This window comes from Haliotis rubra, unplaced genomic scaffold (genome assembly GCF_003918875.1).
Source record: "Haliotis rubra isolate DU_JTF1 unplaced genomic scaffold, ASM391887v1 Scf563, whole genome shotgun sequence".
NCBI classification, from domain to species: domain Eukaryota; kingdom Metazoa; phylum Mollusca; class Gastropoda; order Lepetellida; family Haliotidae; genus Haliotis; species Haliotis rubra.
Window position 1 is genome coordinate 194,415 of NW_025767261.1, and position 72,089 is coordinate 266,503.

The following is a 72,089-nucleotide window of genomic DNA, read 5'->3' on the forward strand; positions in this document are numbered from 1 at the left end:
GTTATATTCTATATTAGGATATAACCTGTGAAGGTCCGGGTAAGATTGAACCTTCAGTAACCCATGATTGTCGTAAGAGGCGACTAACGAGATCGGGTGGTCAGGCTCGCTGGCTTGGTTGACACATGTCATCGGTTCCCAATTGCGCAGGTCGATGGTCATGCTGTTGATCACTGGATTGTCTGGTCCAGACTCGATTATTTACAGACCGCCGCCATATAGCTGGAATATTGCTGAGTGCGGCGTAAAACTCAACTCACTCACTCACACTATTAGGATATGCATGAAAATATTTAATAGATAAAGGGAGATAATATTGTGTTGTACTGGGTTATCTCCCTTACATCAGTCGTGGTCGGGTACAGCGCACGTTGTAGTCCATGGAGGCGTCACAAGGTTGTAATTGAATATTCCTGTGTCGTCCAGGTATTGAACTATCAAACACACAGTCTATACATATAGAGACGTCCCTTATTAGCGAACAGAGATTGTGTGATGCAGAATGTGTTAGCTGTAATGAATGATGATAAGTATTGAGTTTTGTAACATTTCGAATAATAGCGTTCGATTAGCAACATTTTTCTGACTTTATAGCTTTATGTTACATAGGGAATTTAAACTTGTATGTGCTTGTCGAAAATTGGGCTGGGACTTTTAATCGTGCCAGGGCGGTGTCCTCCCATTTGTGAGAACTCCCAGTTGTGAGACACATTAATTAATGGTTCAGTGCACATAGGTGGTGTTTCCACATCCCTACAATGAAAGTGGGATCAGCCCAGCCCAGTACCCACAGGAGCCATAGTTCATTGTTGAGTTGATTAATGAAATAGATTATCAAAGATTATATTTACACAGAAGAAATAGTTCATTAAATATTTTATTTATTCAGAAGAATATGTAATTATGATAACACATTTTTATTGACTATTATGAAGTTTGAAAGTCCTAGTTTATTATTATTTATAAAAATGAATTGGGAGTAGTGAACAAGCATTACTGCTTATGTTAACACCGCTTCCATGCAACATAAAATACAAAATGAAATGGAGGATGAGACGTCATCTATATTGACTATTGCATAAATATATTTTTAAGTACATATAAATATATACAGATTACATCAAATTCAACTATTCTCTAAGTAGTCATAATTAGAGACTTACAGTTGTGTGTGTCTAACAAGCTATTGTAGGAATATAAATCAATCATGAGAAGGTTGTTGAGTTAATTTAAGTATTTTCCTGAGAAAATTTGAAGGTTGTGTCTTGATGATATAATCGTGGACAGATTCAACTATTATATTTTCTGGTTTACACAAGGAGTAAATTCTTTGTTTCCGTTCAAAATGGTATCCAGGTTATAACGGGTAGTGTCGGGTAAAAAGGGTTTGGCATAAGAGGCCGTTCGACTGTAAACTTGTATTTTAGAGTTATTCTTAAACTATATCTTGTAGTTTCGGAGACGGATGTAAATCTGAGTAGGTAAAATAATTTCTCTTTCAAAAGTTACCTTCACAAAGTGATAAATTGTTAAAGACATTTACCTGAGTATATGTTAATCAATTTATCTTATAAAGTTTCATTAAGATTTCCACAAGATTCAGTTACATAGCATATCAGTAATTAGCTAGGGTTAATCCATTCTATCAGACATGGGAGTATGGTGTGTTTTCTTTGTTAATTACCTACTCCACTGTCTCATAACTGGGAGTCTCACAATTGGGAGTTCTCACAGATGGGAGTAGACCGCCAGGGCAGTCGTACACATAAATGGTGTAGCCGTCAAAAAGCTGGTATTAGAGAACAGGTGCTGTCGGCTAGGCAAGAAACACGCCGACAGCAGGCTATGTGGTACCACATCGGTTTCCTTTTTCAGTGCATGCAATATATATATATATATATCTGTGTCACCATCACGTACTGACTTCTGACGTAACTCACTCAGTAATTCGCTTCAGTAGCATCCAAAGCTTGATTCCAGTTGACAGAAAGTTGTATATTTTGGCCATATTTCAAAAACAGACATCAGCGACAGAAAACGATATCTGGTGCAAATTATCTGATTTGACCGGTACCATACGTTTACATGTTTGGCTTCAGCTGAACAAATGACTTCCTCCAGCAAGTGGTGGGACCACTCAGGTCTCGCTCCCCATCTTCTCTGTATCACGGTACAATGTGTGAAGCCCATTTCTGGTGTCCCCCGCCCTGATATTGCTGGAATATTGTTAAAAGCGGGCATAAAACCAAACTCACTCACTCACTCTCTGTATCACATTATTTCATCACTGATTTTATACGTACAGTTCTCTTCACCCCCAAGTACAGTGTAATAAAGTACCGCTTTGCCCCGAACAATTACAACTGAAGCTCGAGGACGCTTGCGAACATCGTTCGTAACTTGAATTTGGAACGCGGAATACGATCATACAGCATACTACAGAGGACACGTGCTTTTACCTTTTTCTCCAGTTACCCCGAACTTAAGGATCATATGACGGAGGTAAGTTTTTTATCTGGGATAAAGTGTACAAAGTTAAATAACGCAATGTTTTGACATTATTCAACATTATCATCTTTTTGCGGGTAGATTTTATTTTGAAAAAAAATCATGTTCCTGAAGTCTTCATATGTAAAGTAATTGTTGAAAGCAAAGTTGTTTAGAATATGAACAGGATAAAACTTGTTGCTCCATGTTTCTGAGAAAGCTAATAGTATGTCTTTGTGTTGAAGCGTGACTAATAGGTGTCGTGCAGAGCGCAATTGCATCCTGGTGCGCCCAAAGGAACACAACTCCGCACAGCGAATGGAGGAAAGGAAGACAGGAGTGAGTGAGTGGGTATGGTTTTACGCCGCTTTTAGCAATATTCCAGCCAAATCACGGCAGGGAACACCGCGGCATGGGCTTCACACATTGTACGCATATGGGGAATCGAACCCGAGTCTTTGGCGTGACGAGCGAACGCTGTAACCACTAGGCTACCCCACCGCCCCAAGGAAGAAAGGGATGCCTGAACAACGTTACTCTTTATCCAGTTTGAGATACGAAAATGCCTACCTGTAACTCGTTCATATTGTATTCTCAAAAAGAAATGCAAAGATATCACGACATAAAAAGTGTTATTTATTTCCCGGTGCATCTAGACAGTGGGGTATCACAACAACAACAAGGGCCCAGCAAGACAACATGTACGTAGAAGATACATCATTCACAATTACAAATTGTTTTTAGAAAAAAGACCGAGATCGTAAGAGAAACTATAGGATGAGAGGACGCAGCGCTCTTTTCATGACGTCCCAATCTATGAGGACGTGACCTTTGACAGAACACCGTTACACCGGGATGTTGACAGCGTTGACGGCAGGAACACCAGACTCACACGACGTGTAGAACGCAACCTGCAACGTAGACGAGGCAGCGACGTAAGGGTGAGGTTAGGAATGGTAGGACGTAAGGATGAGGTTGACGTAAGGGTGAGGTTAGGAGTGGTACCACGTATGGATGAGGTTGACGTAAGGGTGAGGTTAGGAATGGTACGACGTAAGCATGAGGTTCGGATGGTAGGGCGTAAGGGTGAGGTTAGGAATGGTAGTACGTAAGGGTGCGGTTGACGTAAGGGTGAAGTAGGAATGTTGAACGTAAGGGTGAGGTTAGGAATGACAGGACGTAAGGGTGAGGTTAGGAAGGGTAGGACGTAAGGATGAGGTTAGGAATGGTAGGACGTAAGGGTGAGATTAGGAATGACAGGACGTAAGGATGAGGTTAGGAAGGGTAGGACGTAAGGATGAGTTTAGGAATGGTAGGACGTAAGGGTGAGGTAAGGAATGGTAGGACGTAAGGGTGAGGTTAGGAATGGTAGGACGTAAGGATGAGGTTAGAAATGGTAGGACGTAAGGGTGAGGTTAGGAATGACAGGACGTAAGGGTGACGTTAGGAAGGGTAGGACGTAAGGATGAGGTTAGGAATGACAGGACGTAAGGGTGACGTTAGGAATGGTAGGACGTAAGGCTGAGGTTAGGAAGGGTAGGACGTAAGGGTGAGGTTAGGAATGACAGGACGTAAGGGTGACGTTAGGAAGGGTAGGACATAAGGGTGAGGTTAGGAATGACAGGACGTAAGGGTGAGGTTAGGAATGGTAGGACGTAAGGATGAAGTAGGAATGTTGAACGTAAGGATGAGGTTAGGAATGACAGGACGTATGGGTGAGGTTAGGAAGGGTAGGACGTAAGGATGAGGTTAGGAATGGTAGGACGTAAGGGTGAGATTAGGAATGACAGGACGTATGGGTGACGTTAGGAATGGTAGGACGTAAGGATGAGGCTAGGAAAGGTAGGACGTAAGGATGAGGTTAGGAATGGTAGGACGTAACGGTGAGGTTAGGAATGACAGGACATAAGGGTGAGGTTAGGAATGGTAGGACGAAAGGGTGAGGCTAGGAATGACAGGGCATAAGGATGAGGTTAGGAATGGTAGGACGTGAGGATAGAGTTTAGGAAGGGTAGGACGTAAGGGTGAGGTTAGGAATGAGTAGGACGTATGGGATGAGAGGTTAGGAATGGTAGGACGTAAGGGTGAGGAGTTAAGGAATGGTAGGACATAAGGATGAGGGTTAGGAATGGTAGGACGTAAGGGTGACGTTCGGAAAGGTAGGACGTAAGGATGAGGTTAGGAAGGGTAGGACGTAAGGATGAGGTAAGGAATGGTAGGACGTAAGGGTGAGGTTAGGAATAACAGGACGTAAGGGTGAGGTTAGGAATGGTAGGACGAAAGGGTGAGGTTAGGAATGACAGGACGTAAGGGTGAGGTAAGGAATGGTAGGACGTAAGGGTGAGGTTAGGAATAACAGGACGTAAGGGTGAGGTTAGGAATGGTAGGACGAAAGGGTGAGGCTAGGAATGACAGGGCGTGCGGGTGAGGTTAGGAATGGTAGGACGTAAGGATGAGTTTAGGAAGGGTAGGACGTAAGGGTGAGGTAAGGAATGGTAGGACGTAAGGGTGAGGTTAGGAATGGTAGGACGTAAGGATGAGGTTAGGAATGGTAGGACGTAAGGGTGAGGTTAGGAATGACAGGACGTAAGGGTGAGGTAAGGAATGGTAGGCCGTCAGGGTGAGGTTAAGAATGGTAGGACGTAGGGATGAGTTTAGGAATGGTAGGACGTAAGGGTGAGGTTAGGGATGACAGGACGTAAGGGTGACGTTAGGAATGGTAGGACGTAAGGATGAGGTTAGGAATGATAGGACGTAAGGGTGAGGTTAGGAATGGTAAGACGTAAGGCTGAGGTTAGGAAGGGTAGGACGTAGGGATGAGGTTAGGAATGGTAGGACGAAAGGGTGACGTTAGGAATGGTAGGACATAAGGGTGAGGTTAGGAATGACAGGACGTAAGGGTGAGGTTAGGAATGGTAGGACGTAAGGATGAAGTAGGAAAGTTGAACGTAAGGATGAGGTTAGGAATGACAGGACGTATGGGTGAGGTTAGGAAGGGTAGGACGTAAGGATGAGGTTAGGAATGGTAGGACGTAAGGGTGAGATTAGGAATGACAGGACGTAAGGGTGACGTTAGGAATGGTAGGACGTAAGGATGAGGCTAGGAAAGGTAGGACGTAAGGATGAGGTTAGGAATGGTAGGACGTAACGGTGAGGTTAGGAATGACAGGACATAAGGGTGAGGTTAGCAATGGTAGGACGAAAGGGTGAGGCTAGGAATGACAGGGCGTAAGGATGAGGTTAGGAATGGTAGGACGTAAGGATGAGGTTAGGAAGGGTAGGACGTAAGGGTGAGGTTAGGAATGGTAGGACGTAAGGATGAGGTTAAGAATGGTAGGACGTAAGGGTGAGATTAGATATGGTAGGACGTAAGGGTGAGGTTAAGAATGGTAGGACGTAAGGGTGAGGTTAAGAATGGTAGGACGTCAGGGTGAGGTTAAGAATGGTAGGACGTAAGGCTGAGGTTAGCAGTGGTGGGACGTAAGGGTGTTTATTCGAGCAACACCGTACGTATTGCTGTTCTTCATCAATCAACTATGGTTAGATTCATAAGATTATAAGGTTTCATAAAATGTGCGAATATTTTCATTTCATTTTGGGATTATCTCATTGTCTGTGCACGGGTAGATATAGCTGACTTACATTATCAACCAGCCCAGCGAATGAGTTGACAGTGTACGATCCACTGCCCAGCTTCATGGCGCAGTCACTTGTCAGGATGCCTGGAAGGCAAATACACAGTTTAGCCTGAACCCAATGTAGGTAGGAGGAGGTTTAGACACAGCTAAATGTAGTGGTAGAGGGATCGAGGAATAGATAGCACACAGGGCTCAGTATGATAACAAACACGACACTGGGTGATAACAAGCATAACACAGGGTTCGGTGATAACATTCATAACACAGGGTTCGGTGATAGCAAGCATAACACAGGGTTCGGTGATAGCAAGCATAACACAGGGTTCGGTAATAACATGCTATCACCGAACCATGTGTTATGAATAATGTATAACATGTATAACACATGGTTCGTTGATAACATTCATAACACAGGGTTCGGTAATAACATGTATAACACATGGTTCGTTGATAACATTCATAACACAGGGTTCGGTGATAACATTCATAACACAGGGTTCGGTGATAACATTCATAACACATGGTTCGGTGATAACATTCATAACACATGGTTCGTTGATAACATTCATAATAGGGTTCGGTGATAACATTCATAATAGGGTCGGTGATAACGTTTATAACACATGGTTCGTTGATAACATTCATAACACAGGGTTCGGTGATAACATTCATAACACATGGTTCGGTGATAACATTCATAACACATGGTTCGGTGATAACATTCATAACACATGGTTCGTTGATAACATTCATAATAGGGTTCGGTGATAACATTCATAATAGGGTCGGTGATAACGTTTATAACACATGGTTCGTTGATAACATTCATAACACATGGTTCGGTGATAACATTCATAACACATGGTTCGGTGATAACATTCATCACACATGGTTCGATGATAACATTCATAACACGGGATTCGTTGATAACATTCATAACACATGGTTCGTTGTTAACATTCATAACACAGGGTTCAGTGATAACATTCATAACACATGGTTCGATGATAACATTCATAACACGGGATTCGTTGATAACATTCATAACACATGGTTCGTTGTTAACATTCATAACACATGGTTCGGTGATAACATTCATCACACATGGTTCGATGATAACATTCATAACACGGGATTCGTTGATAACATTCATAACACATGGTTCGTTGTTAACATTCATAACACAGGGTTCAGTGATAACATTCATAACACATGGTTCGGTGATAACATTCATAACACATGGTTCGGTTGTATCATTTATAACACAGGGTTCGGTGATAATATTCAAAACACAGGGTTCGTTGATAACATTCATAACACATGGTTCGGTGATAACATTCATAACACAGGGTTCGGTGATAATATTCATAACACGGGGTTCGTTGATAACATTCATAACAGGGTTCGGTGCTGAAATTTATAACACAGGGTTTGGTAATCACATTTGTAGCACAGGATTCGGTAATAACAGATATAACGCATTGTTCCGTTATTGCAGGCATAACACAGGGGTCGGTAATAACAGGAATAACACAGAGGTCGGTAATAACAGGCATAACACAGGGGTCGGTAATAACAGGCATAGCACAGGGGTCGGTAATAACAGGCATTGCAGAGATTTCGGTGATAACAGGCATAACACAGGGGTCGGTAATAACAGGCATAGCACATAGTTCGGTGATAACATTCATAACACGAGGTTCGTTGATAACATTAATAACACATGGTTCGTTGTTAACATTCATAACACGGGGTTCGTTGATAACATTCATAACACAGGGTTCGGTGGTATCATTCATAACACGGGGTTCGCTGATAACATTCATAACACATGGTTCGGTTGTAACATTCATAACAGAGAGTTCGGTGATAACATTCTAAGCTGGTATAGACGTTACTTACGACCAGATGCAGTTGAACTTGTCCCGGAAAACTCCTGTCCATTGAAGATGCGGTTGCCGCTGGCGTCCAAGCTGTACAGGATGACGCGTCCCTCCAGCAGCCCGGGGGATTGTGTGTACCTCATTGTGATCTCTTTCCAGTCGTCCGAGTTAGTCTGGAGGTCAACATTCAGGATACAACTGAGATCACCCATCATGTTCACCCACCATGATCACCCATCATGATCACCCATCATGATCACCCTTGTTCTAGTCCACAAATATGTGTAAACTTAAAACTATGTTTACGGTGTTCAATTTTCACTTCCAGGCTTGTCACTGATTTCGACCCCAAGCAGTACAAAACACCTTCCGTCCAGAAACTGTGCAAGAAGGTTTACAGTGAATTGACACAAACCAAGATCCTCAGTGGATCTGCTACAGACATGTAGTGGCTTGCTGCTGTTACTTGATGTAGCATAACTATAGTACTGGAGCATGCTAGTATCAGGTAAGTGTTCTTCTACCAGGGTTATGATTAGTGTCATAGTTACATGATCTGTCTGGTCCATAGGTAGAGTCATGGTTACATGATCTGTCTGGTCTATACGTAGAGTCATGGTTACATGATCTGTCTGGTCTATGGGTAGTGTCATGGTTACATGATCTGTCTGGTCCATAGGTAGAGTCATGGGTACATGATCTGTCAGATCTAAGGGTAGAGTCATGGTTACATGATCTGACTAATCTATGGGTAGAGTCATGGTTACATGATCTGTCTGGTCTATAGGTAGAGTCATGGTTACATGATCTGTCTGGTCTATAGGTAGAGTCATGGTTACATGATCTGTCTGGTCTATAGGTAGAGTCATGGTTACATGATCTGTCTGGTCTATACGTAGAGTCATGGTTACATGATCTGTCTGGTCTATAGGTAGAATCATTGTACATGATCTGTCAGGTCTAAGGGTAGAGTCATGGTTACATGATCTGTCTGGTCAATGGGTAGAGTCATGGTTACATGGTCTGTCTGGTCTATAGGTAGAGTCATGGTTACATGATCTGTCTGGTCTATAGGTAGAGTCATGGTTACATGATCTGTCTGGTCTATAGGTAGAGTCATGGTTACATGATCTGTCTGGTCTATAGGTAGAGTCATGGTAACATGATCTGTCTGGTCTATAGGTAGAGTCATGGTTACATGATCTGTCTGGTCTATAGGTAGAGTCATGGTTACATGATCTGTCTGGTCTATAGGTAGAGTCATGGTTACATGATCTGTCTGGTCTATGGGTAGAGGCATGGTTACATGATCTGTCTGGTCTATGGGTAGAGGCATGGTTACATGATCTGTCTGGTCTATGGGTGGAGTCAGGGTTACATGATCTGTCAGGTCTATAGGTAGAGTCATGGTTACATGATCTGTCTGGTCTATGGGTAGAGTCATGGTTACATGATCTGTCTGGTCTATAGGTAGAGTCATGGTACATGATCTGTCTGGTCTATAGGTAGTGTCATGGTTACATGATCTGTCTGGTCTATGGGTAGAGTCATGGTTACATGATCTGTCTGGCCTATTGGTAGCGTCACATGGTTACATGATCTATCTGATCTATAGGTAGAGTCATGGTTACATGATCTGTCTGGTCTATAGGTAGAGTCATGGTTACATGATCTGTCTGGTCTATAGGTAGAGTCATGGTACATGATCTGTCTGGTCTATAGGTAGTGTCATGGTTACATGATCTGTCTGGTCTATGGGTAGAGTCATGGTTACATTGTCTATCTGGTGTATGGGTAGAATCATGGTTACATGATCTGTCTGGTCTATAGGTAGAATCATGGTTACATGATCTGTCTGGTCTATGGGTAGTGTCATGGTTACATGATCTGTCTGGTCTATGGGTAGTGTCATGGTTACATGATCTATCTGGCCTATTGGTAGCGTCACATGGTTACATGATCTGTCTGGTCTATGGGTAGTGTCATGGTTACATGATATATCTGGCCTATTGGTAGCGTCACATGGTTACATGGCTGTTTAATGGGAATTTGTAATAGTTGTTTGTTCTGCCTGGTTAATGGAAATTTGTTATGGTTAGTGTTTTGTAAAGAAATAAGAAGGGAATCACAGCCACTCACCGGGGCGTAATTGACGTTGACAGTTGCCTCTCCAGTTACTGTTCGAACTCTAAATGTGACCTGCCCGGTAGCTGGCATCATGGTTATGTACACCGACGGCTCAATGCCAGCTTCACTCTTGTTTCCAGGACATGGCACGTTGCTAAGGACGACCATTTCCTGAGTATTCCCGGAAAGGCCAATGAGGTCATCCTTTACGTTGACCCGGAAGAACACCGTGTTTTCCACCAATGCCTGGTCGTTATTTGCATAATATGGAACAGATAAAAAGTTATCTCGCCCGGCCAGTCGAATGGTTCTGCCGTTGTTTTCAACGTATTCCACGTTTTTCACGTCTATCCAGTTTTGCTTGGGACTAGTTTCACTGAATCCCCAGCGGCTGTTCTGCGACGGCGTGACGGTGATGACCACATCAGGTACACAGGCTGTAATGACATCAGGTAGGACGATAAGGAGAAGGTGGAGGAAGAGGGTAGGGAGTTTGAGGAAGGAGGAGGGCAGGAGAGGAGGAGGAGAAAGACAAGGAGGGAAAGAGAAAGAGGGAGGAAAAGGAGAAGAGGAGATGGGGAGGGGGAGGAGAGGAGGAAGAGGGTCAGAAGAAAGAGGGGAGGAAGAAGGAGGCGGGGAGGGGGAGGAGGAAAAGAGAAGGAGAAGCAGAGGAACAGAGGGGGAGGAGGGAGAGGAATGTGGGGGGAGAAGGAGTGGAGGAGGAGTTAAGAGGAGGCCTTGAAGTAGGAAGGAGAAGAAGAAGGAAGGGATGGGAAGGAGAAAGGGGAGAAAAGGGGAGTATGGGGAAGTGGAGATATGTTTCTAATATGTGATATAACACGGTACCTACGTGTGGAAGGAGTTCCACAGGTGGAGTCAAGCACACATCTACATTCAGTGTCGCTGAAGGAAGTTCCACCGGGACAGTCCATCTGGATCAGGCTGGTGCCGGACAGCATAAAAAACGTGCAGTTGTTAGCAGTATTCGGTTGAAGCTCACCGCAGCCTGAAACGAAATAACTAAGTTTTCTCAACCAACAGACATTAGGTTCATGGTAAAAAAGAAATTTTCGACTGAGGTAAATGAGTCTGAATATGTTATGTGATCACAAATTCGATAGTGGATAGCGAAAATAGCATACTTTCGGGTGATTGGTGGTAGCACGATTTGCAATGTCCAGACTTGTGTCCACTGACTCAAAGTCTCCGTTAAACTCCTCTATTGCCACCTGTCGCACAAACCGAGAAAAATTCCGGCCAAAGGCGTGTCACTAGGCTGTCACTAGGCTGAAAACTGTGACAGTAAGATCCCAACACAACTGTCATACCCAAATGAATGTTTGATTTTCAGTGTTTGCCCTAAACCCTCAAAAGCTGCAGGCCCTAAGGACCCAGAACCATAAAAAGTTGTGGGTCCTGCTCAGAATGTGTAGGTCCTATATTTTAGCTACAATATAAGTAATTCCCGGCAAACAAAACTGTGACAACTAACAAACTGAGCTAAATAGTTTAACATAGCTCTAGTGACTGACTAGTCTTTACAACAAAATAAAAAAATGCTAGAATTTACTGAATAATCATTTCTGAAAAATAATACTCTTAATTTGTAGTTATTGGGGATGAATAAGCTGTTGGCCATAAGAACCTGCAGAAAACAAAGCTGTGGGTCCGAATGGTTTTCAGTCGGCCTCGGGCCTTAGGACTTACGTTAAGTTCGAACTCTGTTGATAATAGCCACCGTCATTGATGTTCACTTTCTATTGCCGAGTGGAGAGATTAGTGCAGCTCAGTTTCAGCAACATTAAAGTCTAAACACAACTAGGGGGGTATATACTCCCCATCAAAAGTTTAGACTCACTAGTGTAAATGTGGCCACTTGCTTCAGTCAACTTATCTAAACTAGATTTTGCAAAATATTCGATACAGTTTAAGGGTACTGTTTACACATGAACTGATGTATTGTAAAACAAATTCGTTATGTTGACAAGATTATTGTCATGAGTTCAATAAATGATGAAACTCAGTGAAAATTGGCGAATTCTTAACAAAACTTTACACCAAAACGCAGCTGTTCACATGCACGATATTTGCACAATCGTCATACTTTTCAGCAAGTTGATGCATGATCCTCGTGTAATTCATCTGCATAAGGTTTGCAGTTGGTTCCCCCAAGTTAGTGGAGAAATTCATCTTCGATGTAACCACATGTATATACATAACATATAGTGAGTGTTTTAAGTGAGTCTAAACGTTTGATGGGTAGTATATATACACATGCAAACGAATAAGGGAAGACGTGAAAGTACAAGTGTTTCTTTATTTTTGCCCGGAATGTCACCCACAGTGCAATACATACCCTGTGAAGTAGCCTGGAACAGAATAGAGGAACATTTGTACTTGCATGTGTTCCCTTATTTGTTTCCATGAGTATATTTCATTTGGTTAGTGCAAGACAGAACTCACGGTGGTAGACGGAGTTCGCACACGTCCCCTTGCAGTTGGTGTCGCCGGTGCACTGTTGACTGCTTGGATCGTAGTAGTCGCTGTTGCAGCAGGTGGAGACGAATGTGGTGGATGGTCCATCACATGAATAGTAACTCCGACATGAAACCTTGTCCTCGTACCGTCGTCGTTGGCAGGTATTGTCTGGCGTACACACGCCGAGGTTGCTGTCGTAACGTTGAAATGTCGGGCAGCAGTTGACGTTCAAGATGGCTTCACCGTCGATGACACCGCAGGTGTAGTAGATTTCACAAAAGTCTCCCAAGGGGAAGTTCTGTTGAGCACCGGCGCAGTTGGCTACGGAAGAAAGATGTCCCTTTTCACGGAGCTTGCCATGGCATGAATGAGTGAGTTGTGTATCACTACGCCTTTAACAGTATATCATTCATATGAGAAGCTTTTATGTCTCGTTCGGGTTAAAAAATACAGTTGGTGAGAATTGGCTATTTGGTATCAGATTACGGACTTGCTTAAAGATGAACTTGAACCCCTGGGCCAAATTCACGAGAGTTGAGTTTACCAATAAAAACAGAAATTCTGAGACACAATTCATTAAGGCGCATTTGTGCGTTCAGGAATGCCTACATCTTTCCGAAATGTCCGACATTTCTGATTTTGCTGTCACGGTTAACTTCAGATAGTATCTAATGTTTTTAAAACTGGGTCAGTCGATGTAACTGAACTGATGATTTTAACTTACTACATCCACTGTTCGGGTCCCTCAGGATAGACCTGCTGGGTTTGCAGGTGCGTTCTCTACGATGGAAGAGGCTTCCTATCGGACACACTTTTTCATATGCCTTCATTTGTTCATCCGGTCTCCTCTCACACAGGTAAAACTTGTCACACCGTCCGGGGTGCTCTGTGATGCGGGTACCTCCGTCAACGGCGCACCCGTTGCACACTGGGAACAAACACTGACAATCTAACCCTGGAACTATTTACGTGGGATCTAATTATGCTCTGGTATATTGTTTTTAAAGGTAGATGATCTGTATTGTGTTATATAATCAGGAAGTGTATCTACCTGTGTAGTGTTATATAATCAGGAAGTGTAAGTGTGTTATATAATCAGGAACTGTGTATCTACCTGTGTCGCGTTATATAATCACGAATTGTATCTACCTGTGTAGTGTTATATAATCAGGAAGTGTATCTACCTGTGCAAGGTTACATAATCAGAAAGTGTATCTACCTTGTAATCTTATATAATCAGGAAGTGCATCTACCTGTGTAGTGTTATACAATCATGAAATCTATCTACCTGTCTAGTGTTATATAATCAGGAAGTGCATCTACCTGTGTAGTGTTATACAATCATGAAATCTATCTACATGTGTAGTGTTATATAATCAGGAAGTGCATCTACCTGTCTAGTGTTATACAATCATGAAATCTATCTACCTGTGTAGTGTTATATAATCAGGAAGTGTATCTACCTGTGTAGTTTTATATAAACAGGAAGTGTATCTACCTGTATAGTGTTATATAATCAGGAAGTGTGTATCTACCTGTGTAGTATTATATAATCAGGAAGTGTGTATCTACCTGTGTAGTGTTATATAATCAGGAAGTGCATCTACCTGCGTAGTGTTATATAATCAGGAAGTGTGTATCTACCTGCGTAGTGTTATATAATCAGGAAGTGTATCTACCTGTGTTGTGTTATATAATCAGGAAGTGTGTATCTACCTGTGTTGTGTTATATAATCAGGAAGTGTATCTACCTGTGTAGTGTTATATAATCAGGAAGTGTATCTACCTGTGTAGTGTTATATAATCAGGAAGTGTGTATCTACCTGTGTAGTGTTATATAATCAGGAAGTGTTTCTACCTGTGTAGTGTTATATAATCAGGAAGTGTGTATCTACCTGTGTAGTGTTATATAATCAGGAAGAGTGTCTACCTGTGTAGTGTTATATAAACAGGAAGTGCATCTACCTGTGTAGTGTTATATAATCAGGAAGTGTGTATCTACCTGTGTAGTATTATATAATCAGGAAGTGTATCTACCTGTGTTGTGTTATATAATCAGGAAGTGTATCTACCTGTGTAGTGTTATATAATCAGGAAGTGCATCTACATGTATAGTGTTATATAATCAGGAAGTGTATATCTACCTGTGTAGTATTATATAATCAGGAAGTGTGTATCTACCTGTGTAGTGTTATATAATCAGGAAGTGTATCTACCTGTGTTGTGTTATATAATCAGAAAGTGTATCTACCTGTGTTGTGTTATATAATCAGGAAGTGTGTATCTACCTGCGTAGTGTTATATAATCAGGAAGTGTATCTACCTGTGTAGTGTTATATAATCAGGAAGTGTGTATCTACCTGTGTAGTGTTATATAATCAGGAAGTGTTTCTACCTGTGTAGTGTTATATAATCAGGAAGTGTGTATCTACCTGTGTAGTGTTATATAATCAGGAAGAGTGTCTACCTGTGTAGTGTTATATAAACAGGAAGTGCATCTACCTGTGTAGTGTTATATAATCAGGAAGTGTATCTACCTGTGTAGTGTTATATAATCAGGAAGTGTATCTACCTGTGTAGTGTTATATAATACAGGAAGTGTATCTACCTGTGTAGTGTTATATAATCAGGAAGTGTATCTACCTGTGTAGTGTTATATAATCAGGAAGTGTATCTACCTGTGTAGTGTTATATAATCAGGAAGTGTATCTACCTGTGTAGTGTTATATAATGCAGGAAGTGCATCTACCTTCCGAGTGCATCTACCATCAGAGTGAAGTCATCACATCTCTGTTTGTGCAGCGTTAATATGATCTTACCTGTGTAGGCACACAGTGACCTTGCTATGTTGCCCAGCCCTGTGGACAACTGGTTGACGCCAGCTACCTGTGTGATCTGAGACTGGTCACGGGTGATGTCGTACAGTTCTTGTGCGAAGTTGTTGTCGTTAACGTTGATTCCGACAGCAAACAAGGTGTATGTCGCGTCCCTAGCCGCTGCTGCGACTGCAGCTGTCTGTGTGGGTAGTTGGGAGATGCCGTCAGTGACGACAATGATGCTGCCCGACGTTGCTGGTAAAGGGGACGTTTGGAGCATGTTGATGGCTTCCTGGATGGCGAGGTCGGTCCGGGTTCCCGAGGTGCCCGCACTCTGGATAGCCACGAAGGACAGAAGTGCGTTGCGGTCGCGACTCAATGGCTGTTGCTGCACGACAAAACTGTCGTAGTACACCAAGCCGACGTTGATGTTGAGGTTGTTGTTGAAGATTTCCGTGATGAAGTTGTTGACAGAAGCCTGAATGGCACCGAATGAGCCAGCAACGCTTTGGGATCGGTCAACAACCAGGACGACATTCGACTGGTCACTGCAAGCTGTAACAGAGAATGTCACTATATCCGCCAACTGTGACAACATATTGCTGTATTGAATCATATAGTTTTGGTATTTGTTTCGTAATCGGGACAATCCAGTGACTGACTGAGGTACAGGTCAGCAATACTGGCACCTGTCTTACTAAGTGAGACAAATGAAGGTAGGCAAACAAACACATAGTTAGAAACACAATCAGCTACACATGCGTACAGATGGTTAGAAGGACAGACAAACAGACAGTCATGCAGACAGACAGTCAGACAGACAGACAGACAGACAGTCAGTCAGACAGACAGACACCTACTGAACAAAGGGACGGCGTTAGTCCATAGCTGTCCTTCGTCAAGGCAAGCAGCACAATGGCGGCAATAAGCTGCTTCATCTTCTGCGGTCCTTCCTTTTGTTTTACCTTAAATGTTGAAATGAACAAAATTAATGCATATGCACCATCAGAGAATACCAGTAACCTCGTAACACCGAGTAGCCCCTCATCAGCTGTCGGTGGCATCTTGTTAGCTCTCAGTTGCCCCTCATTGCCCCCCCAGTTGCCCGTCAGTAGCTCCTCAGTAATTTACGGCAATCCCCCAGTAACGCCCCAACATCACAGGGTTTTCAGTTGCCCATTCATATTCTAGCCGCAAAATGAAACTAGGCTTTTTAAAAATTCCTTTGAAACTTGAAAATACATGCATAACGTCAATGAAAACTTCAACAAACGTTATATTTGGGATCACACTTTCTCGGCAAAGTACAGATTCTAGTACTTTGTTAGGGTTGAGTCCCATCCGGGATTCGAACCCACACCCTCCGAGTCAGGCACCTAATCGCCAGCACACAAAGTCAGCCGCCTAACCCGCTTTCTAAAAATGGCATTGAGTATTCAATGAAATAGTTTCATGGAAACATTTATAGGATGACGTGATCATAAGAAGTCGGCGGAACGGCATGTGTAATGTCCATGACGCTGACGTTACGAGTCCGAAAACGGGGCAGGGGTCAAGCAGTCATGTCACAAACACAGTACCGGTATGCCCACCGTGAACACCGAGAACAGAAGTGCATCGCCAACGCGAAGAGTCTATCAAATAGGCATGGGAGGTTTGTGGAACGGCTTGCCATGTTCTCTGCAACTCTGCTTCCAAATCACGAACGTTGTATGGGGGATTTGGTACACGTACACATCGCTCAGTTGCAACCCACACATGCTCTAGAGGGGTGGCATCAGGTGAAATTGCAGGCCAAGGTAGTTCATGAACATTGTTCTGTTGAACACAAGCCATGGCAACCGTGGCCTGGTGAGAATGGGCATTATCCTGTTGGAATGTCAATATTTGGTCTTGACGTTGTTAATGGAATTTCCAGTGGTCCGAAAATCTGATTTATGTAGCGCACCCGTCAAATTGCCCTGAACATCAACTAAACGGATTCTCTGACGTACACGTATCCCTCCCGTAATCGTCACCGCACGCCTCCATGACACCGGCTTTAGCACAACGCTATCCGGGGTGTCCGGAGACACGTCGACGTCCGTCACAACAGGAAACGTCAAACGTCTTCAACCACAACCAGGGTTGACGGACATGACCATTGATGGTTGCGTCAGGATAGGTCGTCTGGCCGGTCCATGTGGACGTTGTCCCGATCCCGACTGTGTTTGGGCTGATACGCCGAAATCCTGGAATGGTCGAAGCAGTAAAACCTGTACAGGAGATGGGTTACCCGTATCTATCTGTCCCGAAAGGGCGTTGTGACAAGCGTGGACGTCCTATACACTTGGGCCATTGGCAACGTCATTAATTTGTGGTATCGTCTCAACAGTGATGAAATTGTGTTTCAGTGGCAAAGGAAATGTGCAGACGTTGAGACATTGCCCCGCAGACGGACCGACCAATAGCTTTCTGACTTTGAGAAATTCCTCCACAGACCGCCCCAATAGTTGCTGCTCTCTGACGTTGAGACAGTCCCCCACAGACCGCCCCTATAGCTCTCTGACGTTGTGCAGAATCGTGGCGTGGTGTTCGGTTTATTTGCCTTTTAAGTTGGTGATTGATCAAACTTCAAACAATAATGCTTCCCAAATCGAAACAGTTTTTACCATTCATGTTCTCCATGTGCCCGAGATACACATACACACACGTGTCGCACGTGTACATGCTGAAACCACAAATGTCACGAAACGTAGCACATGCATATATATACTCTCCCAAAAAAGAAACGCATATAGGAATTTCAACTGTATTTTTATGTTTATTTTGAAACATCTTGTAGGCTTTATGAGTCAATGAAATATAACGAAATTGCACACTGGGAATGCAGACTTATCCGTCTTTGGCACCAACTAGAGGACAGTCAGTTTGAGTGTCACATGGAGACGTGTGGTGGCGCTGAAGTCAATATCTCGTGTGACCACCGTGGGCATCCAGAACTGCACGGCATCGCCTCGGCATCGAACGAATAAGTCTCAGAATCTCGTATTGCCCAATCGCAGCCCACTCTGCCTGTAGTGCCTGTGCGAGTTGCTGGGGTGTCTGGGGCTGAGGGTTACGGCGTCGCACCCGTCTGTCCAGGGCATCCCACAGATGTTCGATCGGGTTTAAGTCCGGAGGTGTGGGCGTAGGATTTCGTCACAATACCGTTGAGCTGTCAGGTTGCCCTGGTTCATCACCAAATCACTTCTCCTACGGCAGGTGATCGTTCCCCACATCATAACACTGCCCCGGCCCAATCTGTCCACCCGGGGAACGCAAGCGTCGGCGAAACGTTCACGTCGACGTCTGTACACCCGCATTCTTCCATCGCATAGTTCCAATAGAAATCGTGATTCTTCACTGAACCAGACTCTACGCCAATTCGGTAGGTTCCAGGCCTGAACGTTGGTGCACCATTGAACTCCATGTCGACGATGTTGTTGTCGAAGCACATGGCCAAAATAAGGTCTTCTGGCACGTAAACCAGCCTCTCTCAACCTGTTCCTGACGGTCTGTGCAGAAAGCCTCCTCAATCCGGGTATTTGTCGAGCGGTACTGGTCGCCGTAGCTGTTCGATGACGCAGTTGATGTACCCGGATGTAGAGATCCTGCGCCGCAGTGGTCGCTCGAGGTCGCCCACTACGAGGGGCATCTGCTACCGCATTCTTCCGGCGATATCTCTCCAGACCCGTGAAATGGTGCTTTGGTGAACATTCATGCGTCGGGCAACTGCACGTTGAGACTGGCCAGCTTCAAGCAAACCAATGGCGATATGACGGTTGGCTTCACTTAGATGTGGCATTTTGCGTTCGTCAGCAACATTCCAAATACAGTGAATAATCGACAGACAGCGATCAACATTTTATACCCATCATTGAGACTATCTGATCCCCAACTTTCACGTGCATTACATGTGAATTGTGTATACTGTGACACTACACGCCGAAATTGAAAATCATGCTGTTAAATACGGGTATTTTACGGATGGTGCGTTTTGTTGTGTAGGACTCATAAACAGAGCAAAACCTTTTGTAAAATGAATCACGTTTTAATTCATTGCTACATGAAATTGCTATTTTCATGATGCGTTTCTTTTTTTGGGAGAGTATATGTTAATTTCAATTCACTACTACGTTTCCATCTGCACTTGTGTACATATCTAGTCCCAAAACATATTTTGATTTCCTATGTGCGCAGTTTCTTTTGGTGGCTAGTATATAATTTCCACAGCTATTTTACACCAACTGGAATCTGTTCCTGAAGACATTCAAGACTGGGATTTTTTTACACTGACGTTTCATGTGTTTTACGCGTGTATTACCCAGTATCAACGGATTTAATACATTTGATAAGTTCTTTTCATGTCGAGACAGTACGAACATACCTATAAAACAAATATGTACAACAGCGGCTTATGCCTATGCCTCTCATCATTTTGAAGTTTTTTTCCTTAGAACATGGAAACATTAAAAAGAAAAATTTAAAGGTTATGTCACATGTTTACTCAATAAAAGCAATTTTCTCGGGCTGACTGACACGCAGGTTATATCAACGTGCCCGTTGTATTGAGAAAGTCGTGTTTTCTTACACAAAATACACTATAAGTTGGCTCGGGCATGTGGGATATTCCCTGGATAAACTTTCCCAGGTTTAGGATAAATACTCGACTGAATTTTCTTTTCAAATATCACCTTGATATGCCCGCTTTACTTTATAAATTAGCTCCGTCTCTTTGGGAGATGGGTTTCTACAAAATATTTGGTGAGTCATTTAATAACATTTAATTCATATCATGATTGTGACACAAATGCATGGCATATTTCTGAAATTAGCACAACAAAGCATGTTAAATATTTGAAGAAAACCAACCCACCTTATCAGTATGTCTCTCGGTTTCTCGAGATACCTTGTAAACTAAACGTTCCGTCAGTAAGGCGACCCCCGCCGAAATGGACTCCCAACTCCCCACAAGCAGTTAAATAACCCAATGGATTGTTACCCAACAGCGCGCCCTTTGTTCGTCTTATTCTGTTCAAATGTTCTTTAAGTAATTATTACTTTATTCTTTACTAAACTCGTAGTGACGTCGGGGAGGTGGGCTGGAGTGGCCCACAGTGGATTATACAACGACACATAGTAACCATTGAGGTAAGTGTAAATATTGAATTTCCACAATTTTATTGGCAGGCCCTTGGTAAATAGTGTGTAGAAAGACCTGGGATACTGAATATGTAAAACGTTTAAAGATAAACTACCGTTAAGTAAAGTCTTTTTGTTACAGAGACCCTGGGTCCCCGCACAAATTGAAAGACGGTACTCTGATTTGTTTAGCGACGTTTCCGCCAATCCCGTGCAAAGAAACATTGTCTCATATGTCTTGGGATCCAGGCTATGAATTATCGTAATGAGCAGGGATTGGCACAAGGGCACGCGTCCTGTACCGTTTGAAGTATTAATGGACTCGTGAAGATCCGGGTTAGAACTGATCTTCCGTAACCCATGCTTGTCGTAAGAGGCGACTAACGGGATCGGGTGGCCAGGCTCGCTGACTTGGTTGACACGTGTATTCCAATTGCGTAGATCGATGCTAATGCTGTTGATCACTGGATTGTAAAGACTCGATTATTTATTTACAGACCGCCGCCATATTGCTGTAATATTACTACGTGCCGCGTAAAACTCACTCATTCAGATCATTCATTATACAAAAATCTACTTAAAAGCATGTACATTTCAGTGCCTCTTAAATGTTCAAATTTATTCATCAATAAACAAAGACGAATATGAGGTCACTGACGCCGCTCAGACTTTGAATTTCTGACATGGAACTGGATCACAAAAAAACATTTCCATAATCATAAGGAATATCGATAAAAGCACAGTCCAATGTCCGAGCATGTCCTCATCTGTTTTTATAGATCAATATCAACAAGCTGTACCGCGAGACGGTGAGCGTATCCTGCTCTCGTCATCACACATGCAGTAGCATGTCAAGTGTCCACATGGAAACTACGAGATCATATGGTCAAAATAGAGAATTGACCAATTTTTGTCACTGATGTGTAAAATGGAAATGATCTCCAGTTGTCTACACTTTTCAAAAGCTTTGCTTCTTAGGCCTTCGTGTCAGTGTTTGGGGTAGCCTAGCGGTTAAAGAGTTCGCTCGTCGAAAGAAGATCAGGGTTCGGTTCCCCACATGGGTACAATGTGTGAAGACCATTTCTGGTGTCCCCTGGATATTGCTTGGAATATTGCTCAAAGCGGTGTAAAACCATACTCACTCACCCACTCATTCACTAATACTCATAGCAAATCCATGATCGACTGCGCCTCAAGAATGGAGTTATACAGGAAAGCCGCAAGAGTATTGTTGTACCGAAGGGAAAGATGACCGTTGGAAAGTTGAAGTCGTCAAGGGTTCGTTCTCTGTCGCGCACGTTTCATATTCCCAAGTTTGACAGAAGGAGCAAGACGAGTTATCATGTGTGGTCCCTTTAGCTTTTAATAATCAGATGGGACCTGCTTCGTTATAAGGGCCAAGGGTGTGTGGGTGTCCTTGCACTGGCTCCCAGTAGAAGCAAGGATTCAGTTTAAGACTCTGTACCCGGTGTAAAGGTCACACCATAGTCGAGCTCCACCATACCTGCCTTGTCTGCTTCAACACTACAAACCAGCTACGTCACTTTGCTCACAAGCCCAGTGTCAGCTTGCAGTTCCAAATTTCAAGTTCGCAACTGTTGGTGGAAAATCTTGTCCTGTCCTGTAGAATGAACTGCCTCTATAAAATAACTTAAGTCATGCCCCATCAATTGATTCATTAAGAACTCAGCTCAAGACCCATCTTTTCAGACTATCTTATGATCTTTCATTTGGATGCACTTTGAGCATGCACTTGGTGTATGGAATTTAGCGTTATAGAAGTTCACATCATCATCATCATCAAGGGTATGTGTTAATGGAACCTAACACCTTGCTTATCACTCTTGGACGGCTCAGTCTGATTCATGTGCGTGTACCACTAGCTGTAATCATGTTTCTGTCTTCTTGTCTTCGTACCGGGCAGGAAGAAAACCACACATTGGTATCAGTGGACCAACGGCCTATCTGTTTAGAGGTGACTTTGTATATAGATGTGTTTTAGAGTGATTTATTATTATGATTAGTACTTGAATTGTCCCGAACCTCCCAATTTCCAAATATATATGATATAACCCCAAGCATATATAATGCATTTCGGTATCTGCTAAATGATGAGTGCACAGTTGTACATTGAATATCAACTATATCTACAGTCCACACTGAGCCACGTCCTGTGCAACTTAGCAACTTAATGATTTAAAGCATTTTCCACAACACGGAGTTCACACATGTTTATCATTGCTGATACTGTTTATGTTTTCCTCACCAGAGAAGAATAAAGTCCTAGACTGCCTGGCAAACAGTTGGAAATTGCTTTTGACCATACAATTGCAAACATTGTCAAAATTTTAAGAGTCTGGAAACACTGAAACACTGAAACACTGCAAGCTTAAATTCCAAAACATAACCATTACATCCACATCAGCCATTGAATACCATGGCTTGTATGTTCCATTATAACAATCGTTAAAGACGGATGTATACTTTTTGTGTGTGTTAGTTTATGTCACAGCGGCATGATGAAATATTTTTAAAAAATAAAACTGTTGAAATCATTCAGAAAAAGTTTCATTAATACGTTCACGTTGCAAATATGTCATGTTAATGTATCTGCTAGGTCGCTGAAAGCAGGGGTCACGTGACCTGAGGGGTGATGGTGGATGTGTGGGTACAGCTGCCTCTGTCGTTCAGCCTCCCTTCGCAAACAGAGTGCAGGGTATTGTGCAGCCGAGCTGCAGTCCATCCCGAACAACATTTATCAAAATGAGCTTAAAGTAGAAAAAGCATGTTACATTCAGTACTCAAGAACAAACACATAACATGTACTTTCAGTCGGTATTTCAGATGTGCTGTATCACTTGACATGTTGTAGAGCAATACCGGGTATTAACTACTGTGTTTATTTCAATATTTGTTCGTGGTTAATGGCTGCGGGTTATATGCCGCAACAAAGGAATGACTGCCATCTTCAGAGTGCAACACGTTTAGGTGCTGAAAAAGATCAAGCCATTAATATATTAAATACTTTTAAGGGGGTATGAATGGCCGTATGAGTCATAACTGAATCGTTTGATGGCGAACATTAGTGGAGTAGATATGTCTACGATTTATACAACACTTTCTGAGTTGTATGGTTGAATGTCCATACAATTGTACATGTGACCTTTGGAAACGGTGTCTCACCTTAGAAGACAGCGATACACCTTAGAAGGTTTTGGTATTATTGTCCTTTGCCTTCGGTCGAGTTGTTCGACTGTTTAAGTACTTAGTAAACAATTAAAAAGCACTTAAGCCCCATATCCCATACCATAACAGTACTTGTGACATGATATAACAACTATGGAAGTATGTAGAAATAACATGTTTTTACTTCTATTGAGTAGTATATCTAAATGCCCGTATGTATTTAAGGTATTAAAGAAAACGTAAAACCCGTGATTATACGCCCCATGGTTGTGAGAGAACATGATTTACACGTGTGACAAGAGCTATCACTTTTCAGATGTATCCTAAGTATACAGGACCGCCTCCGTGGTGTAGTGGTTAGAGCGTCCGCCCGGAGAGCGGAAGGTCGCGGGTTCGATCCCCGACCGCGTCATACCAAAAGACGTTAAAATATGGTACTTGTTGGTCCCTGTCTGGCGCTCGGCATTAATGGGTACAACAAGGACTGGTCGGCTCGGAGTCAGTATAATGTGTCTGAGTGGGGTATTTCTGCTTCACTGCGGCATGGTATCTCAGTGGGCTAGCACTATAAAACCAGCTTCAGTCTGGGCTAGTACATGCAGCCGCACATACACACGCATGCACGTCGTCATATGAGCGAAATATTCTCAAGCACGACGTTAAACCCAATTTCACCTCACCTCACCTCACCTCACCTCACCTAAGTATACAGTCTTATATGTTCAAGGCGGTTTTGGCACAACTAAACCTTAACAAAAGTAATCCTGACAACGAAAACGATGTGGGTTTTACAGACTCAAAAATATGGTTTACATAAAATCGACAAATTACTTATCACACTGGTAAAGTCTTGCTAAAAGCAGGCTGAGACGACTCTACCGTTCTGTTGTTATCATAAGCATGTGTTTGTTAACCACTGTCAAATAGTGACGATGACAGTTGTTCGCGAAAAGGGGCGGTGGGGTAGCCTAGTGGTTAAAGCGTTCGCTCGTCATGCTGAAGACCCGGGTTTGATTCCCCACAAGGGCAAAGGTGTGAAGCCCATTTATGGTGTTCCCTGCCATGATATTGCTGGAACATTGAGAAAAGCGGCGTAAAACGGAACTCACGCACTCATGTTCGCGAAAATGTGAGCGAACACTGCTCCACGCGTCACAAACACATGCAAAGTGCTTTACCTAGTGTATGGCAACTGAATAAAGATTTACCAATTGCAAGGTGGCGGTCGATTGAAGACCTAAAGATGTATAAGTCAAAAGGTTAGCCACGGAATAGCATCAAATGTTGCAATGTACGTATATACCACTGACAGAATATATGGGATTCTGTGCTGCTGAATTCTCCTCCATTCTTCCTGCACCACGTTGGTCAGTTGTGCAAGACCACAGAACGCCATGACAGAACACGTCAGGCTATCAGAACTCCGTCATTCAAGGGACGTTATCAGTGAACCACCTCGGGGAACTTCGCCTTCGACATCCTACTGCTTCAATACAGCGCCGAAACCGATAGGCAGAACCTATTAAAGTATATTAAATAATAGGTATTTGTGTATTACCTACATCAAAATATATGCATTAATCTCATCAATCAAATAAAAGCATGGGCGGATCAAGGCGGGTGGGGGGGCACCCCCTCTTTTGTCCTGAAAGTTTATCAAATAACCATTGAAACTCTCGTGAAAACGGGTGAAAATGAACTGTGCAGACCAAAACCCCACCTCCCCACCCCCTTTCTCAAAAAGCTGTATCAGCTCCTGAAACGAACCTACTTCCTCAGACACTGCTGTACCCACCATAATGGGTACCTGTGCCAGGGAGGGTAATGGAGGTGTGTACTTGAAGGTGAATCAGTTAAACAATAACCGGGTGTGTCCTCCAATGTATTTAGCTTCTATTCTGTTGTTCAGTATCACACACCATTACGTCATCAACTGTTGTCACGATATGTAAATCCCATGTTACACAGATCGCCCACATCCACAATACCGGGTACTGAACGTCACCAGATACAACACTGCTGGTGATCTATTCCACGGCGACAAATATGTGTGTAGATGGTCAACACTGGTGATCTATTGGACCACACCGTACTGACCATGGACCACACCGTACTGACCTTAATGGTCACTGCAAACACTCCAGCGACTGGCAAGCCCAGCTCGCTGACCCAAGACCAACAAGCTGACAGACGGGATAATTTAGGTGTGAGGAGATAAATAAAAACTAAGATGACCTATACACCCACATAAATGGCCTCCCTGTCATGAAGTAAACACGTGGTGGTGTCTTCATTATAAATCTCCAGCATTTTGTTGAAGTTTCTCAAGTGTCTATGCTGACCTGTGACCCAGCAGCGAGGTACCACTGGGCGGAAGGATATCGTTTCCCTGGCTACTCCAAACTGTATTTGAAATTCGTAAAAATATTTGAGATTTCCATATTGCACACTCCTAATCTCAAGACGATGATCAGTGTGTATTTGTTACAAATATTAAGTGTTAAACTCCTCAATACCTGTTCTCATGTTTATATTCAAATATTTGACAAAGACTGGTCTCCGTCAAATATACTGAAGGTGAAAAAAAGATAATATATAGTGTCAAAAATTCAGGAATAAATAAAACACTTATTCGTTTGTCTTAAGAACAGTTTTTATTTGTAGTGTTCATATGTTAATCGAATTTATTATTCATTTGCAGCGAGATTCGTGAATATCCGGGCGTTCAGCAACCCATGCTTGTCGTAAGAAGCGACTAACGGGATCAAGTGGTCAGGTTCGCAGACTTGGTTGACTCATCGTATCCCAATTGCTTAATCGATGCTCATGATGTTGATCAGTGGATTGTCTGGTCCTGACTCGATTAGTTCCAGACCGCTGCCATATAGCTGGAATATTGTTGAGTGCGGCGTTAAACAACAAACATGACTTGCAGCGACGTGAGTATGTGTTTGCTGGTATGTGATCCGGGTCCCTTTAATACGCAAGTACCATCAATTAACTTAATACATGTGACTATGCTTCATACAACCGGTGGGGCGGTGGGGTAGCCTAGTGGTTAAAGCGTTGGCTCGTCACGCCGATGACCCGGGTTCGATTCCCCACATGGGCACAATGTGTTAAGCCCATTTCTGGTGTCCCCCGCCGTGATATTGCTGCAATATTGCTAAAAGCGGCGTAAAACTAAACTCAGTCAGTCATACAACCGGTGAAGATGCAGGTCAGCATCCACTTTCAGCAACTATACGACTGGCGTCATCAGGTAGTCAGGTGATTTGCTTCCTACATGTCAGGTGTCCCACGTCGACGTTCACGATGTCCATCAGTGGATTGTATGGTTACCTGAGATGTTGCTGAGCTTGGCTTTAAACAATACACAACAAAATGATTTTACATACACATAAAGGCTCTGATTCGTTTAATGGTGCTTTATCAGAACATGCATAGGTCATTGATAGTGACATTTCAAATTGGACAGGTTTAAGGGGAAATGTCAACCAGTCTTCCGGCAAACATTTCTTTAATTTTGTTGGGAACGTGGAGTTCCATCACTGAATTATCCAGCAGACGTATCTAGGTATGTTTCGGCAGCACATGCCACTCACACACTTTACATGTATAGTAACTAGGGAAACGATTACACACCCTGAAACCTTTGTTCTGAGTTAGGACTGGCAACATATGGTTGGACATTATCACAGTGTAGACAAAAGATCAAATTGCTGAAAAGTACCGCATCTAAATGGGCAGCACAGGAATACAGAGGCCTGCACTCAGTTTAAGTTTAACGTAAGCTTCGGTAAGTGCAGGATCTGATGTCGTATAATAACCAGCTAATAGCTAAACCCTCTGATTTACACACCTGAACTAAACATACAAGAGTCCAGTCAGGCCGCCTCGTCTGTTTCACATGTAGATCTGTGCATAAACATTAAGCGTGATGTAAACCTCGATAAGGCAGCATGACAAGAGGGGTGACTTCAGCATTAGTTACTTTCCCTATACGAGGCATACACGTGCCGCTCCAGTCTTAGGAGTCCATATTTTTAAACATCTGAAGTAAAATCTAAAACGCCCATTGGAAACGCGTCGTCCGCCACTGTCAATACGTTGACTGATCAGGATTAAGACATTCAAGGCACATGTTAGGCTTTAACAAGGCTTCAACAAGAGGTGGTGAATTAGGTAGAAATTAAAAGTGGGGCCTAACAGGCAAACCAATGAAGAGATGTCTACTATTATATATACATGAGCATAACATTTTCATGTAGAAATAGGTTTTCAGCTGCATGTCAAACTTTGGGTAAACAGAGAGAGAAAAAGTTCAGAGTCAATAAATGGAATGGTTCATAGATTTGAAAATTTGGATGTAAACACGTGTTAGAATAATGTTGATAGAAAAATCCATTTCAGGTGAATAAAGGTATGGGACATCCAAATAAGAAATATATTCAAATCGTTCACTCTTAATTCTGTGAATGTATATTGCCTGTAGGTTCTCTCACTGACAGAATAGCAGCATTGGAGAATGTGAATCCTATGTTCATATGAATAGGAATAGATATGGCTGGATTGCTCTTTCCCGATGAAACAACACGATGACAAGGTTATGTAAACTTGGTGTCTGAGGTTAGGATATTACTGTTTTCACAAGGTTTTGTTTATATAAAGGATTTGCAAAGGAGGATTGGGAACGAATGTAACATCTGGCAGCTTTTAAACAGCATTTGATACATGGAGTTAAACACGACGATATGATCTCAACATTTCAACATATGTATCTTCATATTGAACATTCAAATTCTTTTTAAATACTGAAAAATACTTAAAATGATATTATAGTATTTAACTAGGTAGGCAGAGCTAGATAGGCGAAACGTCCCGACCCATCAACACCCGAGTGAAAGAACATCAGACCTCTGTTACCAATTCCGACAGCAAATCAGCCATTTCCGACCACATCAAAGCAAGCCCCAATCATCAAATAGAGTGGTCTGACATCACCATTCTCTCTAACAAACAAACAGACTTCACTAAACGCAAGCTCACCGAAACCATCCACATCAAACGCCAAAAGCCCACCATCAACAGAGACCAAGGATACTTCATTCCATCCGCTTATGATGCACTCATCCACCAAGCCCAATCTACTGTATAAACTCTGCTGTATAAACATCTCATTATTATTTGTACATCATTGGCTTCCACGCCTGTCCTTTGTCTACTCTCTGGCTTCATCAGCTTTCTGCCTAGCCAATTATGTTAATTATGTTGTTTTCTTTGTTACATTGTTACATCCAGTATATATACACTTCCCCCCTTCTTCACGTTCCATTATGCTTGACAACGGTACAAGAATCTGTATCGAAACGTCGCACTCACGAATAAAAAGAAGTTGTTATCCATAAAGTTTGTTCTATATCTAACTAGGTAGTATTATACTATGCTGACAATTTGTTATGCTATATTCTGGTTATATGTACATCTGTTCAAAGTACGACAGCGCTCGGATTTACCTAAACATACTCAAAACTATACTGAAGGCCCTTCGTCCTAAAACAATAAAGTTTGTTCTGTTCTGTTAAGTTTTCAACCGAGGGCATTTTCTGATTGGTGCCATCGACTCTGCTTACAATCATGTAGTATACAGTCACTCGCTCTTTATACGTGCATTGTGTCAGCGACATAACATTTAGCACTGTTTGACTTTACTTGTTTATGTATTACATTATTTTGTATAAATGTTGTTGTTTTAAGCCAGAATTTACGAAAGCCTAATGCCTCCACTATTATAGCATAAATATTTCGAATACTTCGAATATTTTCTCTCGTAGTTTCGGGTATTGTGCTCTTGAACCTGCCCTACAAATTCCATAAGACCTCTCGAAAAACATACACTACCTCATGTTATAAAGGACATGGTTTCTGTGTTCTGACATTAGTCTCATTAGATTTGGTCAGTTTGTGACAAAGATATTGGTACGTCCAGTTAGGACGTATATCGATGCATGTTCGACTCATCAGTCACAAAACATGATATCCGATGTAATTTCCTATTTTGTCTTGTACCATACGGTCCTGATATTTGTTTCTGGTGGACAGTTGGCTAGCCTTTGCACGTGTGTTTCACCGGTTCCAACCGTGGGGAAGGATACGCTCACCTCTTACCCAACATTTGGTACCATTTGTCTAGTGATTCATAACACTTCCTCATGCGGTCAGAACTGTACAATCGCTTTTAGTTGATACTTCGCATGGATGTGAGAAGGGTTTCGTCGCTTTAATTCCAAACATATGACTCACCCATTAAACTTTCCTTTTTTTGTTTACCGGCATCTGCATATTAAATATTCACACACACACACACACACACACACACACACACACACACACACACACACAATTTATTTATTTTTAAATAGCCCTTATGCCAAGAAATGGATACTGGGCATCATCCTTGGTCCTGATGTGTCCAGTTTGGTGATGACCTCCAACCACACACCAGTCTACAGCTTACAGAGACCTCGACTGTAGCATTGATCAACACAGACTCGTATGGGGTTCTATGACATGTTCCTACAAAGAGCTCGATGTTCCAGGACGGTTTAAAGTGCAGATACCACAGGCTTGAGCCGCCGGAACGTGTAAATTGCTCTGTATAAAGGGAAAGATGAAAGTTGATGTCATAGTGTCCTCGAGGAGAATGTTTTGTCTGAATCTCAGAATACAGATGAAACCGATGAAGCGTCTCACTGGCCGCCCACATAATGGCATGTCAAATCATGCCTACCCACATTATGCTACTCAAATCTATACATATTATGTCATGTCAAATTACGCCTGGAGTAGCTGTTCAGCAAATATAAGCAGGATGTTCCCTGTGTATTGAGTCTATTTACTGCCTCCAGGTTGGATGCCGTCATGGCGGGCTGGAACTATAGTGCGTACAATGAAGGGTGTGTATAAACCTTGTTATCACCCGGTCCTACACATGCAACCTCCAACAGCAGGGCATACATTCAAATATATGTACACAGAACACGAGCTGGTATTCATATATTGGGAATTAATTGTGGTTGAACGCGGTGTTTATCTCCAAAGGTGTTTGGTCGATTTTGTGTTTCACTTAGTTACACAGAGAATATATGTACAGGAACAATACAGACCATCAGCCTGTCGGGTTAGCTGTGCATCATCAACTGGGATGCATCATCTGGGATGCATTTTTCCACGTGTAAAACTCTCCGACTTAAATCTATTGAAATGCGCAGTCATTTAGTGATAGAGTTGGTTGATGGGTAGTAATTACAGAATTTTTACACGAGTTTATGTATTTCAGGGATGTTTGATAGATTTATGCATATCAGGATAGATTATTACCTGAACTTGAAATATATTCATGCACATCGTGAACACCCTAGAACATAAGAACCAGATAAATTGCCTCATCAGGTCCATAGTTTTATCTATGCATAACGATAAACAAGGAGAACAGAGTATCACCAGGACTCACCTTCCCATCTATACTCACTACAAAAATAACTTGGTTTCCGGAACACTGAAACGCCATGGAAACCACCAATTCCAGTTGGTTTCCAGGTAGTTTCCTATAGTTTCATTGTGGTTTCCATGAACACTGAAACTGAATTTTGCACCATTTCCGGTTGGTTTCCGGTTGCAAATTTTACGTTACTTAGTTCAAAACAGTGCACAGGAAACCAACATGAAACTACATTTTCTGGTTTATGTTGGTTTCCATTTAATGAAATCTTCAATTGGAAATTCCAGGAATGGAAACCAACAAGAAACCTATAACCTTAGTTTCCATTTACAGAAATGCAAAAATCACAGAATCCAAAATGGAATCTAGTTGGAAACTCAGTTACTCAGTTTTAATGAATGGAAACCAACTGGATTCCCCAATTACCCACTAAACGGGTGGTTTCCAGGTTTCAGGAAACCAAGTCATTTCTGTAGTGACTGAGCATTATTCTAGCAGCCACCGCCTCAGATTTCCATATTTCAGGTACAATTCATTGTAATTTTTCTACAGAGATTTCTGAGAGATTCATGCGACAGCAGTTTTTTTATCAGCATTATAAGTAAAGTACTTAGTTAAGTTTTCACTACGGTTTATGGTGGACAGAACAAGGAAGGTTTTATATTAAGCCTGTTCTGTGACCAGTCCTATTCAAGCCTATTTTGATTCGAAACACTCAAGTCGTTCCCGAATTTTTCAGGTCAACTTCAACATAACGGTGTTAGACTGTAATGGCTTCCACGGTTTTCTCTCCCTTTTGAAATCATGTTCTGTAACGGGAGCTCTTACTTATCATGTTCTGTGACGGGAACTCTTATTAAGCATGTTCTGTGACGGAGGCTCTTACTAATTATTTTCTGTAACGGGAGCTCTTACTAATTATGTTCTTTGACGGGAACTCTTACTAATCATGTTCTGTGACGGGAGTTCTTATTAAGCCTTTTCTATGACCAGTCCTATTCAAGCCTATTTTGATTCGAAAGACTCAAGTCGTTCCCGAATTTTTCAGGTCAACTTCGACATAACGGTGTTAGACTGTAATGGCTTCCACGGTTTTCTCTCCATTTTCAAATCATGTTCTGTAACGGGAGCTCTTACTTATCATGTTCTGTGACGGGAACTCTTATTAAGCATGTTCTGTAACCGGAGCTCTTACTTATCATTTTCTATAACGGGAGCTCTTACTTATCATGTTCTGTGACGGGAACTCTTACTTATCATGTTCTGTGATGGGAACTCTTACTAATCATGTTCTGTGTCGGGAACTCTTACTTATCATGTTCTGTGACGGGAACTCTTACTAATCATGTTCTGTGACGGGAACTCTTATTAATCATGTTCTGTGACGGGAACTCTTACTAATCATGTTCTGTGACGAAAACTCTTACTAATTATGTTCTGTGACGGCAGCTCTTACTTATCATGTTCTGTGACGGAAATTCTTACTAATTATGTTCTGTAACGGAAGCTCTTACTAATCATGTTCTGTGACGGGAACTCTTACTAATCATGTTCTGTGACGGGAACTCTTACTAATCATGTTCTGTGACGAAAACTCTGACTAATTATGTTCTGTGACGGGAACTCTTACTTATCATGTTCTGTGACGGGAACTCTTACTTATCATGTTCTGTGACGGGAACTCTTACTAATCATGTTCTGTGACGGGAACTCTTACTAATCATGTTCTGTGACGGGAACTCTTACTAATCATGTTCTGTGACAGAAACTCTTATTAAGCATGTTCTCTAACGGGAGCTCTTACTTATCATGTTCTGTGACGGGAACTCTTATTAAGCATGTTCCGTGACGGGACCTCTTGCTTATCATGTTCTGTAACGGGAGCTCTTACTTATCATGTTCTGTGACGGGAACTCTTACTTATCATGTTCTGTGACGGAAACTCTTACTTATCATGTTCTGTGACGGAAACTCTTACTAATCATGTTCTGTGACGGGAACTCTTACCAATTATCTTCTGTAACGGAAGCTCTTACTAATCATGTTCTGTGACGGGAGCTCTTACTTATCATGTTCTGTGACGGCAACTCTTACTTATCATGTTCTGTGACGGAAACTCTTATTAAGCATGTTCTGTAACGGGAGCTCTTACTTATCATGTTCTGTAACGGAAGCTCTTACTTATCATGTTCTGTAACGGGAACTCTTACTTATCATGTTCTGTGACGGGAAATCTTACTAATCATGTTCTGTGACGGGAACTCTTATTAAGCATGTTCTGTAACGGGAGCTCTTACTTATCATGTTCTTTGGCGGGAACTCTTACTAATCATGTTCTGTGACGGGAAATCTTACTAATCATGTTCTGTGACGGGAACTCTTATTAAGCATGTTCTGTAACGGGAGCTCTTACTTATCATGTTCTGTGACGGAAGCTCTTACTAATTATTTTCTGTAACGGGAGCTCTTACTAATTATGTTCTTTGAAGGGAACTCTTACTAATCATGTTCTGTGACGGGAGCTCTTATTAAGCCTTTTCTATGACCAGTCCTATTCAAGCCTATTTTGATTCGAAACACTCAAGTCGTTCCCGAATTTTTCAGGTCAACTTCAACATAACGGTGTTAGACTGTAATGGCTTCCACGGTTTTCTCTCCCTTTTGAAATCATGTTCTGTAACGGGAGCTCTTACTTATCATGTTCTGTGACGGGAACTCTTACTTATCATGTTCTGTGACGGGAGCTCTTACTTATCATGTTCTGTGACGGGAACTCTTACTAATCATGTTCTGTGACGGGAGCTCTTACTAATCATGTTCTGTGACGGGAACTCTTACTTATCATGTTCTGTGACGGGAACTCTTACTAATCATGTTCTGTGACGGGAACTCTTGTTAAACATATTCTGTGACGGGAACTCTTACTAATCATGTTCTGTGACGAAAACTCTTACTAATTATGTTCTGTGACGGGAGCTCTTACTAATCATGTTCTATGACGGAAACTCTTTCTAATCATGTTCTGTGACGGAAACTCTTAGTAATTATGTTCCATGACGGGAACTCTTACTGATCATGTTCTGTGACGGGAACTCTTACTAATCATGTTCTATGACGGGAACTCTTATTAAGCATGTTCTGTGACGGGAGCTCTTACTTATCATGTTCTGTGACGGGAGCTCTTACTAATCATGTTCTATGACGGAAACTCTTTCTAATCATGTTCTGTGACGGAAACTCTTAGTAATTATGTTCCATGACGGGAACTCTTACTGATCATGTTCTGTGACGGGAACTCTTACTAATCATGTTCCGTGACGGGAACTCTTATTAAGCATGTTCTGTGACGGGAGCTCTTACTTATCATGTTCTGTGACGGGAGCACTTACTAATCATGTTCTATGACGGAAACTCTTTCTAATCATGTTCTGTGACGGAAACTCTTAGTAATTATGTTCCATGACGGGAACTCTTACTTATCATGTTCTGTGACGGGAGCTCTTACTAATCATGTTCTGTGACGGGAACTCTTATTAAGCATGTTCTGTGACGGGAGCTCTTACTAATCATGTTCTGTGACGAAAACTCTTACTAATTATGTTCTGTGACGGGAGCTCTTACTAATCATGTTCTATGACGGAAACTCTTTCTAATCATGTTCTGTGACGGAAACTCTTAGTAATTATGTTCCATGACGGGAACTCTTACTGATCATGTTCTGTGACGGGAACTCTTACTAATCATGTTCCGTGACGGGAACTCTTATTAAGCATGTTCTGTGACGGGAGCTCTTACTTATCATGTTCTGTGACGGGAGCACTTACTAATCATGTTCTATGACGGAAACTCTTTCTAATCATGTTCTGTGACGGAAACTCTTAGTAATTATGTTCCATGACGGGAACTCTTACTTATCATGTTCTGTGACGGGAGCTCTTACTAATCATGTTCTGTGACGGGAACTCTTATTAAGCATGTTCTGTGACGGGAGCTCTTACTTATCATGTTCTGTGACGGAAATTCTTACTAATTATGTTCTGTAACGGAAGCTCTTACTAATCATGTTCTGTGACGGGAGCTCTTACTTATCATGTTCTGTGACGGGAACTCTTACTAGTCATGTTCTGTGACGGGAACTCTTATTAAGCATGTTCTGTAACGGGAGCTCTTACTTATCATGTTCTGTGACGGGAACTCTTACTTATCATGTTCTGTGACGGGAAATCTTACTAATCATGTTCTGTGACGGGAACTCTTACTTATCATGTTCTGTGACGGGAACTCTTACTTATCATGTTCTGTGACGGGAACTCTTACTTATCATGTTCTGTGACGGGAAATCTTACTAATCATGTTCTGTGACGGGAACTCTTATTAAGCATGTTCTGTAACGGGAGCTCTTACTTATCATGTTCTGTGACGGAAGCTCTTACTAATTATTTCCTGTAACGGGAGCTCTTACTGATTATGTTCTTTGAAGGGAACTCTTACTAATCATGTTCTGTGACGGGAGTTCTTATTAAGCCTTTTCTATGACCAGTCCTATTCAAGCCTATTTTGATTCGAAACACTCAAGTCGTTCCCGAATTTTTCAGGTCAACTTCAACATAACGGTGTTAGACTGTAATGGCTTCCACGGTTTTCTCTCCCTTTTGAAATCATGTTCTGTAACGGGAGCTCTTACTTATCATGTTCTGTGACGGGAACTCTTGTTAAACATGTTCTGTGACGGGAACTCTTACTAATCATGTTCTGTGACGAAAACTCTTACTAATCATGTTCTGTAACGGGAACTCTTACTAATCATGTTCTGTGATGGGAGCTCTTACTAATCATGTTCTGTGATGGGAGCTCTTACTAATCATGTTCTGTAACGGGAGCTCTTACTTATCATGTTCTGTGACGGAAGCTCTTACTAATTATTTTCTGTAACGGGAGCTCTTACTAATTATGTTCTTTGAAGGGAACTCTTACTAAGCATGTTCTGTGACGGGAGTTCTTATTAAGCCTTTTCTATGACCAGTCCTATTCAAGCCTATTTTGATTCGAAACACTCAAGTCGTTCCCGAATTTTTCAGGTCAACTTCAACATAACGGTGTTAGACTGTAATGGCTTCCACGGTTTTCTCTCCCTTTTGAAATCATGTTCTGTAACGGGAGCTCTTACTTATCATGTTCTGTGACGGGAACTCTTACTTATCATGTTCTGTGACGGGAGCTCTTATTTATCATGTTCTGTAACGGGAGCTCTTACTTATCATGTTCTGTGACGGGAACTCTTACTAATCATGTTCTGTGACGGGAGCTCTTATTAAGCATGTTCTGTAACGGGAGCTCTTACTTATCATGTTCTGTGACGGGAACTCTTACTAATCATGTTCTGTGACGGCAACTCTTGTTAAGCATGTTCTGTGACGGGAACTCTTACTTATCATGTTCTGTGACGAAAACTCTTACTAATTATGTTCTGTGATGGGAGCTCTTACTAATCATGTTCTATGACGGAAACTCTTACTAATCATGTTCTGTAACGGGAGCTCTTACTAATCATGTTCTGTGACGGGAGCTCTTACTAATCATGTTCTGTGACGGGAACTCTTACTAATCATGTTCTGTAACGGGAGCTCTTACTAATCATGTTCTGTGACGGGAGCTCTTACTAATCATGTTCTATGACGGGAACTCTTACTAATCATGTTCTGTGACGGGAGCTCTTACTAATCATGTTCTGTGACGGGAACTCTTGCTAATCATGTTCTGTGACGGGAACTCTTACTAATCATGTTCTATGACGGAAACTCTTTCTAATCATGTTCTGTAACGGAAACTCTTAGTAATTATGTTCCATGGCGGGAACTCTTACTAATCATGTTCTGTAACGGGAGCTCTTACTAATCATGTTCTGTGACGGGAGCTCTTACTAATCATGTTCTGTGACGGGAACTCTTACTAATTATGTTCTGTGACGGGAACTCTTACTAATCATGTTCTGTAACGGGAGCTCTTACTAATCATGTTCTTTGGTGACGGGAACTCTTACTAATTATGTTCTGTGACGGGAACTCTTACTAATCATGTTCTGTGACGGGAACTCTTACTAATCATGTTCTGTGACGGGAACTCTTACTAATCATGTGACAGGAGCTCTTACTAATCATGTTCTGTGACGGGAACTCTTACTAATTATGTTCTGTGACGGGAACTCTTACTAATCATGTTCTGTGACGGAACTCTTACTAATCATGTTCTGTGACGGAACTCCTACTAATCATGTTCTGTGACGGAAGCTCTTACTAATTCTGTTTAACTTCGATTTGTGGGACGTGAAATGATCGAAACCTTTAAATATGTTTTTGTTTTGTGTTTGCATTGCATTGTTTTGTTGAGCTTTCTTGTATGGATTTTTTACCGATATTGCCCTTGTAACTTAAATATCTCTACCATAATGTTTCGTGCTTTTGTAGATTTGTAATATAGTGATTATTTAGTTGTAGAAGTATGGCAATGTTGGACAAACCAACCGTTGTGGCGTTAAATTATATATTAAGTCTTGTTGGAATAATGATACTTTGGGTGAGGGGCGGGGTATCATTCACTCTCGACACACCTAAGCCATACCAATGTTATTTATGCCATGATGGATTCAATACAGCTACTGAGTTGAGCCATGTTAAGTGCCACAACCTTCTCATTCAGGACTAAATATACACCCATCTTCTAACTTTTTCCCTCAATACAGCACAGCTCCTATTGAAGGCTATATTATCTCATGACCATGTGAAACACTTTAACATACGCGCAGCATCCAGAATATATGCTCTGTTGACCCATCCCGCCTTGAAACCCGAAGGTACAATGGTCCCCCTGTGCTTCCAGCCTCCCACCCTCTAGTTGCACCCAGTCTGGCTTTATTTGCCGAGGGAACATCAACACTCTGTATTGTACAGTTTGATGCACACGGTCAATGAAGGTCCCCTTACCACCATCCTGTAACAATACCGCATAACGAGACCATGTCGTATAGCATCGTGGGAGGAGGTTTGAGAGAGTATGTGTGGGGATGTTGGGCGTACTTGACTGAACTCGCGTTGTAGCGTCAGCAGCTTCAAACATCGTCATCATTCACCACCGGGGATTCACACATATGACAATTATAGACAGGGGGTTTTCTCACATTAAAAGTTCCCTAAATGTGGAAGGTTATTTGGAATACAAAGCTCAGTCATGATAGTTTTATAGAATTCTTTGAAGGAGAAAACTTCAGTAATCTAATGAAGAGAAAACTTATAATGTAAAACTAAAAAATATACACCTTGAATTGTTAAAGATGATAATTACATATCTATGCTTGCAAGATGAATGATAGTTCTCTAAAATTCTCTGATTGAATAAAATATTTAATAATTCTAAAAAGCATGTTTTTACTAATTCTCTTATGATGATTTATAGTTTATTTTTTAAACACTTAATTGGATACTTCAAAGAATTGTCACGTATTTTGAGTAACGTTTCACAAGACAAATTGCAACTACACTCAAACATCGTTGTGTCGAAGTTGAAGGATCCTCAGTAAATATTTCGAGTAGCAAGTGGTTCGACACAACCAAAACAGTATGTCTAAATTACGCAGTGGCACAGTATTTACTTTGAGAGTTCGACTCATCAAAGCATAGCGGTGTATTACTGACTGCATTGTGAAGCAAAAAGCCAATACACTTGGACATTGGATTTGACCAAGCAATTACAAATATGATCAAATCGTTACTAGTCTGAAAACACCCAATGTGACCCGTGAAGATCGGGGTCAGAATTGGTCTTCAGCAATCCATGCTTGTCGTAAGAGGCGACTAACGGGATCGGGTGGTCAAACTCGTTGACATTGTTTACACATGTCATCGTATCCCAATTGTGTAGGTTGATGCTCATGCTGTTGATCACTGGATTGTCTTGTCCAGACTCGATTATTTACAGACCAATGATATACTTGAATATTGCTAAGTTGCTCACCCGTTGTGAGATAGATTTTGATGTGGTGCACGTACTACCGCGTATGATAACTGCATCAAATTCATCCTCATCACTCATGGGTGTATACTTTCTCTCGCCCGGCGGATTATATACGCTCTGTTATGTAAGAGTGGCACGTTATTGACCGTGAGGTGTAAAAACGGTTAGTCAGGATACAACGCTTTGAAAATATTCTGGGGAAAATACCGCACACAATATGACAGAAGGAATGGACAACGTGTATATACCGCTTTAGCCAATATCTCTGTAGCGTGATATTGGCGCCCAGGGCAATTAGTGGAAATGCGAATGTCTGATTTTAACTTACCACCAGCGGATCCTGGTATCAATAAGAGACGGAACTCAACTAGGCAAAAACTAGCGTTTTAACCACTAGGACTCTTTGAATATAGTGAACCTTGGCGTGCACGTGCTGCGCATGCTCAATCGTCAACTGTCAGCAGTACCCTGGAAAGTGGATAACGACTGTTCGCGACCAGAAGTTGTTTGTTGTAACTGGCATTACCTTGTGACCTAAGTTTATCTAAACATACGTGATAGTTTTCAGTGTGAAGATAGGGGTAGGAGTGTCATTTAAACCTAGTGGTTAAAGCCCGTGTGGCAACAAAACCCGGGTTCGATTTCTGAAATGGTACTATGGTGGTTGGAGCCAGTTTATATTATCCATTCCACAATGCCACTGGAATGGTTCTGAAAGTGCTCGTATATCGATGCTCATTATGTCAGTAACTGCGTTATCTACAGGAATATAGTGTGACTATTGCCAGGTACTGGATTAAACAACAAAGAAAACAAAATAATACCAATATCTGGTGAAAATGGAGAAAGCTGTCTCCCGCAATGTAACCTGTTACAGTTACAAGTTACACTCATCCTCTTTGTATTTATCGGAATTTAAATGCTATACGAGACATACTGCAACGCTATGGATGGAAACAATTCATTCGAATGGTCATGATTCTTAGATACAAGGTTTGTATGAACATCATTCAATATACTAACTCACCTGTATAATCGACCTCTTTTCACTGACACTAGTGGAATCAAATGCAGGAAAACTTTCAAACCAAATAAACTTCAAAACAATACTGGTGAGAGACAGCTGAAACCACCAGACAATACCTTTCTCACAGTAGTGGAGCGGTTAAATAGATAAATTGTGCACTTAATGATAAAGGCATAAATTGTTTTACATTTATTGACTGATGCAGTGATCATTTTTTTAGATATGGAGGCACTCAAAACAATTTTATTTTGCGCATGCGCAGAAGGTTTGGTTTGTTAACGCCGCACTCAGCAATATTCCTGCTTCCTCCTTCTATATGGAAGTGTTCTGTAAATAATCGACCAGACATTCAAGTGATCGACAGCTTGAGCACGATACGATGACATATGTCAACAAAGTCAGCGAGCCTGACTACCCTATCCTGGGCATAGATTTTCGATTACTCTTAGCGCTAAGATAGTCTTAATTTACCGTTAATGTAGACAGACAGACAGACAGACAGAATTTATTCAATTTTTAAGGCCTCAGGCCCATACAACATACATAAGAGTTTGGGTAAAGATTTATGCATGCACAATAACAGTTACATTGAAAAATATTAATAATGCGGTGTTAATTGTGTAGCTTTAAGACATTACTGAGATATTTTCCGATTTGTTTAATAGTCTTTATGTTTTCGGAAGACATCAGGTTTATGAAGTGGTTGAGTATCGGTGGATAGCTGTTATGAGGGAAGCAGAGTTTTCGTTCTTGGCTGTACTTGTCACAGACCATCATTACATGATATTCATCCTCAATAAGAGATATATTATTAGTATAGCAATAGGTGCACAGTCTTTCTTCACGTGGGGTATTGGAGTGTCGCCCAGTTTCTATGGCTAGTCTGAAGTTGTTGCATCTAAATCTTGCAATGGCTATTTTATAATATAATGGTATTTCAGGTGAAAGCAGATATTTTTCAGCATTTAATAGTGACTTGTACTGTGAGTAATATTTGCATTTGGAAGATTCTGAAAGAGATAAGTGCCAGTTCTGAGTCAGACAGTCTTGTAATCTTTGTTTAAAACTATATATAAAAGCTTTTGTATCCCCAATGTCCTGGCTTATCCACACAAAGCCAAATCCATATTGAAAGAGTAGAGCCCTGATGTGAGTAGCCCATGTCATCTTCCCACAATCATCCAAGGACTTGAGCATGAGATATGCTTGCTGTGGTTGTCTAGTACTCTCCATGTGAATAAGCCTGCACCAGTAGCTGACTGCTCTACACATGTAGTAATACTGCAGTGGGGTTCTGCCACACTCACCCAGGACCATGTTGTTATTAGTGTTCTTGTTCAGCCTCAGATATTTTCTACAGAATTTGAGTTGAACCTGTTCAATGACTTTACAATAGTTAGATCCCCATATTTCCGCACCATAGCATAATATAGGAGTTATCATACTATCAAATATTCTAAACAGTTCCTTTAAGTCTAAATATCCACAAGTTTGCTGAAATCTGTTGAGTGAAAATAGAGCTTTAGTGGCTTGTGCTGCTTGGCATAGCTGAGTCTTTTGTCCATGATAATTTCGGTGTGAACAATGTTCCAAGATATTTATAAACATTTACAGTTTTGATTTGTTGACCTTTGAAATACCACTTTTCATAGTTTCTGAGAGGGCCTCCTTTCCTGAAAACAATTATCTTTGTCTTGTTCAGGTTTAACTTCATTCCTGTGGCATCACAAAATTCTTCAACTACATTTATTTTTTCTGTAACTGATTGGCAGAATCTGAAACAGCTGAAACATCATCTGCATACATGAGGCCAACAATATCTGGAGAGTCAGTTCTTAAGAATATACCTCTTCCACCGGTTTCTTCCATTCTTGTAATAAGCTGATTAATGAAGATTATGAATATCTGTGGGCTTACTATACATCCTTGTCGGGTTCCCAACATTGCAATTAAAATAATTTGAAAGACCGTGGTCAGTCCTGATGCAAGCCGATAGGTTAGAATACATTGATACAATAAAGTTAAAAAATCACCCTTAATTCCAATTTGTTGAAGACTTCGAACAGGACATCATGGTTTACACAGTCAAATGCCTTGGAGAAATCGATAAAGAGGCAGTAAAGTCTACTCTCTTCTTCACAAGATATTTCTGAATCATGGCTTGCAGTGTAAATATATGATCTATGGTGGAATATGTAGGCCTAAATCCAGCTTGAGACTCAGATATAATGTTATTGTCATCACACCACTGTTTGAGCCTGTTATTTATCACACTTGTCAGAACTTTGCACAATGAATCAATGAGAGATATTCCCCTATAGTTATTGGGGTCAGTTAGACTTCCAGATTTATGGAGAGGACATATAACACTCTTTCCCCAGGCTGGTGGAAATGACTTGTTAGTAAACATTTTAATGACTTTTTTCGAGCCAAGATTGACAAAATTCATTCAACACTGAAAGGTACTAGGCTCCAGTTTGATACTCCTACTGATACACAGTTTTCTGGTATACCACTATTGGAGTTTCATCCATTTTCTGAAAACGACATCAAGAAGATCATTTCTGGATCCAAGCCGACCACTTGTCACTTGGACCCGATTCCCACATCGCTGGTAAAAGAATTCCTGGATTTGCTGCTCCCAGTTATCACAAAGATGGTGAACAGTAGTTTGATAAGTGGTGTTTTCCCAGATTCTTTCAAACATGCCACTGTCATCCCCCTGTTAAAGAAGGATAACCTAGATCCAAACTTGCTTAAAAAACTTTCGACCAGTCTCTAACCTGAAGTTTATATCAAAGATACTTGAGAGAGCAGTCAATATTCGACTCAGGGATCATTTCTCTGCCTTTTCACTTTTGGATAAATTCCAGTCCGCTTACAGATCAAATCATAGCACCGAGTCAGCCCTCCTCAGAGTCTCCAACGACTTACTTACAGCTGTTGATGAAGGCAAACTAGCTACTCTTATCTTGCTTGACCTCTCTGCTGCCTTCGATACAGTCGACCACCAACTCCTTCTGGAAAGACTCAAGGGCCAATTTGGAATCCATGGGGTACCCCTCATCTGGTTACAATCTTATCTCGAAAGCAGAAGTCAGACTGTCCTGTTAGACAACATCAAATCACAAACCTCCTTGGTCCACTGTGGTGTACCCCAGGGATCGGTACTCGGTCCGCTTCTTTTCATAGCATACACGACCGATGTTGCAGACGTAATTGACAAACATGGCATTTCCCATCATTCGTTTGCAGATGACACTCAACTTCAGAAAAAACTCAACTCCCAAGGACTTTCACACTGGTCTTCATAAAATAACAGACTGTACTAAAGATGTTAAGTTATGGATGACAAACAACTTGCTAAAGTTAAATGATGACAAAACTGAGGTGATGGTTATTGGATCCAGGCAAATGCAAAAACAAATTACCACCAAAACTGTTCTGGTAGCAGATGCAGAGATACAAGCTGTCGACTCTGTTAAAGACCTTGGAGTTACACTTGACTCACACCTGGCGATGGACACTCATGTAAATCAACTCTGCAGAATATGCTTCTTTCATCTACGAGCCATTGGCAGAATACGCCATCTCATCAGTCGTGATGCAGCACACGGTCTGGTCCAGGGACTTGTTATATCAAGAATTGATTACTGCAATAGCCTCCTTTTTGGTATTTCTCAGAAGCTGCTATCAAAATTGCAAAATGTCCAAAATACAGCCTCCCGAATCATAAGCAGAACTTCAAAGCGCTCACACATAACACCTGTCATGAAAAACCTCCACTGGCTGCCTGTTAAATCAAGAATTGACTTTAAAATATTGTGTTTTGTCTACAAATGCCTCAATGGCATAGGCCCAGAATACCTGAAAGAACTCCTTACCCCGTACACTCCAGAAAGACAGCTCCGTTCTCAGAATCTGAACCTACTCTCTGTGCCTCGGTTCAAACTGCAAACTTTTGGAAGGAAATCCTTTGTCTGCTCTGCCCCTCTACTCTGGAACTCTCTCCCTATCACCATTAAATCAGCAGTTGACTTTTATTCCTTCAAACGACTTCTCAAGACTCATCTGTTTTCACTGCATTATGACTAGCAACTAGTCCCTTATTGTATATATGTATTATTATCCACTCACTTTGTTAGCGCTTTGAGCATGGGCCTTGTGCATGGAAAAGGCGCATTATAAGTTCACATTTATTATTATTATTATTATTTTATTGAATAGTTTTGTCAGCATTGGTGTTATATAATCTCTTGTTGATATGAAGAATTCATTCACTATTCCATCAGGTCCAGGTGATTTATTGTGTTTCAGATTCTTAATACATTTATGGATCTCATCCTCTGTAAAAGGTCTGTTCAAATCTTCATTACATATTTCACAGGGTTCCCATGAAACATCTGACTGTTCATTGTGAGTGTTAGCAATATTTTCAGGTATGTAAATGTTCAATAAATCATGAAAATGATCAAACCACTGTTTTGTAGGAATATGTTGAGTTGTAGTGTTTACAGTCTTATGTTTCTTCAATAATTTCCAGAATTGCTTTGGCTTAGATTTTGCTTCTGAAAAGTAAATTTCTCTGCTTCTCAAAATAACCTGATTTTTGTTTGCATATAACTGTTTAAACTGTTTCCTTTTCATTCTGTAGATGTTGATATCATGTCCACAGTCTCTGTGATTCCTTAATGCTGCATATTTCAGGTGTTTAAGGTGTTCTAGGTCCTCATCCACCCGGGGCTGCTGCTTATCAGTGAATGAATATTTCTTGTATAGCTTAACACAATCATTACCCGCTCTGTGATAGAGATTAACAATATTCTCAATTGCATCATCAACATTTGAGTCTATTAATGATGAAGATTTGATCACATTTTTCAAGAAAGGCCTCTTGAAATTTCTTGAGAAAAAGTGGACTGTTTTCTTCACACCAAGTAAATTTCAACCATTTCTCAACTGGCACGTCTTGATTTTTAGGCAGAAATTGATCATTGAGAGGCAGATTGTCGGTTGCCTTTGAGGTTTCATCATGTTCATTGAAGTTGAGCGTACAACACAAAGGGAAGTGACATGAATCATCTCTATCAAGAACCTCAAAATGGCTTATATGTGGGAAAAGATCAGTGGATGCTAACATATAATCCACAATGCTTGGTCCATTATGTTTCACACATGTGAAGTTACCATCTATATCACCAGATAAGCGACCATTTAGGGTGTGAATACCAAATATTGAGCATAGTTCAGCAAGTTTTCTTCCATAATTGTTATATTTATCATTATCTCTGGTACATCTTGGTAGGTAATGTATGGCACTTACGACTATCTTAGCGCTATGAGAGCTTCGAAAATCTAGGCCCTGTTGTCTAACCCGAATCTTCATGGGTCTAAACTCAGCCTCCCACACACCCTCGAGTTACACAAACGAGCCTTCACACATATACCCATGGCAAGCCTACAGTAGAATGGTACACTCAACATAAGGAAACGTGTTGTATTCGATGTAAGAAGATGTGTATTGCTATGGATTGCTTGAAGAATGTCAGCGAGGGCGACCATCCGATCCCATAAGTCGGCAAGCATGGATTCCAAAAGGCCAATTCAAACTCGCATCTTCACGGGCGTTTGCAGAAGGTAAATACTATACTGAGTCAAAAAAGAAACTTCACATTCTTTCTTCAGGGCACTTTAAACGAACAAGAGATGGTAAGATGGTTAAATTGTTATTATTTCATTGCTGAGATCTGTGTGATGTACTCGATACACTGACAGTGCCATAATCAGTTCCATTAGGCCACACCGTCGTTCCAAAACATGGGTATACAGAATGTCAAGTCACAAGAATAAAAATGCGAAATTTCTCAGTTCAATATCGTGTATGGCCGCCCCGCGCATTCACCACTGCCAAACAACGTCTCCTCATCGACTGCCTGATGCTTGTGAACACGTGGTTGGGGATTCTGCGCCATTGCTCTTGCAAGGCAGCGCCAAGTTCCTGCAAATTCTGAGGTTGGTTCCTAAGACCACGAAGCCTTCTCCCAAGTGCATCCCAAACGTGCTCTATTGGATTAAGGTCAGGGGACCTCGATGGCCAGTCTATGACGTTGGTTCCAGCGTTTTGAAGGAAATTCCGTGTCAACATCGCGGTATGCGGCCGAGCATTATTATGCTGGAACTGTAGACCTGGGCCATGAGCCGCCATGAAAGGAACGAGTTCAGGGGTGAGCACCTGGTCGCGGTAAGCAGCAGCTGTGAGGTTTCCACAGATGACCAGAAGTCGGGAACGGTTGTTCCCACAGAAAGCACACCACATCATGCAACTTCCGCCCCCGAATCTGTCGACTTCCTGTACACAACATTGGGCATACCGTTCACGACGTCGTCTCCAGACTCTATGGCTGCCGTCCGCGAATCTGAGGGTAAACCTGGATTCATCGCTAAAGACGACTCGATTCCAGTCTCTCTGGGTCCATCGGAGGTGACGTTGGGCCCACAGCAGACGTTGACGTTGATGAAACGGCGTCAATATTGACCCACGATATGGACGTGGAGAATGGAGATTGGCAGCCCGCAACCGATTTCGAATGGTCTGTGAGGACAGTCGACCTCTAAACATCTCAGCCCTGGTTCGTGTAGCCGGCAGAAATCTGTCACGTATCTGACGTAGGACGATTTGACGGTCTTCTGCTCGTGACGTCACACGTGGACGACCCGACCTTGGGCGATCAAAAGTGGTGCCAGTTTGTTGTAGACGACCTCGCAAGTCATACACAGTACGACGGCTGCATCCCATTGCTCTTGCGACGTCAATAACTGATCTTTCCGCTTGCAACATGCCAAGCGTCATGCCACGTTGCACATTTGACAATCGTGGCATTTCAAATACCGTTAGAACTGGGGTTTAAAAGTGTTTTTTCAATTCTTGTGGCCAATGCAAACACGTGCATATGAAGAAAACTTCGATGCGAAGATCACGTGATCGACTGCACGTGCAAAACCTGATTTGGCACTAACGTCATTTGCACGACGAATGGATGGGTTTGAGTGGGTTTTGCTAACGTTTTTCTAGAGTCGAAAGATAGGGATCCCATTTCGGATATAAAGATGTATCATCAGAGAAAAAATATTCATTATTTTTCAAATTACATTTTGTGAAGTTTCTTTTTGACTCAGTGTACTTTGCCTTTTCTCGCTACTGTTTTAGCTTTGGAAAGGCCATCAATGCATTACAGGTAGTGTTGGAAATCGGAAAACAAATCCACTATCGATTATCGGAGGACTTGTGGTGAACGATTATCAATTATAATCCTCTTCAAAGAAAGAAACTTGACATGCTGTTTTGGAGTTTATTAACTGAGTGCATATAACTGATTCAAACATGACATCATTGCTCATTTACAGTAAAATCATATCATTGTACAATTTTCCAAAACATGATTATCCAGAAAGTGTTTGGTAAAACCACAGAGGGCTATTAAAGCCACTTGGTCAGAAGAAAATGTCAGTATCTGGTGTGACCATCATGACCATCGATAACAGCTTGGCAGCGGTGACCCATAGAAGAAAGGAGATGCCGAATGCTGTCTTGAGGAATGTTTTGATACACTTGGCGTCTTGCTGAAGTGCTGTGTGCAGTTCTTGCAGAGTCTGAGGTGGCGGCTTACGCTGGCGCAAGCGTCGATCAAGCATATCCCATAGATGTTCAATGGGGGACAAATCCGGTGATCGAGAAGGCCAAGGTAACAACAAACAACGTGCAACGTGAGGTCGAGCATTGTCATGCTCCAAAGATCACGTTGATGTAGGGAACGACGTGGCGTTCAACTGGTCTTCTGGCAAAGAGTCTGGTTTTCCATAGCCAACTGCGCACTGTTTAGTCGGAGATTCGGAGCAGTCCAGGGATTTGGATTGTTGTGGGTGATGCGGCCGTGGTGTTTGACCGAAAATGTCTCAACCGGAAGTAGCGAACCTGGGCGGCGGTGGGAACTCAAGGTCGACCTGACCTGGGTCTGTCATTAACACCCCCAGTATTTTTGTATCGGGTCCATATGTTTGAGATCGTCTGTCTGAACAGGCTGAAGTGCCTTGCCACATCATGCTTCGATGTCCGTCCTTGTAAACGGCCGATGGCGTTGTGTCGTTGAGCTTCTTTCAGTCTTTTCATTCTCTTGTTGTCTATAGTGGCTTAAAGCAATGCATGTAGGCCAAATGTACCACTGATGATTATCAGGTAATATGATTTAAATTACTACATCTTCATAAGCTTCATCAGCTTGGTGATACACAATTTCATGATGCTCGTGCATTTCATGTAGGGTGCGTTTTAGCGATTCACTACAGACATGAGTGTAACGTTACGTTTTTGTTAAACGTTTCTTTTTTTAAACGTTTTGTCGTCGGCAACCATTCCCCACATGCTGGGATTCAGCATGGATTGGTTTGTGTCAAATATTTTCCTAAAATTCAAATTTGGCCTATGTCAAGTTTCTTTTTTTAAAGAGTATATATTCAGTTTTTAATGTAATCACCAAGTTTAAGGGTTTTTTCCCAGGTTTTGTCTAATTAATGTTATTTATAACTAATACTGTCATGCAATGAAATGCACGCATGCAAAAAAGACACTGGAATTGTAATGAAACAATAAAAGTGGTTACAATTTTACAATGGTTACTGTCATCCTTTCATTACTTGATTATTATAGGAGTAACCTGAGTCTGATTATACTCTACTATATTCCTCTTCATATTGCCGCTAATGGCTTTTGCCTGCATACACAAACAAACCATGATTTGACACTGAGATAGTCTGACACATTCACACTGCTGACAGGCTTTTATGTTGGAAGTGAAAATATCAAGAGATAGTGTTATAGTTCGCAATAATATCGACTGACACTGATGGTAACACTCATTGACCATTTCACACCAACACATCAAAACATGATGAAACTAATGGCGAGATTTATTAATATTCAACACTGTACAGATACTAAAATTCGTTATTTGATTCTTAATTACTATCTATCAGGCCAGTGTTATGAAATATCGACAGATATCTTAACTTCCAGTCATGAGAGGGGGGAGTGGGGTCTTGAATTCTAAATAAGTAATATTTTGTAATGAATACGATACTTTACTTTACGCTGTTGAGAGCATGTTTGTTCGTGAAGATTCGTCAAATTTAATGGTTGGTTTACTTCATTTAAGTATGTTATACTAAAACAACAAAATTCCGATTAATCGAAAATTTGTTGTTTTACAATGGGTAATTATTTTTAATCCTCCTTTCGATTGGTTTTCGATCATCGGAACACCAGTAATTACAGGGAAATGTTTATACATTATAATTACCCAAATATTCTGGTTAAATGTCACGTTTTGTATCAGTGCGAAAGCATTCATTTTCTGATAGGGATGGTGTCTGCTTTTCATGCTGATCAGAATCATCGGAATTGGACTGACGCCTAATGTACACTCTGATAAGAGTTCTACGTCACTCGTCATTGTTTCTAGCTCTTCTTTACCCCTTTCACATACTATTACTCGGCTTTGTTTGTCAACAAATTTTCCTTTGTAAAGGTCTCAAACTGCTCTTTTCAAATACGTCCCATTTTCACATGATGCGATGGTCCCGACGGTCCCGCTACAGTTTCCTGAAATGATCTATAAGACGGCAGTAGCAAAATTAATTTGTTGACAAAGTAAGATTGCGGACTTTCAGAAAATACATGATGGCAAGCTATAGGCTTGTATGATGCAGGGATCTCCTGTCGCAACATTGATGCTGATTTGTACATTAACCACATGGCCATTAGTCCACTTAAGAGGAATCTTGTGGCCTTCCAGAAACCACATGGCCACCGGTGAGATAAAGTGTCGTCCAAGTCCTGGTAGACTGAGGAACACCAATGACCATGATGGTCGGGTGTAAATTCGTCTGACAAGACATCAGTATGATAAACCATGCCGAAGAACTGCAGTGGGGAGGGGGAGTCTCTTAGACTCTCCATCATTACCATCAGAAGGAGACTGCGACGTATAATGGTACGTCGTCGATCAGACATCTCTTCCTCACAGATAGGAACTGGCAGAAACGTCTGGCGTGGTGCAAACGTTGTCACGCATAGAGAAGTAGTATCATCAGGAGTTGGTCTGTGCAGCTGAACCCATCGGTGATGGTGGGTGTTGTGTTTCGTAGGCCTCCAGGTTGGATCTCATTACAAAACCTGGGATTGGATACGGCCATTGGGCCACATTTTGTTAACTTTACCAGTCGTAAGATATTCATGGATAACAACGCTAGTCCGTCTCGTACCGTCATTACCCTTTTCAGAGCACTTCCATCGAAGCATTACCATGGCCCGCAAGGAGCCCCGATATAAACCTCCTTGAATAAATATCTTTCGGAAAATGTTAGATGGCAAGTTCGATATGGGCCTTATCCTGTTCAAAGTGAAGAATTGAGGCATACACTGTATCGGGGATGGCAAAGGAATCAGATGCTAATAATACAATGCTTGAAAGGCAATATGAGGAGGAGACTGGCAGATGTTATAAGTCAGAGGAATGGCTACACATGGTACTGGTGTGGTCGCATGTGGTGGTTCATACAATCAGAACAACCATTGTATAAAATACAGATTTGTGGGGTAGTCACGGTGACCATACTTTCCAACATTGTTGATGTTCACGTTTTGATATTCTTCACTGATTGCAGTAATATGTTACCATGTTGAAATCAGAGTAAAATGTGTTACAGTTGTCATTTTAATCCGTGTAATTTTGGTTTTCAAAGCATATGCACCAACATATGTTTACGTACTCATATCAAAAGTAAAAGTTGGTTATTGCACGATTGATGCTCATGGATATATTTCATCATGGCCTTGAGCATGAAGTCCAATTTCAATATGGTAACTTATCATTTGTAGTATAACTGCCACGGGGCTTGTATGCGAAGACGATTAACGTGGATTAATGTGCATTATCTACTGCACATGCCCACACGGACAAAAAAAGATTATGTGCCTCCATATTTGAAAATATTTCAGAAATGTTCTTGAAAGTGATGACCAAGTTGTGTGTTTTTTTTAATGGAAACTTAATTTTAGCCGCTTCACAACAGCGCAGTGTTGAAGTAAGTGGACCGTGGTCAGTCATTTATGTGACGCTTCTCAGAGAAACAGGCTTACGTTATTACTGTTACTTCTCATGTCTGGCGCGGGAGCCCAGTCCACTGAAGCGTCGAACTATGCTTCTGTATTCATCACGTCGATTCGCTCTGACAGGATCCGCTGTTAAATTGTTACCAACTGCCCATTTTTTTCTTTAGAACCGTAAATGTGCGCAAGACAAATAAGCTGCCATGCTGTGACATAACTGAAATAGTGTGTAGAGTGGTGGTGTTAAACATAACCGTTGCAGTGCGTAAATAGGTTTAATACAGTAATCAGCACTATTACACATATACCACTCACAATAAGTTAAAGATTCCTGACTTATCTTTTTATGTGACTATGGGTGTGAGTGTTCCAACGGACAGTCACGCCGAAGACCCGGGTTCGAATCCCCACATGGGTACAATGTGTGAAGCCCATGTCTGGTGTCCCCCGCCGTGGTATTGCTGGAATATTGCTAAAAGCGGCGTAAAACCAAACTCAGTCAGTCAGTCCAACGGACAGCGTATTGGTGCTCTCCAACTTGTTGTGAGTAGTATATATCACAGCGACGAGTTGCCAAGCGAGTACCAGTGGTTGATACTATGAATGACGAAGCACACTGGCACGTCTGAGAAGAGGATTTCCCCGCCTGTAACAGTTATAATGAGCAGACATTGTGTTCATTCAATCCCCAGCATCGTGCATCGTCATCCTCCGTCACTGCACGCCTTGACATTCAGGAGCTACCATATTGGCCAACTGATTCTCTTGGATAGTGTATGTAACAATAAAGAGTAACAGGGTGCCCGTTCTGTTCAACGCTACCGCTAATGTTAATTTGCTCAGTATAGAACTATGATGGGGAAAACGGACCAAACTGGAAAACTTCCTTCATTTCATTTCCTTTAGAAACCGTCAAGACATAATGATTTTTTATTTTTATTTATTTTATTTTTTTTGTTCGTTTGTTTGTTTGTTTGTTTGTTTTTAGGGGGTACGTACTGAATATAATACTGGGCAAGGAATTGCAATGGTCAAGTAGTTGTGTTCAACACAAGTTGCAGCGTCCTCAACCACCCTGTTTAGGCAAAACGCGCCTCATTACATCATCCAAAATTACCTTCCAGCGGAGAGAGTTGAGGGGTCCTCCATCACCATGCACTTGCTGCTCTCTGTAACTGTCGCGCTACCCTCATGTCCGGTATGAAAGGAAGGTTCTGTTCACGTCGGTCTTTGTCGCGTCACATTCTGAACCGCTAAAAATACACCCCCTAGCCAAACATTTATAATATTCTGATATTATCAGATCATCATTTACTGTATTTTATACGATGGATAAATGTCATTCAATAGCTCGTAGCGTGACACTTGATTTACGGTTATGTTCAGGTCATGTATATGTTACAGAGGGGTTGTGAAATCAGTCATTTCGTGAAATGACTAAGAGGATCAGCCATTTCGCTATTGGCTATATAAATAGGTTTGGACGTTTCGATATCACTGCACATAAAGTCACACAGAGAGAATGCCAAGGTTGACCCAGTAAGAAAGAGAACGAGCGGTAGGGATAGTTAAATAGCTGACCCTCTTAGTTATTTCACGAAATGACTGAAATGTTTAGTCATTTCACGAAGTGACTGATTTCACAATCTGACTGTAACATAGATACCTTGTTCAGGTCATGAGGTTATGTTGAGGTTGAGTTGTGTTGCAATTGTGTTGAGGACATATTGAGATTAAGTTTGTGTTGAAATTGTGTTGGAGTCGTGTCTAAAGCTCGTAAGTAGTCACAGTGACACAAGAAGCAGATTAGAAGAGAGTGCAGAAGCTGTGGTTTATGACGGAGTAGCGTGTGTAATACAACGAGATGAGGTTGACATTGACCAGGTCCTCTCAACGGGGTGTATGGCCCGGACTAGGGTAGACACTCGCTGAGACGTCAGGGCGACATCTTCAGACATCAGCAGCCGGCGGATTCTGACATGTCGCGTATATGGACACCTACAGACATGATGACAGAATCTTGGAGTAATTATAGATTAATGAGCAAGCATGCAACGATACCTCTCAAATACAGCCCAGTACATATAATACTGCAGCAACAGAAATATATCAGCAACATTACAATTTCAGCACTATCAGCACTGACATATCGGCCTGGTTGATATAGCACCAGCAGTAGTTTTATAAGTCAGTGTGTTGACATTAGTACAACTCGGTGCCAGGTCGGTGTACATCAATTTATATTACCAAAATGACGTCGGTATAAATGACTATAGATTACCGGTATCAGCTCGACGTGTGACTTATAATACCACCATGAACTCGGGACATATGAATTTTGTTACCATTATGAGATAAATATGACCTAGATTACCACAAAGAGATATATATGACCTAGATTACCACTATGAGATAAATATGACCTAGATTACCACAATGAGATATGTATGACCTAGATTACCACTATGAGATATATATGACCTAGATTACCACTATGAGATATGTATGACCTAGATTACCACTATGAGATATATATGACCTAGATTACCACAATGAGATATATATGACCTAGATTACCACAATGACATATATATGACCTAGATTACCACTATGAGATATATATGACCTAGATTACCACAATGAGATATATATGACCTAGATTACCACAATGAGATATATATGACCTAGATTACCACTATGAGATATATATGACCTAGATTACCACTATGAGATATATATGACCTAGATTACCACTATGAGATATATATGACCTAGATTACCACTATGAGATATATATGACCTAGATTACCACTATGAGATATATATGACCTAGATTACCACTATGAGATATATATGACCTAGATTACCACAATGACATATATATGACCTAGATTACCACTATGAGATATATATGACCTAGATTACCACTATGAGATATATATGACCTAGATTACCACAATGAGACATATATATGACCTAGATTACCACTATGAGATATATATGACCTAGATTACCACTTATGAGATATATATGACCTAGATTACCACAATGAGATATATATGACCTAGATTACCACTATGAGATATATATGAGATGACCACTATATGAGATATATATGACCTAGATGACCACTATGAGATATATATGACCTAGATTACCACTATGAGATATATATGACCTAGATTACCACAATGAGATATGACCTACCACCACTATGAGATATATATGACCTAGATTACCACAATGAGATATATATGACCTAGATTACCACAATGAGATATATATGACCTAGATTACCACTATGAGATATATATGACCTAGATTACCACTATGAGATATATATGACCTAGATTACCACTATGAGATATATATGACCTAGATTACCACTATGAGATATATATGACGTAGATGACCACCATGACATATATATGACCTAGATTACCACTATGAGATATGTATGACGTAGATTACCACAATGAGATAAGTATCACCTAAATTACAACTACGATATATATAACATGACTTTACATTACAACTACGAGGTAGGTATATGTGAATTTTTACAGCTATCAACTGGATATATATGACCTAAATGACCACTATGAGCTCGATGTATGACTTAGATGACCACCATGAGGTCAATGTACACACATTTGTCTGCGGTCCAGCTTACCTCGTCTATGTTGCCTGTAAACATGGTCTCCCCATTGCTGCCTCGGCCTATCCTCAAAGCACAAGAGCTTCTCTTGATTTCTAGAGAACCAATAGCAACAATATATTGCATGAAGTGTTAGAAGCGACAGTCGGTTGTTGTGAAAACTCCTATCATATTGCATATTTAATGTATCTACACTCAACATTCGACATTGATGGGTCGCCACGTGTAAGTGAAGAAACACGAAATGGTTTGGCACGCTGCCAAGAATGTTTTTGGATGTTTTAGTTCGCCCGACTCTGTCACACGGCTGTGCTATCAACCTCCCGCCCTCCCACTCTGCGTTAGGACGATTTCCTGGGTTTATCTGACCAGCAGTACCTCAGTCAGCATTGGCTACGTGGGAAGTAACACCAGTGGACTCGACTATCACGCGACATAACATCATCTGGGACAAGTCGCGAACTCTATTTCGTTTGTGTGTATATTTAGCGGATGCCGGTTTTGTTGTATAAATATGATATGTCAAAGCCTGAAACGGACATGACAGGGTTTACAGGGAAATCTATTGCTGTCCAAGGATTTATGTAGGTAGCAGAATTGCTGTCCTCTAAACATGCGCTCTCCCTTAGTCTGCAGGGACGTTTGTTGCCATCTATAAGCGGAAGTCGCCGGGAGTTCCCAGATTTGATGGAAGTGGCCGGGTGTGATTTCTTCTCCGCTGATCTCCAGATCTGTCAGATGTTTTACTTCTCAGGTACAATGGCAACAACCGGCGGACACACACAGCAACATCACTTGTTTCAGTCAGGATTACTCATAAACAAAAATGGATGCTCACCACCTTCCGCTTGAAGGCTTTGGCTCGTGCTTGATGACGGCACATCTTTGTCCCTGATATTCAGATCGAGGCTCTGGCCATCATAACGCACCGTGGCCACCAACCAAGTGGCGCTGTTTGTCTGAAAGGATAAAGGTTACGTTTTATTACACAATACGGTTCATAGACAGAATAGGCGACCTTCATAAGAAATCTTATCATATTGTATGGATGAGGGTTAAAAGCACTGAGAGCGTGTTGTAACTATGTGCCTATGTACTAGTACATATCGAAATGTCGAACCCACCACAAAGTTCCATCGTACAGACAGGTTGTAGTCGGTGGAGTTGGTTTTGATGCCGGCACTGAGTGTCCTGGCGGCTGGGTCCACCGTCATGAACAGCGTGGCCTGGCCGGGGTCGGTGTTGTAGCAGCCGTTACTGAGGAGCACTTGTCTGGAGCTGGTGGACGTGAAATACTGGAATGTCACTCTCACCCACACTGGGTAGGGCCAGTCGATGTTCTGGTAGTGGTAGACGGTGAGGTAGGCGGAGTTCCGGAAGACGCCGTAGCCACCGAGGAAGACCACGTCAACATTCCCGACGTATTTCCACGAGCCCGACTGGTCGCTGAAGCCCCACCGACCTCCGTCATTCATGTCAGCCAGAAAGTCCAGCTTGCATTCTGGAACAGAGTGGCGACTGGCTGGGTGATTGAGCGGGTGGTTCAGTGGGTGGGTGGGTGGTTGAGTGAGTGGGTGGGTGGTTGAGTGAGTGGTTCAGTAAAATGTTAAGTGAGTGGTTGAGTAAGTAGTTGATTGAGTAATTGTTTGAGTTGTTGATTTCGTGGTTGAATGCGCGGTTGAATAGACAGCTGACTGAGTAATGGATATAGAGTGGTTGAGTATGTAATTGAATGAGAGAGCGTTTGTGTAAGTGGTTGAATGTTTGTGTCAGTGGTTGAGTGAGAGTGTGTTCGCGTGAGTGACTGTTTGCGTGAGTGAGTGGTTGTGTGAGTGGTTGTGTAAACGAATGAGTCTAACGCTCCACCTACGTTGAATGAATGAATGAATGAATGTCTTTATTTCCTCCAGAGTTGAATCCGAAGATAATACAAAGGCAAATACGTTATTTACAATACATCACATAATTAAACAAAATGGAACAGCATTTGTAACAAAATGGAAGCATATGTTAGACTGCTCATTAATAGATAATTTACAATGTACAATTTGTGAGCAGTAGGGCTAGGTGTACTAGATGTACATCAGATGTTTCTTTAGATTCCAAACGAAGTGAGAAAATGAAAGTATTATGTATTCCCATGTATCATAGTCAATTATTTCAGTTAAGTCATGTATATCTGCACCGAGAAACAGTGCCAGCATATCATCGTCGTCGAGCATATCTATTTTCACATGTATATCCACTATCAAGTGTATCAATCAGGCAGGAGAAGAAATTATTTCTGTCGGACATAAAAAATACACAGTGTAGGATGATATGGCTGTCATAGTCATAGCAATGTCGATTACAGTGATTACATTCTTTGGATACATTTGCTCTTGATCCGATGTTGAGACAGCGATGAAGGGGTTGTCTTAAATGTGGATAGAGGTGGATCAGATAATAAACGACGTGCATTTGTAAACGTGTGTGGATTTAACAGTATCGTGAGAGATCCGGTCTCTGTGCTAGTCTCTCTCTCCAGGTGTTTTGTTCATACTCCGACAGACGTATGATTATAATAGATCGCCTAGCTTACTTGGGAATGAACCGCTGCAAATAAATTCCTTGATATAGAGGTCTAAGTAATATTTCTTAGCTGTATGTAGGAGGTTACTACATATGCTTGTCGGGCGACTAGTATATGCCAGGGACATGTGTAGTAATGTAAGCACAGAATATATCTTTCGTTATTGAGTTCCAATCATTATTGCAGAGCCTTCCTAATAGTTGTAATCTACATTTGTCTATGTAACCAGTCATTGACCAGTTACCTATGTTTGAAGTAGACGAATCTGTTGGATGTCTCTTACCCAGGCCTTGTATTGTGTCGAGCAAAGTAGCGCTGAGTACGTTCAATCATTTCGAGCTCAATACCGTATATGGCTGGTAGCAGTTCAAACCCATAAAAGCTTGTTGCTAGAATCATTCGTTTCCATATGTTAACACATTGGCGTGATTTACAGAAAACAAGTGACTTTCTCTCAGAGGCGTTGTAGTTGAATCTCCATTTTGGGGCATATAAGTGAACTGAATGAAGAGATGTTTGTAGACCGCTAGGGGTTGAAGACAGGAGTGTTGTATCATCGGCTAATAAAACACAGGGTATGTATATTCCATGAATGGAGAGGCCATTGTTTGTTTTCCTTAATTCACAGATTGGTAGCTGACTGAGTAATGGATAGAGAGGTTGAGTGTGTAATTGAATGAGAGAGCGTTTGTGTAAGTGGTTGAATGTTTGTGTGAGTGGTTGAATGTTTGTGTGAGTGGTTGAGTGAGAGTGTATTTGCGTGAGTGAGTGGTTGTGTGAGTGAGTGGTTGTGTAAACGAATGAGTCTAACGCTCCACCTACGTTGTAGTTCCTTCAAACAAGAGTCAGCCCCGGGCACGTTAGGACTACACGAGCAGACAGCGGCGTCCCATGCCAGTCTTTCTGGGCACCGTCTTCTATGAGTGCGATCCTGATCAGGGGTGAGGAAGTTACAGGGTGACTCGGGGTCCGCCGTGTGTATGCAGGCTGCAAAATATGCACAATGTCTGCACAAATGCCTAGGTACCAAATTCTTTCGTAATCTTCAGAGCTGTAGATATTCTTAGATGTACAATGTCACTCCACACCTTCGAACAGCCGGCTCTAACAACAAGGGAGGCGTTCCTCCCAGAAACAACAGTTAAACATCTACGTTAAACAAAGCATCATTGGTATGACTATCGTTCATAGCAAACAGGAAACAAAATTCGTCCCACTTCTGTTAAGTTTTGCGCACGTAAATAATGTTCTCCAAAGAAACATAAGTTCATAGAGGAAAATATAAGTATCAACACACTACATATGCCCATGTGTCCTTATAACGAGAGGAAATTACATACAAATAGGAAACACAACATCTTTAAATGCAAGGTGGAAGTTAATATTTTTGAACAAGGGAGATAATTCTAGGGATATACAACGTCTTCACCACAAGGAGTCCGATGTTCAATATCGTTATCAGTGTCAGCAGCCTCCATTCACAGGTACAGACAGTGCAGACAGTCAGCAGCCTCCATTCACAGGTACAGACAGTGCAGACAGTCAGCTGCCTCCATTCACAGGTACAGACAGTGCAGACAGTCAGCAGCCTCCATTCACAGGTACAGACAGTGCAGACAGTCAGCAGCCTCCATTCACAGGTACAGACAGTGCAGACAGTCAGCTGCCTCCATTCACAGGTACAGACAGTGCAGACAGTCAGCAGCCTCCATTCACAGGTACAGACAGTGCAGACAGTCAGCTGCCTCCACTCTCACAGGTACAGACAGTGCAGACAGTCAGCTGCCTCCATTCACAGGGTACAGACAGTGCAGACAGTCAGCTGCCTCCATTCACAGGTACAGACAGTGCAGACAGTCAGCTGCCTCCATTCACAGGTACAGACAGTGCAGACAGTCAGCTGCCTCCATTCACAGGTACAGACAGTGCAGACAGTCAGCAGCCTCCATTCACAGGTACAGACAGTGCAGACAGTCAGCAGCCTCCATTCACAGGTACAGACAGTGCAGACAGTCAGCAGCCTCCATTCACAGGTACAGACAGTGCAGACAGTCAGCTGCCTCCATTCACAGGTACAGACAGTGCAGACAGTCAGCTGCCTCCATTCCACAGGTACAGACAGTGCAGACAGTCAGCAGCCTCCATTCACAGGTACAGACAGTGCAGACAGTCAGCAGCCTCCATTCACAGGTACAGACAGTGCAGACAGTCAGCAGCCTCCATTCACAGGTACAGACAGTGCAGACAGTCAACTGCCTCCATTCACAGGTACAGACAGTGCAGACAGTCAGCAGCCTCCATTGACAGGGACAGACAGTGCAGACAGTCAGCAGCCTCCATTCACAGGTACAGACAGTGCAGACAGTCAGCTGCCTCCATTCACAGGTACAGACAGTGCAGACAGTCAGCAGCCTCCATTCACAGGTACAGACAGTGCAGACAGTCAGCTGCCTCCATTCACAGGTACAGACAGTGCAGACAGTCAGCAGCCTCCATTCACAGGTACAGACAGTGCAGACAGTCAGCTGCCTCCATTCACAGGTACAGACAGTGCAGACAGTCAGCAGCCTCCATTCACAGGTACAGACAGTGCAGACAGTCAGCAGCCTCCATTCACAGGTACAGACAGTGCAGACAGTCAGCAGCCTCCATTCACAGGTACAGACAGTGCAGACAGTCAGCAGCCTCCATTCACAGGTACAGACAGTGCAGACAGTCAGCTGCCTCCATTCACAGGTACAGACAGTGCAGACAGTCAGCTGCCTCCATTCACACAGGTACAGACAGTGCAGACAGTCAGCAGCCTCCATTCACAGGTACAGACAGTGCAGACAGTCAGCAGCCTCCATTCACACAGGTACAGACAGTGCAGACAGTCAGCTCAGCTGCCTCCATTCACAGGTACAGACAGTGCAGACAGTCAGCAGCCTCCATTCACAGGTACAGACAGTGCAGACAGTCAGCAGCCTCCATTCACAGGTACAGACAGTGCAGACAGTCAGCAGCCTCCATTCACAGGTACAGAGACAGTGCAGACAGTCAGCAGCCTCCATTCACAGGTACAGACAGTGCAGACAGTCAGCAGCCTCCATTCACAGGTACAGACAGTGCAGACAGTCAGCAGCCTCCATTCACAGGTACAGACAGTGCAGACAGTCAGCTGCCTCCATTCACAGGTACAGACAGTGCAGACAGTCAGCAGCCTCCATTCACAGGTACAGACAGTGCAGACAGTCAGCAGCCTCCATTCACAGGTACAGACAGTGCAGACAGTCAGCTAGCCTCCATTCACAGGTACAGACAGTGCAGACAGTCAGCAGCCTCCATTCACAGGTACAGACAGTGCAGACAGTCAGCTGCCTCCATTCACAGGTACAGACAGTGCAGACAGTCAGCTGCCTCCATTCACAGGTACAGACAGTGCAGACAGTCAGCTGCCTCCATTCAGGTACAGGTACAGACAGTGCAGACAGTCAGCAGCCTCCATTCACAGGTACAGACAGTGCAGACAGTCAGCTGCCTCCATTCACAGGTACAGACAGTGCAGACAGTCAGCTGCCTCCATTCACAGGTACAGACAGTGCAGACAGTCAGCTGCCTCCATTCACAGGTACAGACAGTGCAGACAGTCAGCTGCCTCCATTCACAGGTACAGACAGTGCAGACAGTCAGCAGCCTCCATTCACAGGTACAGACAGTGCAGACAGTCAGCAGCCTCCATTCACAGGTACAGACAGTGCAGACAGTCAGCAGCCTCCATTCACAGGTACAGACAGTGCAGACAGTCAGCTGCCTCCATTCACAGGTACAGACAGTGCAGACAGTCAGCTGCCTCCATTCACAGGTACAGACAGTGCAGACAGTCAGCTGCCTCCATTCACAGGTACAGACAGTGCAGACAGTCAGCAGCCTCCATTCACAGGTACAGACAGTGCAGACAGTCAGCAGCCTCCATTCACAGGTACAGACAGTGCAGACAGTCAGCAGCCTCCATTCACAGGTACAGACAGTGCAGACAGTCAGCTGCCTCCATTCACAGGTACAGACAGTGCAGACAGTCAGCTGCCTCCATTCACAGGTACAGACAGTGCAGACAGTCAGCAGCCTCCATTCACAGGGTACAGACAGTGCAGACAGTCAGCTGCCTCCATTCACAGGTACAGACAGTGCAGACAGTCAGCTGCCTCCATTCACAGGTACAGACAGTGCAGACAGTCAGCAGCCTCCATTCACAGGTACAGACAGTGCAGACAGTCAGCAGCCTCCATTCACAGGTACAGACAGTGCAGACAGTCAGCTGCCTCCATTCACAGGTACAGACAGTGCAGACAGTCAGCTGCCTCCATTCACAGGTACAGACAGTGCAGACAGTCAGCTGCCTCCATTCACAGGTACAGACAGTGCAGACAGTCAGCTGCCTCCATTCACAGGTACAGACAGTGCAGACAGTCAGCTGCCTCCATTCACAGGTACAGACAGTGCAGACAGTCAGCAGCCTCCATTCACAGGTACAGACAGTGCAGACAGTCAGCAGCCTCCATTCACAGGTACAGACAGTGCAGACAGTCAACTGCCTCCATTCACAGGTACAGACAGTGCAGACAGTCAGCAGCCTCCATTCACAGGTACAGACAGTGCAGACAGTCAGCAGCCTCCATTCACAGGTACAGACAGTGCAGACAGTCAGCAGCCTCCATTCACAGGTACAGACAGTGCAGACAGTCAGCTGCCTCCATTCACAGGTACAGACAGTGCAGACAGTCAGCAGCCTCCATTCACAGGTACAGACAGTGCAGACAGTCAGCAGCCTCCATTCACAGGTACAGACAGTCAGCAGCCTCCATTCACAGGTACAGACAGTGCAGACAGTCAGCTGCCTCCATTCACAGGTACAGACAGTGCAGACAGTCAGCTGCCTCCATTCACAGGTACAGACACTGCAGACAGTCAGCTGCCTCCCCATTCACAGGTACAGACAGTGCAGACAGTCAACAGCCTCCATTCACAGGTACAGACAGTGCAGACAATCAGCAGCCTCCATTCACAGGTACAGACAGTGCAGACAGTCAGCTGCCTCCATTCACAGGTACAGACAGTGCAGACAGTCAGCTGCCTCCATTCACAGGTACAGACAGTGCAGACAGTCAGCTGCCTCCATTCACAGGTACAGACAGTGCAGACAGTCAGCTGCCTCCATTCACAGGTACAGACAGTGCAGACAGTCAGCAGCCTCCATTCACAGGTACAGACAGTGCAGACAGTCAGCAGCCTCCATTCACAGGTACAGACAGTGCAGACAGTCAGCTGCCTCCATTCACAGGTACAGACAGTGCAGACAGTCAGCAGCCTGCCCATTCACAGGTACAGACAGTGCAGACAGTCAGCTGCCTCCATTCACAGGTACAGACAGTGCAGACAGTCAGCTGCCTCCATTCACAGGTACAGACAGTGCAGACAGTCAGCAGCCTCCATTCACAGGTACAGACAGTCAGCAGCCTCCATTCACAGGTACAGACAGTGCAGACAGTCAACTGCCTCCATTCACAGGTACAGACAGTGCAGACAGTCAGCTGCCTCCATTCACAGGTACAGACAGTGCAGACAGTCAGCTGCCTCCATTCACAGGTACAGACAGTGCAGACAGTCAGCTGCCTCCATTCACAGGTACAGACAGTGCAGACAGTCAGCTGCCTCCATTCACAGGTACAGACAGTGCAGACAGTCAACTGCCTCCATTCACAGGTACAGACAGTGCAGACAGTCAACTGCCTCCATTCACAGGTACAGACAGTGCAGACAGTCAGCTGCCTCCATTCACAGGTACAGACAGTGCAGACAGTCAACTGCCTCCATTCACAGGTACAGACAGTCAGCAGCCTCCATTCACAGGTACAGACAGTGCAGACAATCAACTGTCTCCATTCACAGGTCCAGACACTGCAGACAATCAACTGCTTCTGTTACGCAGTGTTCTATAAATAAATATCTCAAACTGCGACTAATCAATTTCAACTTTAATTCTGTTTTGTTTTGTACATTTGTATACAGATAATACACTATTTTGTTTTGTACATATGTATACAGATAGTACTCTATTCATTTACTATAACGAAAAACTATTATTGGTCAGTTCGTCAAAAGCACGACCGCTAATGTCCGAAGTTCTATCAAATTTGTTGAAAACTGCTATCGGGGAAACCGCGTGCAGGTTCAGCTCCACGTGTTTCACGCAATCAGATCTTCCGAGAAGTACATTGCGTTTGTGCGAATGTTCGTTTGTTTGAAAACATAAACGCACGCGAATATTCTATGTTTACAAACGCAGTTCTCCACAACATTTCCTACAAAATGATAGATCCAAGTCTATCATTTCAAATGAACATATCAATCACCAAATAGCACATTATATACAGACATATTTGAAACTTATGCAACTAAAGTTCAGTAAAGTCCACACATTTCTGAAATACAAAGAAAGTTCATCATCCAGTCCTGAAATATGAAAATAAGCATGTCTGTTCCAAATCATAACACATCGGTAAGTGTACTGTTCATTGTGACAAAACATATTTATTTCCTGAAAAGAAAACATGTCAATATACAATCAACTGAAATACTTCCCTTTGAATGTTTTAGTCTGAAACCACTTTCTGTTCTGTCTTCGATTCCTTTGCGACATCCATTTATTAACTGTTCTCTGAATCTTCCATCCATGAAATCTTGAATCCTTCCACCAATCTCTTTGAATTCTTCATCCTCGAATTCTCCACACATGAATTCTTTCAATCCTGTATCCATGAATTTTTCTGTTTCTTGAAGCCGTCTGCTGCCCTCTATCCATTGGTTGAATCCTGCTGTTGATCTTCTGTAATTGTTCTTGAAGCCTCCCTTCGGTGGTAGTTTCTGACACCTTCCATTCCAGTGGACACACCTTTGTCACTGGTCTTGTCATAACACCTTGATTCGTCTGTATGTCAACAACTCGAACGTGTCCATCTCTCCCTGGATGTGTCTTTATGATTCTTCCTGTGATCCAACTTCCTCTTGGAGATTGCGCGGAGATAACCACAACAACATCGTCGACCTCAAGATCACGACTTGGTATAAACCATTTCTTCCTTGCTTGTAGTGATGGAAGCCATTCCGACATCCATCGTTTCCAAAAGTGGTGTACCAGTTCTTTGACTCTTCGCCACCGTTTTCTCGGACAGAATTCTGCATTATCAACCGACTGTGGAGCAAAGATTCCACCACACTGACCATGAAGAAAGTGATTTGGGTGTAAGTGGAACGTCATCATTTGATGTGTACTTTGGTACGTTAAAGGCCTTGAATTGATCAACGATTCAGCGCCAGTAAAGGCAGTGACTAGTTCTTCATCAGTAATGTCACCATTGCCTAGGATTGCATATATAGCTCTTTTGAGGACTTGATCATTGCTTCAAAAGCACCACCAAAATGTGGAGCATATGGTGGGTTGAATTTCCAAACAACTCCACGATTTGCCAATGAACTTTGGATATATTTTCCATCAAGTCTGTCGACAAGTACTTTCAGCTCTTTAACAGCTCCCTGTAAAATTTGTACCATTATCTGACACCACTACACTTGGCAAACCTCTACGGTTTACCATCCTGTAAAAGGCATTGAGGAATGAGTCGCTATCAAGACGATATGCCATTTCCAAGTGCACAGCTCCTGCTGCCAAGCATGTAAATAGACAAAGATAACGCTTAACTCTGTTGTTTTCCTCTGCCTTGTATCGTAATGAACGGTCCTGCGAAATCAACACCAGTTTGATCAAATGCCCTTAATGAGTACTTCAGTCTAACCTGTGGAAGTGGAGCCATAATTTGAACAACAGGCTTTTGTTTTAAGTCTGCGACACCATGAACATTCCTTTCATATTCACGGATCGCTTCACGAGCAGAAATGATCCAATAACGTGCAGATAGTAAAGCAAGGATCTGGTTTGTACCAATGATGTGCTTTCCATCTTCATGGCATTTCTTCACTATCAACTTAGTTACCCAGTTTCTTCTTGGCAATACTATGGGGAACTTTGCATCAAATGGTAGAAATGTGGCATGCTGCAGTCTACCTCTACATCTGATCAACCCATCTTCATCAAGCATGGGATCCAGTCCAAGGAGTTTACTGCTTGCCGACAATTGTTTCCTATTTTCCAGAGCCGAGACCTCCTTGTTAAATTCTTTTCCCTTTGTGCAAGGCTTATGTGATAGATCTCTGCATCAAGAAGCTCTTCATAAGTAAGTTCTCCTGAGATTCTCAAACTTAGTTCAGACCGACTGTTGTTCACGAATCTACAAACCCATGCTGTAATCCTCAGTAGTTTTGCCAATCTGAATATCTCCTTGCATCAAGCCGCCAACACCAGTCAGATGTCACTATTGTAAATGACTGCCTTTTCATTTCTACGCGCACTTTTGTTTCCTGATCATCTGATGCTTGTGTGATCACCGTTTGTGTCGGTTCTGCCAACTCATCCTCTACCAGAAAGTCAGGCCCTGACATCCATGCTTTGCTTTTAAGACTAGCAATTGTTGCACCCCTAGATAGAGTATCTGCTGGATTTTGAAGAGAAGGAATGTACTTCCACTGACTGGGAATAGTATGTTCTTGGATAAAAGCTACACGATTGGCTACAAATGTTTTGAATTTGCGGCTATGGTTTTTTATCCAACACAGCACATTTTGACTATCTGACCAAAGTGTCACAGCAGCAATATTCATTTCAAGAGCTTTAATAACAATCAAGATCAACCTGACTCCTAATACTGCTGCCATCAACTCCATTCGAGGAATGCTGACTGATTTGAGAGGTGCCACTGACTCTTTGATGCTGTCAACCGACTAGACCATGTCCCATTTTGATAGGTAGTCACACTGTATACGACTGCCCCATATGCACTTTCTGATGCATCAACGAAAACATGCAATTTCTTGTTTTCAATGTCCAAACTGTACTGCAAGCACCTTGGAAATCTAACACTTCCCAACTCGTTCACTTGACTGGAGCCAAAGCAATGCCTTTTGTTTCAAATCAGTTTGCAGCTCTTCATCCCAATCTAAACCCTTAAGCCAGATTTCTGCATTATGATTTTGGCTGTGATGATGAATGGTGCCAGGAATCCTAATGGGTCGAACACTTTAGCCAATTCTCTTAGGAAACCTCTTTGTAAGTATCCAGTTGCTATGTGCATTGGTATTATGAAAGCTGAACTCGTCATCTTTAGCAACCCATGTCAAACCAAGTGTTTTGGCAGTAGGCAAGTCATCTCTACCAAGATCGACCTCAGTAGCCCTGTTCTCTATGGGGATTCTCTGTAATACTTCAGGAGAGTTGCTTAACCACTTTCTAGCACACATACCTGCATTTCCCACAACTCAGTAAGCTGCTCATACAGCTCAATGGCTTTGAGCTCATTCCTCAGCGAGTCTATGTTGTCATCCATGTAATGTAGATTGTAATACAGTTTCAGCAGCTTTTGGTAGAGTACCTTGAAATCGTCGGGCATGTTCTTGTGTAATGTACTGAGCCAAAAACGGAGAAGCATTGACCCCAAAGACTACTCTTGAGAACTGGTAAACATCTGGTATTTCATTCTGATTGTTTGACCTCCAAAGAAATCGAAAGAATGACTTGTCTTTTGGCAACATTTCGATTTGAAGATACATTTCTGCGATGTCGCAAACTATTGCTACTGGGTGCCTTCTAAAGCGAAGCAATATCTGAAAGAGGTCACCTTGTAATTTTGGACCTTGGTTAATAGTGTCATTCAGTGATATGCCTTCACATTTTGCGGATGCATCAAAGACAATTCGACCTTCGTAGTTTCCTATCTGACGCACAACAGGAAAATGAGGTAAGTACCATCCACGTGATGAACCGTTTTCATCAGGAGACACCTTTTCAATGTAACCTTTCTCAATATACTGAGATATGATACCATCATATGTTACAGCAACCTGTTTGTTCTTTGATAACTTCTTCTCTGTGCTACAGAGACGTTTGTAAGCTATGTCCCAGTTGTCTGGTAAAGGACCCACACTTTTCCTTCCAAGGAATGCCAATTTGATATCTGCCATTTTCAAACTTAACTGTTTCTTTCACCGATGCTATGACACATTCATCATCCTTGGTAAGGGTTGATGTCAAAGATGGAACTTCATCAATGTCCCAGAGTTTCTGTAACATTGTACTCAATTCAATTTCCCTACTGTTAGAGAAGTATGTACCTGAATTGTGACAGCCATCACTTAATCCTTGTATCCTCCCAACACAGGTCCATCCTAATGGAGTCAGTCGTGCTATTGATCACCTTCTTGGCCAGTGATATCCTGATAGGACCTATGTAGTTCAAGATAATCCATGCCAATAAGGAGATCTATGATATGAGGAGACTTAACCTTGGGAAACTCAATGTTTTCAAGATGTTTCCACCTACCTGCAAACTTCCGCCAATCAACAACTTGCATCTGTCCAGTAACCCTAGTTGTTGTTAAGGCAGATAGTGTAGTATTGACCGACCCATCCAAACTCTCTAAGCCAACCTGAACTGTCATGGTGTCTAGCATTTCATGTTGCCCATTGAGGACATTAACAGAAACTTTCTGTGCTGGACCAGATAAACCTAATTCTAAGGCTGCATCCCTATTGATATAAGTCTGTGTACTGGCATCATCCAATAGTGCATTAACAACAATTCTTTTGTTCCCATTCTTAAGTACTACTGGCACTGTCCTCAATGACACCAACGTTGACTTGCTGGATTCAGATGAGGACATAGTAACTACAGATGGACACTGACTGTCGTGCTGCTTATTAGTTTTAGTTTCAATAACATCACATCTTTTTGTTGAGTGAAGAAACCTATTGTGTGATGCAGTACAGTTATCTATTCCACATGTGATTCTACGGTTACAACTGTTAGCACGGTGGTTAGTGCCAAGACATCTGAAGCAAAGGTTTAAATGTTTAGCAGTTTCCCATCTATCGGGAACACTCATCAATTTGAACTGTTTACACTTCCAAATGTGATGGCAGCTTTTACAGAGAGCACACTGAGCACTCATGTCAGTCTGGCCATCACCAAAGAACGAACCTGATTTGATCTGACCTCTAGCTGTAGTCTTTCCCTTCTGCGATAGACCATGCAATGTTTCTGATGCCATAACACTAAATTCAGCCTCTTGCAACACTCCACTCACGCAATGTTTCAACTGACTCTTGGCGTTCTCGATCAAAGACCCATCTGTGATAGTCAGTTAACATGGATTCTGTCATTTTCTTCAGTAGCTGATTGTATAATGCTCCACTGCCTAACTCTTCTAGTCTGTCAGTATCTCTGAGATTTATGACAACTATGTCCAGCATGTCTGCATACCTCTCAATATCCTTTTTAACATTGCCAGGACGAATTGGCCTAAAGTTTGACACTTCCTCCAACTGCAACGTAATTTGGCGTCTTTTGCCACCATACTCTTTCTAATCTATCCAGTGCTACTACCACATGCAGCCGCACTATGACCCAAGTCTTGTATGACTTTCATTGTGTCCCCTGTGATGTACTGACGTAACTGTAAAGCTTGTACTCAGGTGTAGCTGGAGCATTGTGTACACAGGCCATGAAAGCCGCTTTAAAACCTTCATATGATTTTGCATCACCCGAAAAGTAGGAATGGAAACGCGTCTCAATTGTTTCCACATATCATTTCCCAAATTGTAACCACTCGACTCTGCTACAATATCAGGGGATGGTGCATGCATAACATGCATTTGTGTTGGGGGTTTAGACCTAGTCATGTGACCTAAATCACTTGCACTGATCTGTGGCCTCTTACCTGAGTTAGCATCAACGAATTGCGTAACATGTGGTTCCAATTGTTCTATGTGAGAAGTGACAACAGGAATATACTTTTCTTTTCAACCTGCTTTTCAGTCCTAAACAATCTAGATACTCCAGTTCTACCACTGCTAAATGAGCTCGCATCGGACCTAGCTCTCAAACAGTCTTGAGCTCGTTCTTGCACTCCATTCCCAATTACGTCGATTTGGGTGACTCCGTCTGTAACTTTGTCATGTTATTTTATCTCCTATCGTTTGGAATGTTTCAGCCAATGCCACACATACTTCGATAGCCTGAAGCTGACGATCATTAACTTTGTCAATTGCATTTCTCATTTCCGTCCGGGTTTGAACATTCTGTTCATCAATAAGTTTTTCAAGTCTATTCGTTGCTTTAGTAAATGCAGATTTGGCTATAGCCTTTTGCGTTTAAGATCTGCTATCTGGTCCGCATGGTCAGGGCAGCCATTATCAATCTGTTTTGTTCCTGTTTGTGACATGTTCAGTGTATGCAACTAACCAACTAACCATGAACTAATCAAACCGCATCATCGTTTACTACCAACGCTTCTGTTGTAAACACTGACTTAATTTCAACTTACCTTAATAAGTGTCCACACAAAAACACAAGTACGATGGTATGAACTGTACCCTATACCCAGATAAGGCAACAATAAACTACACAACCACGCTCTGCTACCATTTTGTTACGCAGTGTTCTATAAATAAATATCTCAAAACTGCGACTAATCAATTTCAACTTTAATTCTGTTTTGTTTTGTACATTTGTATACAGATAATACACTATTTTGTTTTGCACATATGTATACAGATAGTACTCTATTCATTTACTATAACGAAAAAACTATTATTGGTCAGTTCGTCAAAAGCACGACCGCTAATGTCCGAAGTTCTATCAAATTTGTTGAAAACTGCTATCGGGGAAACCGCGTGCAGGTTCAGCTCCACGTGTTTCACGCAATCAGATCTTCCGAGAAGTACATTGCGTTTGTGCGAATGTTCGTTTGTTTGAAAACATAAACGCACGCGAATATTCTATGTTTACAAACGCAGTTCTCCACAACAGCTTCCATTCACAGGTACAGACAGTGCAGACAGTCAGCTGCCTCCATTCACAGGTACAGACAGTGCAGACAGTCAACAGCCTCCATTCACAGGTACAGACAGTCAGCAGCCTCCATTCACAGGTACAGACAGTGCAGACAGTCAGCTGCCTCCATTCACAGGTACAGACAGTGCAGACAATCAACTGCCTCCATTCACAGGTACAGACAGTGCAGACAGTCAGCTGCCTCCATTCACAGGTACAGACAGTGCAGACAGTCAACTGCCTCCATTCACAGGTACAGACAGTGCAGACAATCAACTGCCTCCATTCACAGGTACAGACAGTGCAGACAGTCAGCTGCCTCCATTCACAGGTACAGACAGTCAGCAGCCTCCATTCACAGGTACAGACAGTGCAGACAATCAACTGCCTCCATTCACAGGTACAGACAGTGCAGACAGTCAGCTGCCTCCATTCACAGGTACAGACAGTGCAGACAGTCAACTGCCTCCATTCACAGGTACAGACAGTGCAGACAGTCAACTGCCTCCATTCACAGGTACAGACAGTCCAGACAGTCAGCTGCCTCCATTCACAGGTACAGACAGTGCAGACAGTCAACTGCCTCCATTCACAGGTACAGACAGTGCAGACAGTCAGCTGCCTCCATTCACAGGTACAGACAGTGCAGACAGTCAACTGCCTCCATTCACAGGTACAGACAGTCAGCAGCCTCCATTCACAGGTACAGACAGTGCAGACAATCAACTGCCTCCATTCACAGGTACAGACAGTGCAGACAGTCAGCTGCCTCCATTCACAGGTACAGACAGTGCAGACAGTCAACTGCCTCCATTCACAGGTACAGACAGTGCAGACAGTCAACTGCCTCCATTCACAGGTACAGACAGTCCAGACAGTCAGCAGCCTCCATTCACAGGTACAGACAGTGCAGACAGTCAACTGCCTCCATTCACAGGTACAGACAGTGCAGACAGTCAGCAGCCTCCATTCACAGGTACAGACAGTGCAGACAGTCAACTGCCTCCATTCACAGGTACAGACAGTCCAGAAAGTCAGCAGCCTCCATTCACAGGTACAGACAGTGCAGACAATCAACTGCCTCCATTCACAGGTACAGACAGTGCAGACAGTCAGCAGCCTCCATTCACAGGTACAGACAGTGCAGACAGTCAACTGCTGCCTCCATTCACAGGTACAGACAGTGCAGACAGTCAGCAGCCTCCATTCACAGGTACAGACAGTGCAGACAGTCAACTGCCTCCCATTCACAGGTACAGACAGTGCAGACAATCAACTGCCTCCATTCACAGGTACAGACAGTGCAGACAGTCAACTGCCTCCATTCACAGGTACAGACAGTGCAGACAATCAACTGCCTCCATTCACAGGTACAGACAGTGCAGAGAGTCAGCAGCCTCCA

General features: G+C 42.4%; 2 protein-coding genes across 2 annotated transcripts; both read right to left on the reverse strand.

The window, feature by feature from the left end:
- Positions 1–3,102: 3,102 nt before the first annotated feature.
- On the reverse strand, positions 3,103–20,404 carry LOC124254095. The gene is made up of 10 exons (XM_046687969.1): positions 20,327–20,404; positions 16,290–16,394; positions 15,433–15,984; positions 13,338–13,541; positions 12,599–12,934; positions 10,986–11,141; positions 10,148–10,572; positions 8,028–8,181; positions 6,130–6,209; positions 3,103–3,398 (listed from the first exon to the last, which is right to left on the reverse strand). Exons 3-10 carry the CDS (start codon positions 15,707–15,709, stop codon positions 3,333–3,335), a joined length of 1,698 nt encoding a protein of 565 aa, XP_046543925.1. The 5' UTR covers positions 15,710–15,984; positions 16,290–16,394; positions 20,327–20,404; the 3' UTR covers positions 3,103–3,332.
- Positions 20,405–53,289: 32,885 nt separating this feature from the next.
- Positions 53,290–56,610, reverse strand: LOC124254099. The gene is made up of 4 exons (XM_046687972.1): positions 56,260–56,610; positions 55,974–56,094; positions 55,151–55,230; positions 53,290–53,475 (listed from the first exon to the last, which is right to left on the reverse strand). The coding sequence occupies exons 1-4, from the start codon at positions 56,608–56,610 to the stop codon at positions 53,428–53,430; spliced, it is 600 nt and encodes a 199-aa protein (XP_046543928.1). The 3' UTR covers positions 53,290–53,427.
- Between the last annotated feature and the right edge of the window lie 15,479 nt (positions 56,611–72,089).

What these genes read in the sequence shown, in the direction of transcription:
- LOC124254095 (XM_046687969.1), bottom strand. Translation starts at nt 15,709, where the DNA reads ATGCTCCAAACGTCCCCTTTACCAGCAACGTCGGGCAGCATCATTGTC. An exon ending in CTGTGGAACTCCTTCCACAC is followed by an intron (nt 10,573 to 10,985) that starts GTAGGTACCGTG and finishes ATGTCATTACAG; the next exon opens with CCTGTGTACCTGATGTGGTC. An exon ending in TCAACGTCAATTACGCCCCG is followed by an intron (nt 8,182 to 10,147) that starts GTGAGTGGCTGT and finishes GTTGACCTCCAG; the next exon opens with ACTAACTCGGACGACTGGAA.
- LOC124254099 (XM_046687972.1), bottom strand. Translation starts at nt 56,610, where the DNA reads ATGAATGACGGAGGTCGGTGGGGCTTCAGCGACCAGTCGGGCTCGTGG. An exon ending in CTGTACGATGGAACTTTGTG is followed by an intron (nt 56,095 to 56,259) that starts GTGGGTTCGACA and finishes TTATCCTTTCAG; the next exon opens with ACAAACAGCGCCACTTGGTT. An exon ending in TTACAGGCAACATAGACGAG is followed by an intron (nt 53,476 to 55,150) that starts GTAAGCTGGACC and finishes TCATGTCTGTAG; the next exon opens with GTGTCCATATACGCGACATG.